General features: G+C 36.1%; 2 protein-coding genes and 1 pseudogene across 6 annotated transcripts; all 3 read left to right on the plus strand.

Moving 5' to 3' along the window:
- Window positions 1–522: 522 nt before the first annotated feature.
- On the plus strand, window positions 523–12401 carry tubgcp2 (tubulin gamma complex component 2). 3 transcript variants are annotated; one of them, XM_059530542.1, is made up of 18 exons: window positions 523–661; window positions 932–1102; window positions 1177–1305; window positions 1436–1612; window positions 1908–2067; window positions 2445–2652; window positions 3657–3856; window positions 4742–4931; window positions 5228–5373; window positions 5627–5807; window positions 7563–7743; window positions 8236–8408; window positions 8668–8796; window positions 8873–8993; window positions 9460–9603; window positions 10848–10976; window positions 11729–11874; window positions 12070–12401. In XM_059530542.1, exons 2-18 carry the CDS (start codon window positions 953–955, stop codon window positions 12143–12145), a joined length of 2640 nt encoding a protein of 879 aa, XP_059386525.1. In that variant the 5' UTR covers window positions 523–661; window positions 932–952; the 3' UTR covers window positions 12146–12401. The 3 variants fall into 3 exon arrangements, with proteins under 3 accessions (XP_059386525.1, XP_059386524.1, XP_059386526.1); XM_059530541.1 differs by having other exon boundaries at window positions 536–661; window positions 912–1102; XM_059530543.1 differs by having other exon boundaries at window positions 536–661; window positions 912–1102; window positions 11732–11874.
- Window positions 12402–14698: 2297 nt separating this feature from the next.
- Window positions 14699–46740, plus strand: LOC132121285 (myoferlin-like; annotated as a pseudogene).
- A 9793-nt stretch (window positions 46741–56533) lies between these two features.
- On the plus strand, window positions 56534–71910 carry LOC132121286 (SUN domain-containing protein 1-like). 3 transcript variants are annotated; one of them, XM_059530547.1, is made up of 20 exons: window positions 56534–56712; window positions 58079–58278; window positions 58409–58435; window positions 58852–59079; window positions 59268–59372; window positions 59817–59948; window positions 61289–61369; window positions 63154–63202; window positions 63357–63412; window positions 63517–63665; window positions 63782–64054; window positions 64411–64503; window positions 64695–64768; window positions 64878–65022; window positions 65947–66210; window positions 66307–66391; window positions 69972–70087; window positions 70205–70372; window positions 71095–71187; window positions 71420–71910. In XM_059530547.1, the coding sequence occupies exons 1-20, from the start codon at window positions 56609–56611 to the stop codon at window positions 71534–71536; spliced, it is 2559 nt and encodes an 852-aa protein (XP_059386530.1). In that variant the 5' UTR covers window positions 56534–56608; the 3' UTR covers window positions 71537–71910. The 3 variants fall into 3 exon arrangements, with proteins under 3 accessions (XP_059386530.1, XP_059386528.1, XP_059386529.1); XM_059530545.1 differs by lacking the exon at window positions 59817–59948 and having other exon boundaries at window positions 56543–56712; XM_059530546.1 differs by lacking the exons at window positions 59268–59372; window positions 59817–59948 and having other exon boundaries at window positions 56543–56712.
- The last annotated feature ends 179 nt before the right edge of the window (window positions 71911–72089 follow it).

Below are 72089 nucleotides of genomic sequence, written 5' to 3' on the forward strand. Positions count from 1 at the left end.
ATATATATATATATATATGTGTGTGTGTGTGTGTGTGTGTGTGTGTATGTGTGTGTGTGTGATACGATGAGAACGTCCAGTGCGGCATATATATATATATATATATATATATATATATATATATATATATATATATATATATATATATATATATATATATATATATATATATATATACACACACATACATACACACATACATACATACATGTATTTTTATTTTTACTTTTGGAATCTGTATCCAAAATCCACTTTGTTTAAAATCCTGAGGGGGGCACGGTTGAAATCGCGTTCCTGGAGGAGCAGTATTTCGGAAGAAACATTTTATATATCGAAATATCTACGTCCCGTGCGTTAATTCGTCCCTGAGTAGTATTATTACTGTTATTAAACAAATATAAATCAAAACATGTTATAAATGTAACAAATAATCACTTGGAAATTGTATAAATAAGAAAGAAAAATGAAAAATAGATTCTCGTTTATTATGACGGTTAAAAGGAAAGGTCTTTTATTTTGAAAAAAAAATGCATTTTGGCGGACATTTACAAATGTACAGTTTCTGACTTCCTATTAGTTTAGTGTTTTTGTCAGATTCCCCAGTGTTTTATTAACAGATGCGGTTCGACTTATTCAGACGGACTAGTTAGACTTCTACTAGGTAAAATAACAAAGTCTATAATTATAGTTAAACAGTAACAGTAATTTTGTCATGCAATATCTATAAATGCAAACGGGGCGATGGCTAGCGTTAGCTATAACTTTACATAAGTAATAACAAATCCGCGGAGTTTTTTTTTTACTGTCACTTGGGCTTACAGAATATTCGTGGTTTTTGTGTTCATCTGATATATCTAGATCTATGGTTGTTATTTATTTATTCATTCATGGAGCTTGCTCTCGTTTCTCAGACGACGCTTTCTGATTTCAGCTTCTGATTTCATCTGAAGACATGAGTGAATTCAGGATCCATCATGATGTTAATGAACTCCTCGGGCTTCTTAATGTCCGAGGAGGAGATGGTGCTGAGGTGTACATTGATTTGCTGCAGAAGAACAGGACTCCTTATGTGACCACGACAGTATCTGCACACAGTGCTAAGGTAAACAGACAGTGTGTTTTATCTCCCATTACATGTGTTCTGAATGCAGGAGACTCATTTACCATGACTTACAGGTCAAGATGGCAGAACACTCCAAAACACCAGAAGACTTCTTAAGGAAATATGACGAACTGAAGTCAAAGAATGTACGCAACCTTGATCCACTGGTGTATTTGCTTTCCAAACTCACTGAGGATAAAGAGGTAGGTTTAATGATACTCATTTCCAAACAAGAAATTCACATCATTTCCCCCTAAATGTGTCAGTGTGTCTACATTATTTATTTTGATATTGGGGATTTATGAGAAACATGAACATGCTTTTGCTCTTCAGACTTTGAAGTTCTTGCAGCAGAACGCAAAAGAGAGATCGGAAATGTCTGCAAACGCAGCATCCAGCACCACCACGTCATACAGCATTCCTGCAACCAGCAGCAAAATGTCCATGCAAGAACTGGAGGAATTGCGGAAGAAGCTGGGAAATGTCACGGCCAGCTCCAATGTTCCTCAGGTAGTATGAGGAAACGGAAAGTGATGATAATCTATTTGATTATTTAATAGGGACAATGCACACTGATGAAATTAAAAATTAAATAAAAATTAAATTCATGCATTTAGCAGACGCTTTTATCCAAAGCGACTTACAGTGCATTCAGGCTATCAATTTTTACCTATCATGTGTTCCCGGGGAATCAAACCCACAACCTTTTGTGTTGCTAACGCAATGCTCTACCACTGAGCCAGAGGAACATTTAGTAAGTCAATCCTGAATTCTGTATGGTGCATCATTTTGTTTTCCCCCACAGTCTTCTGAGGTCATCCGTAAAATGCTGAGAGACCGACATAACAAGAAAAACCCCACTCAGCCGAACCCTGTGTTTCCAAACTGGGTGTATGACCGGCCTGCGCTGATTGGGGATTTCGTCACTAGCCCCACCCCTGTGGGAGATCCCGTAGTGGCTATTGGTATGTATGTAGCAGGGTTTTTCAAAATCAGAGCCTTAGATGAATAGGGAATAGTTACAGAGCTGGAGCAAGTTATTCAATTTGATGCGAGATTATAAAGAAATATGGACACTTTTAATTTCACCTACACTTTAAATGAAGAAGCAGTAGATGCCAAATCTGGTTATACATGTATATGTGATTGAAAGTTATGATGGGTGGTTACTAAGTTGTTGTTTTTTTTAAATTAAAGATTATGAAGATTACAGATGAATAAAAAATAAATAAATAAGATGTGCATGGATAAATCATTCATAATAAACACTTAAATTTACACACACAAAAAAACTGAGCTGTCAGTTTTGATTTAATAGTGCCCTAAACATGCGTAATTACAGGTACAATGCCGCTGGCTGCACAGGAACAAGCTCTGGTTGAGGACCTGCTGTATGTGCTGATTGGTGTGGATGGGAGAGACATCACAGCTCAGCCTGTGCTTGGCAGACAGAGCCGCTCTTTTATAGTAGATCCTTCCCTCGACATGTCCATCAAAGAGCTGGTCAACCGGATATTACCGGTGGCGTCTTGTTACTCCACAATCACACGGTCAGTGAACAGTTTGACCTACAATATTGATATTTGTCACGTGTTTACATTATCAGGGTTGGAAATTAATTTAATTAGTTCCTTGATTTTGGCTTCTAAAATTCTGAAGTTAACAACTATTCAGAATTCCTACAAGACAAAAAAAAAAACCCATCAGAAATAATCCAGATGATCAAAACCACTGCTTAGATTTAAAATGCATTTGTTAATAAATCTGATTCTGAATCATTGAATGGATTTCAGTTTTACAACTTGTCCCACATGAAAAAATATTATTGTAATTTACAGTAACTGCTATAGTGTTTTTGAACCATACTATAATAAAGTGTATTATTCTGTATATATTATAGTATTTACAACATTTCTTTTTAATGAATGCATACTGTAGTATTAACTATAGTGAACTGATAAACTATAATAAATACTGTAGTTTACTTTAGTTTTTACTACATTAATCTGTAGTGTATTGTAGAATAATATACCCTATAGTTGTAGAAATTTTAGTACAGTATTGGGTAAAGTAATTTGTTTATATTACTTTATATGTTATATTACCACAGCAACTATAGATTTACCACAAAAAAATTAATTCAAGTGCTTTACGATAGTATTGTTCAAAAGCACTATAGTAATTACTATAGTATTTTTTTCTTGTAAGTGAACAGCTGTTTTAGCTTGTGTATGTACAATATACATAGAAGAAAATGTGTTTGAACTTTTAAAGACATTTTTTTTGGGTAATGTTGGAGGCTCCTGATTGGAGGATATAATTTATGATTTATAACCTGCCAAATTGGCTAACGTGGTCAGTTTTTCACTTGCATCTGGTGAGTCGGCAGTGTTAATTTCGAACCCTGGTTGCAATATTAATGTCAGAGGGCTTTTATTGCCCCTGTGAAATCATTTTATGAAAAGCATTGATATTTCATTTTGCCTGGTTTGCTCACATGTTATCTGAGACTCTTATATATTTCATGCAAGAAATTTGAATGCTCTATGTCCAGCTTCACAGAGGAGAAAACGTCATTTGAGTACGGTCAAGTGAATCATGCCTTGACTGCAGCCATGAGGACTCTGATGAAGGAATATCTGATCCTGGTGACCCAGCTGGAGCATCTGCACAGACAGGGCATGCTGTCCCTGCAGAAGCTCTGGTTCTACATACAGCCCACCATGCGTACCATGGAAATCCTGGCCTCCATCGGTAAAGCTGTCAAAACATGTGGTTACTCTTATAAGAGCAGCACTTGGCATTTTGGATATGTCAACAGGACTAATGAGTTAATTTTGACAGTGGCTGTAAAAATACACTTTGAGTCAAAGCTGGTTCTTAATTCTTGAACTTTATTAGTTGCAACAGCCTTCTGCTCCACAAGAGAAGTTTGTCAGGACAAATATTAATGTGGGTTTGACAAAGCCTTATCTGAAAGTTTAAATAAGGTCTGATGGTTACATAGATGTAGTATTAAAAGCATTCAGATAGCAAGCTAGGCACTGATGGCATGATTTAGAAATGTGTTTGAATGTTGTTTTTACATTGTTAGCATGCTGCTGCTGTGTCTAGCATGCTTTAACATGATGCTAGCAAATACAATGAGTTATTAATCTGTTTCTGCACAATTGTTAGGGGGCCATTAACCGGTTTCTAAAACTAAAATATTTTTGCATGTTGGTAGCACTTTTTAGCCAATTGCTAACATGTTTCTATCATGTTTTAGCATTGTGGCAGCATGTTTTAGGATGTTGCTATCATGTATCTAACATGTTATACAATTTTTTAATGCTGTTAGCATGCTTTAACACATTGTCAACATATTATCATTGTTGCTAGCTTGTTTCTAATATTTCTGAGAATCTTGCTTGTAGATTCAATATGTTTTTAGCATCATGTAGCATGTTTCTAGGATGTTGTTAAGACAAGCATGTTTTATTGTTCACAGAGAGTCAGCGCCAGAGCAAACATTTGTATTTCTAAAGGGGGCCTTGGTAGTAATGGTGTTTCAGCAGGGTTTCCCTTCACCCGTACACAGCGCTGACATTGTTGACATGCTCATGCTAATGCACTTTCTCCCTGGTCTCTTTCATGTAGCCACTTCTGTTGACAAGGGTGAGTGTATGGGCGGCTCGACCCTCAGCCTGCTTCATGATCGTACCTTCAATTACACCGGAGACAGCCAGGCTCAAGAGCTCTGCCTCTATCTGACCAAAGCAGCCAGCGTCCCCTACTTCGAAATACTTGAAAAGTGGATCTATAGGGGCATCATTAAAGACCCATACAGGTGGAATGTGTTTGGTATCCTATTGTGGATGCTTTTAAATTAATTGTTTTTTTTTTGCTGGTAATAATATTTAGCTTTTCAGCATGAATTTCTCTTAAATGTATTATGCATAACATATTGAGTATTTCCAGACATATTTAAGGACATTAATAAGCTATGTATGAACTGCCACTTTTTGAAATTTGTATTTAATTTATATTATGTTTATATGTCTCTATGGTATATATTCATACATTTATATTTCATATATATAAGGTAATAAAACTACATCAAGTACTGTGTTTTTTTTTTTATAGTGAATTCATGGTTGAGGAGCACGAGCTGCAAAAAGAGAAGATTCAGGAGGATTATAATGACAAATACTGGGATCAGAGATACACTATTGTCCAGCACAGGATCCCATCGTTCCTTCAGAAAATGGCAGATAAGATATTAAACACAGGTGAGGCATTTTCATTTATGAAACTCTGAAAGTTTTTTGTAATTAGGCAGTATTTTAGGCATCAATAGATGTCAGCTGCTTATGTAGAGAGTATATAGCATAGGATACATAAGATGCTACTAGAAAGCAGGAGTTAAATGGTAAACATGTTTAAATTTCTAAACTTTCGAATGATTTTAATGCCCAGCTCGAAAGAACACGGTAGCTAAATGCATTCATTTCATAACCAGTCCTAACTTCTTTTTCATTTCAGGCAAGTATCTGAATGTTGTGCGAGAGTGCGGCCGTGACGTGACCTGTCCAGATGCCAAAGAGGTTCTATACACACTTAAAGAGAGAGCGTATGTGGAGCAGATCGAAAAATCATATTACTACGCCAGTAAGGTTCTACTTGACTTCTTGATGGAGGAAAAGGAGCTTGTTTCACGCCTGAGGTAAAAATTTAATGTTTGAAATTGTTTTATTCTTGCAGTTTTTCTACAGACATCTCAAATCAATTCAAGCACTTTTAACAAAACACATTGTTTCAATGTCATTTCACAGAAAATGTATGTGTCAGTGTTTAAATATATTTAGACCCTAATAAACAAAAAATCAAATGTCAGCTTAAATGTACAAAAATATGTTGTTATTAGGAAGAAAGAAATGCAAAAAATGGACGTAGTAACATGCAATATAATACAATACAATACAATTTTATTTGCTTTCAGTAAGTATACATGATAACATGGTAACCGTTCTTGGCTCACTGAGAGTCTGACATCATTATTAGCTGTCAGATATGTGAGTGAATAATCTGAGCCAATGGTGCCGTTTATGAGCACTCTTCATTTGTAGCACATCTTTAAGCTAACCTTTTGACAGCTCTCAGTGTTCCAGACACCAATATTTTTATGAATCAGAAAAGATGAATCAGTGTCTGGCCAACTGAGATTTCCTCATGGAGATAAAGGTTAGGATCATGATTTCTATGTTAGAACTACAGCAGGCCGTGGGTGTGTAATTTAACTTCTGACATCACTTACTCACCCTCATGTCATTCCAAATCCAAGACTTTCATTTGTTCAAAACATTTCAAGTCCATGTATTCTATCTTTGACTGTTTCAAAGCCTTGTAAAGACATAGTAAACATATGAATTGAATGAGTTTATTCAAATCTTCTGAAGAGACATGATTGTCTTATATGATGAACAGATTTAAAGGTGTAGTTCACCCATGTCATGTGTTCGTAATAAATAAAATCAGCTTTAAGATGTTTGTAACCTGTTTCTAACTTCAAACTTGCTACCGGCTAAATAAAGTTTACTATTCATAATATTGATTTCTCCAATGACGACATCATCTAGTCTGAAACAGGAGAGAAATACGCACAGATCGAGCACTGTTGAAAATGAACCAAAGCAGTTAATACGTCTAAATAAATTAATCTAAACTAAATATCTAAATTAATATGTCACTGGATTTTGTCCAGAAGTGAGTATTTAAAGTTAAAGCACCTTTATGATGGATTTGTTACCTACAAACAAAACATGCAGCTCTTCACTTCACAAGACATTAATGAATTGAGTCGTGTGAATTGCTATGATGTTTTTATCAGCTGTTTGGACTCTTTACAGCATCCATTCACTGCAGAGGATGAAATGCTTCATTTCTCCATATCTGTTCCGATGAAGAAATAAACTCATTTACATCTTGGATGGCTTGAGATTGACTAAATTTTCAGCAAATGTTCATTTCTGGGTGAACTGTTCCTTTAATCTAGGCATTTATTCACATAGACACTGACTAACACGCATAAACCGAGCACATCTAATATGGCAACTTTCAATTCCGGGACACAAACCTCTCAGATGTTATTAAAAATAAATTAGAGGTCTGAGATGGGAACACATGAGGGGGTGAGTAAATGATGACAGAATTTTCATTTTTTTAGTCAGTGCCTTTTTTTTTATTGATTTAATGTTGAAAGATAGTTAAATCTTTTTCTCATCACAAGCTCACAGCCCACAACTGAGCCCAAATTATAATCTAAAACGGGTCCGCAAACTCAGTACTTAGCAAAACTAAACTTAGCAGGACACTGGCCCTCCAGAACCGAGTCTGGAGACCCCTGATCAGAAAGATTAATTGGTTTTATTCAACAACTGTCAACTCAATATCATCTTATTTCTTACATTTTGTGGTACAGGTCAATCAAACATTACTTCTTAATGGATAAAGGAGACTTTTTCGTGCATTTTATGGACCTAACGGAGGAAGAACTGAAGAAGCCGGTTGATGACATCATTCCTCCGCGGCTGGAGGCCCTGCTGGAGCTGGCCTTGAGGATGAGCACAGCCAACACAGACCCCTTCAAAGATGATTTAAAGGTCTTGCTTCTAGACAGTTACTTCATGTACAGTATGTTAGTGCATTCTGCAGAACCGTCTAGATTTCAGGTGTTGCTTTTGCAGTAGAAATCCAAATGAAAACGAATTGTTCAGTTTCATCTTTTGCCTAAAGACAGGTCAAAATAAAGCTGGAATCACGATTATTGCAAATCACAAAGGCTGCTATTTAATTACTGTAAAAAAAAAAATATTAGATTCAGATTTCAGAATGAAGCGCGACATTGTGTTTTTTTATACATGAGCAGCTCATTATCAGCATCTTAATTAGTTGTTTTGTTTTTTACAGTGAAATATTTAAGTTGTAATATTTCTTTATTAAGTTGTTTCTTTATAATAATATTAACACTAATAATAAGATTTTATGTGTGAAAATAGTCACCCATCTAAATGGTTGTATCATTTGGAAGGTGGATGAGAGTCTTAACGAATGGAAAATGATGTGCATTATTTAACATTATTGTTCTCTTCCAGATTGACCTGATGCCCCATGATGTTATCACCCAGCTGTTGCGTGTCCTTGCTATAGACACCAAGCAGGAGAAAGCCATCATTAATGCAGAGCCCACAGAAGTGTCACTTAGCGGCCTGGAGGCTTTCTCTTTTGACTACATTGTCAAGTGGCCACTTTCACTCATAATCAACCGGTACTCAGCTTTTCTGTATGGCTGTATAGCTTTTATTTCAAGCAGCTTGTGATTGTAACTATGGCCCTGTGCTTCTTAGAGAAATAGTTTTGTCATTATTTACCATCAAAATGTTGCATGTTACACACTATTGCTCGCACAATTACATTGCAGCACTATTGAGATATGGACCTTTTTTTTGCTTGTGAGATTTTACTGAAAAGTATTGTGACCATCTTTACAATGAACTTCTCCTTTAATACGATGCTCTGTTGTACAGAAAAGCCCTGACAAGATACCAGATGCTCTTCAGGCACATGTTCTACTGCAAGCACGTGGAGAGGCTGCTCTGTAATGTGTGGATCAGCAATAAAGCATCTAAGCAATATTCACTGCACTCTGCTAAATGGTGAGACCATGTATTTTGACCTTAGACTGTGCATCTTCAGCTGAGCATCTTCTTAAATAGCTCTTGTATATTGTAGGTTTGCTGCTGCCTTTGCATTAAGACAACGGATGCTCAACTTTGTGCAGAACATTCAGTACTACATGATGTTTGAGGTTAATGAGCCCACGTGGCACATCATGGAGAACAACCTGAAATCTGTGAGTCAATGAAATAAATAATAAAAAAAAAAAAAAACTGCTTTATGGTTATTTGTGGCTTATGAGTTCAGAACAAGGAGTTCTTTTTATATAATATTGGATTTAAATCAGATTTATTTTCATTCTTCAGATTTATCAACACTTTCATTCACATATATCCTTTTGCCTAATTAAACTTAATAAGTTGCTTTATTATATTGCTATCATGATTCTGAAATTTGGGTTGCTGATTAATTTATTATATATAATATGTTTGACATGTATTTAGTACATGTATTTATATATAATGCTGGAGTGCTTACATAATTCCATTTAAATTCCTTTTTTGAATCCATCATTGGTTTGAATTGAAGGAAAATGATCATGGTTCTCTCAAATAATTGAAATAATCTATATCTGGTTGAGCACAAAAAGAGTTTAAATGAATTCACAGTGTGTTCCTAATGAGCTTGTTTGTTATTTTTAGGCTTCCAACATTGATGATGTGCTGTGTCATCACACCAGCTTCCTGGATAACTGTCTGAAGGACTGTATGCTCACCAACCCTGAGCTTCTCCGCATCTTCTCCAAGCTCATGTCTGTCTGTGTCATGTTCACTAACTGCATGCAGGTAAAAGTACAAGCATTATTGAGAAAAATGTGGAGTTTTGGATTTTCTTATGATCACTAATGATGCATTTATTTGCTAAAAAACAGTAAAATTGTGAACAGTTTTCTATTTTACTGTATTTTAAAATATATTTTCTTCCTGTGGTGTTAAAGCTAAATTTACTCCAATTTACTCCAATCTTTGTGTCACATGGTCCTTTCAGAAATCATTCTAATATGCTGATTTGCTGCTCAAGCAATAAAAACATTTTTTTATTAATATCAGTGCTGAAAACTGTACTGCTTAATATTTTTGTGACGAACATAATACATGTTTTCCTTGATGAATAAGAAATTCTAAATTTGAAATAGAAATCCTTTATTACATATGAATGTCTTTAGTCACTTGTTTTTACTTCGGTTTAATGCATCCTTGCTATCTATCTATCTATCTATCTATCCATCTATCTATCTATCTATCTATCTATCTATCTATCGAGATCAAAAATACAGAAAAAAAAAACAATCTTGCAAAATGTTATTACAATATAAAATAAAAGTTTCTATTTTAATATCCTTTCAAATATAATTTATTTCTGTGATGCAAAGATTAATTTCCATCAGCCATTATTCCAATGTACAGTGTCACATGATCCTTAAGAAATCATTCTAATATACTGATTTATTATTAGAATTATCAATGTTGGCAACAGCTGTGCTGCAAAATAGTCAGCACAACCGTTTCCAGCGCGGATAATAAATCAGCATATTAGAATGATTTCTGAAAGATCATGTGACACTGAAGTAATGATGCTGAAAATTCAGCTTTGATCATAGGAATAAATTCAATTTTAATGCATATTAAAATAGAATAACAGAAATAGAAATAGAAAAAAAATCATAATATTTTTTTTCCTTTATTTTTTTATCAAATAAATGCAGTCTTAATGAGCATTAGAAACTCCTGTAAAAAACATAAAAAATCTTTCTGATACCAAACTTTTGACCAGTAGTGATGTATATAAATGTCTTTAAAATTTACTGTCCCCAAAACTTTGAACAGTAGAGTACATAATTAAACTGCACAAATTAAATATATTGTGTTTTAATATTTTATATTAAATTATATAGTTTATTGTCCATCTCTGGGGGTCACTATAACGGGGTTGTGCTTGTTGTGAAATGCATAAATTTGCTGTTATTTCATAATGAAGCTTTCCTGTTATGTCATGCTCATACTGCAGTTTATTTTGATTGTTTTGGCAGCGGTTCACTCATAGCATGAGGATAGACAGTGAGATGAAACGGCTGACTTTCGGGAACGCAGCTATGGAGGGCTCTTCAGCCTCGGCTGAGCGGACAGAAGAGGCAGAGAAAAAAAGACTGGCTGCTAAAGTGAGTCATTAGCCCCACATTCACACATACGGACTTTACTGGTAAATTATCGTTAAGAGATCATGTGTGAACAGGACCTTTTCAAACATAATTCATTCCGGCAACTTACCATTATGAGAGATATAAAATTACCAGTAAATTACCGGTAATCTGCTCTGTGTGAATAAAGTTCAGAACACACTGGTGTCAGACGTCTACTCTGGGCCAATCAGTCATTCTGTCATTCTGACACAGATGATGCATTTACTCTGCATTTACCCTGTTTACAAATACAATACGGGACGTGCAGCCATTAAGAGGTCATTTCTGGGTAATGATGTCACAGGTCAGTTCACGGATCAGGTCACATGTTCCTGTGGCTCAGTGGTAGAGCATTGCATTAGCAGTGCAAAAGGTTGTGGGTTTGATTCCCAGGGAACACATACTGGTAAAAAAAAATGTTTGGATAAAAGCGTCTGCTAAATGCATAAAATGTAGGTCACTTTAAACCAATGTGTGAATTGCCTGTGTGAACAGGGCATTTTTGTATTTACCAGTAAAGTCATGCCGGTAATTTTACGGCAATTTACTGGTATTACTGTGTGAAAGAGACTATTGGCATTGAATCAATTATTTTACAATACTGAAACTAAAAAGGCACTTTAAAAACAGGCTATGTAATCACTGACCATAATCTGTCAAAAGATTAAAAAACACAAATAATAATAATATTTTATGACATCTGTTTTTCTCAATCTCTGTTCCTAACTGAGCATGTGGACCAGTCTGACTCTGGGTTCGAGGCCACCATCAGCAAGTTTGACAGTAACTTCAGCACCTTATTGCTGGACCTTTTGGATAAGCTCAGCATTTACAGCACCAATGACTGTGAGCACAGCATGATCAACATCATCTACAGGTGGGCTGTGGAAAGAACTTTTCATTAAAATTTTCCTCGGTGCATATATAAGTGCTTACCGAGTTAACCTTGGCCCGAGCAGTGACAATAGAAATGTGCTTTTGAAATCTTGACTTTTGAAGAGCTTATACAACCCTCATTAAAATTCAGTCTTCTCAACAGAGGTGCTATGAATAATGAGATGTCTTTTTATAGGCTGGACTTCAATGGCTTCTACACGGAGAGACTGGAGAAAATGGCCATTGAGCGGAGCCAGAAAACTGCTGCGTAGCATCATCCATTATAACATTCAATTGTTTTTAAAGTGTTCAGTTGTGCTGATTTGTTGTCTCTTTTCACAAAAAAATGTAGTAATATTACATGGTGCTGTAACATAAAGCACTTAAGAATTTGTCACTAAGTCTTGTTTGATCATTTTCTCCTCCCTGTTGGAAATGTATTTAATGGTCTTTAATGAATTTAACCAATTTAATGAATTGCACCTGACTGAAAACCCAATATAATAAAGGAAAAATGTTGCTTTTTTCTTTCCCTGCCTCTTTTTAGATTGGTTTAATTTGAATCTTCTATAAAGTAAGATTTATTACCCCTTGGCTAACTGCTGGCTAGTCAAACTTAGTTTTAACAAAGTGGCTGTGTTAATGCAACTGGACCCTGAACTCTCATGTTTTGCAATTCAGGATCAAGTGATTTATCGAACTTTTGTCCTTTTTTTTTTTCAAAGCAACATTGGATTAGATCACTCTAATTGAGAATGTTGTATTGGCTCACCCCTTCATTTATGTGTATGTACGATCTGCAATGTACTGGATTTATTGATTTTTATCGGACAAAAAAAAAATACTATCCCTTTAATGCTTTCAATGACAACACCAGCATCCTCTGGTTCATCAGAAGCATGGTGTTGTTGTAAACTCCAGCAGAGGTGTCTTCAGTGTCCTCATTGATGCAGACTTCATTCATGCCCCGCACAAAACAAACAAATGTAGGTTAATGTATGGAAGTAAGTCCTATTAACAAACGCCTATTGAGAAAAATCTAGAACACTAAAAAAAACTGTTTTTAATTATTTCTGATTTATTTGGAATGACTTTTTTCACAAAAATAAAGATTTAAGTCAATTAAAATACCCATATAAAGCTTGTGTGTACGCAAAGATGGACCTATAAAATACATATATTTTTTTATAATCAGTTAATTTAAAAACAACACACAAATTCAGAAAGTAAAGATGAAGAGACTTTTTTTTGTTTTGTCAAAGGGAAAAGAAAAACGTAAAACATTGAGAAAACAGACAACATCTAATGTTCAGAACCCTTCTTTATTATTATTATTATTGTGAGCCAGCTGACATAACAGGGCTTTTCCGCTGGATGCATCCAAAAAGGTCCTGTTGTCTATCGGGATTTAGTTGGGGAGTTACCATAGAGTGTGTAGTATATTTATTTTCAATATATTATAAATATTTCATCCGTGAAGAGATTTTGAAAGCTGGGCGCAGAAGCACCTTTCACCTTCTCTACAGCGCCTGCAGCGAAACCGCAGTCGTGCGGTGTAGACACGAAAGGGTTAAAGTAGACCATTTTGGCTTGGCAACACTGATTGAGGTAAAAGAGGAAAGCAGGCTTTTGGGCCAAAGCCCTTTGAGGCAAGAGAGTGGGAGACTCAAAATGTTTCTAAACTTAAAATTCATTTTTGCCCGGTTTGTGTTTTACTACTTACAAAGTTATTTAAAGTATAAAACGGTATTTACAATACACTTAGGCCTTAAATTCTAAACAGCAATTTCAACTGAAAGATGAAGATATCTTAATACTGTCCATTAGAGGGAGCCAGAATCATACTAGAGAGGCACAGGATAAGAAACCTTTTAATCCCAGTCTTTTTCCATTCGTTGATATCTCTTTGAATGCAAATAAATGCATAGTTTTATTGGATTTGTATGAGTATGGTGTACTGACAGTATGTTTTTATATAATTAGTGTACAGTGAAATGAAGATCATTAAATATTTTTAGTAGTTATTAAATATTTTCAAGTTGCCAATGATTAAATAAATTGCTATCCATTTAAAAATGAAAAGGCAGTTTTATTTGTCTTTTTAAAGATAATATAAATGATTAAAAAACACATTTGGGTGAAATAATAAAACAAACCATTAAACTGCAAACATTAGCCTATACATCATTATAAATTATAAAAATGAAAGAACCTTTAGCCTTGAGATAAATGATTCAAATACATGCTACAAGTGATATCTTCACGTTCATTTGAATTTGACATCCAGTTTGTCATGCAATTTGTATAAATACATATTTTTTATTATTATTATTTTTTAAATAAAAGTCCAATCATGCACATTGGCCATTGGTGTTTGGACCTTCTTGACTTCTGCTTGTGGCTATATTTTGTTTTTAATTGTAGAATAGATGTTGTATATAGATGGTATACTATAGATTAAGTATAGATGATTGAATGCTTGTTTGCTTTGGTGTTGCCTCCCTAAAAATAATTTTCTAGATCCACACCTGTAATATGCCAATTATATTTGTTTGGACATCACAGCACGCTATTTGTGAGTCTATGTGATTCTTGCGATGCACCGCTAGGTGGCGCTGTCCCTCATCCCTTAAACTTTCAAATGAAATCAGTAACTCTGTTGTATTTGGCTCAGCATGTAATAAATAATCTCAAATAAAATATTAAATGAATCAAAAGTATTTCCTAATTTAAAGTATTTGCTGTGAGAAAATACAAGTGATCTGAACAGGTAAGTAAGGCAGCCTGGCACTTTGTGTCACTGAAGTAAGTCCACACCCTTCACAAACTCCCAAATGGATGAGGAGGGCACTGCAACGAGAACACGGTCTCACATACACAGAGACATCACCATGAAAGTGCACTAAATGAAGAAGCTGATTTTTCTGTCATGTTGCGAGTGACAGTCGAGTCTGCGGTGGGTCTGCCCAAAAAGAAACTGGGCAGTCCAGACCCCGTCACATCTGTGGTGTTTAAAGGTAAGAACTCCTCATGTGCTTCCTATTTAGCCATTAGACATCAGAATACCCGACTATTTCATTTGTTAATCTGATGGATTTCTTATCATTTTAGATGAAAAGAAGAAAACCAAACCCGTTAACAGTGAATTGAACCCAGTGTGGAATGAGGTCTGTAGAGTTATTATTATTATTATTATTTTTAAATAGCCTACATGTTTAACCGTTTTAACGCTATTTCCAAATGAATGGAGTTCAAGTGTGTGTATATAACGTGTAATTATAACATATAACATATTAATAGTCTGCATAGAACCGTTTTAAACATTTCTACAGTAGCTTTTAAAGTTTGTAAATTTTGAATACTCTTTTCCCCCCCCTTTAGACACTTGAGTTTGATTTAAAAGGTGTTCCTCTTGATTCTTCCTCCTACATTAATGTGATTGTGAAAGACTACGAAACTCTTGGCAAGGACAAGTGAGTGTTTTTCAGTTGTTAATTCGAGTCATATACTCAATATTATCCAGTGTAAGAAGACAAACAGTTTGATGTTGAACTTTTGGTTCCACCCTAATCAAATAAAAGTTGTGTGAGCTGTTCAAAGCATATATGATTTAAGAGTTTTGACCTCCTGTAATTAAGAATTGCATTCTTACAAAAAGTGATTTGCAATTAATTAAAATACAGACAGGATTGAAAACACAGGTTTGCATCATTTCATTCACTTTGATTGATTCATTGATTCTTTGATACACATCTGTATTGTGAAATTTGAAGGGTAATAGTAAACCTTGTTAATCTTGGTGCGACATTGTAATACCTTGCAGCTCACACACCTTCAAGGCTGTGTTCAGACCTGCTCCACAATGTCATGAGGGGAGGAACGGAGGCATTTGGGTGAATAAATGATTGTTAGTTACTGGTCTGAAATGCAGTTGTTGCATAAAGTCCTGAATTGAAATAAACAGAAGGGTCTGTATCACTATGTTGGGCTATAAATTTCATGCATTTCCAGTTATTCCAGATTTGTCTGTGAGAACCGCATTGGAACAAATCCAGTGGCACACACAAAGAGGCACATAACTCCTGCTGATATTTACGTTTATGCAATTACATGCAAATTGTTTTGTTGATGTCATGTGGCTGTTTTTAGGGTCTGTCAGAAATGAACTTTTATGAAGGCTTTTTTTCGAAGCATAAACCACTCCTTCATACTTGTTTTAAATGCTTTAATCAATCAATCATCATGTGGTCATTCCTGATTTGAATAGCTACATTATGTGCAATAACATGCCCAAACCAGAATATTGTCATATGTTACACTTAAGGAGACTGTTTACACAAAAATCCAAATTCTGTCATCTTTTACTCACCCTCAAGTTGTTCCAATCCAAACCTGTATGTGTTCCATTCTTCTGCTGAACACAATAGAAACCTTTTTTTTTAATGTTTCAACCACAGTTGCTGGGAGCCATTGACTTCCATAGTATTTCCCCCCATAATTTGAAAATCAGCAACTGTGTTGCAAATGTGTTGTTATATGCTGCCAGTTATTTATCATCATCAGTAGTTTGATGTGATGTTTTGATAGACTAAGAAATTACACTAGAGCAATCCTGAAATGCTTTCAAACCAAGAAAAAGGAACTGAGTTGTATTGTAAGACTTTTGCTACCATTTTATTATGCTGGCTACTATAGCTTGGTTAAAATAAGCATTGTGTTAAATATATAGGGGGAAAAAGCTAATTTGTTGGGTTATGACAGTTCCTTATCTCTTAAAAACACTAAAGAGCACTAGTTATGTTGTTGCACAACAGCATCCAAGTAGTTACAATGGGGTAATTAGAGCAAGAAAACACAGGTATTGCTCAGTTTTCCTCTATGTGATTGGGTTTTAAAGTACCTCCCTCGGTCAATGTATTGTTTGTTTACTGGCTCTGAAAGGGCTGAACTAGCAATATTCTTTCCTGATGAAATCACTATGTTTCAAGCATTACTATGTTTCAAGCATTAGTTCTAATAATCTTTAACCTACGTTACAAACCTGATAGACAGCATTGGTTTGGTATTATTTATATACTATCATCTTTTATATAAAAATTTTAGTTTTTAGACATTTCATTTTAACTTGTTTTATGTGTGTTTGTGAATTTTTATTTGATATTTCTGTCTAGGCTTAATGTATTTTTATTTCAGTGTTAGTTCAAGTTTTATTTTTGATTTATTTCCAAATTCCAATTCGCAATTCTTGTAAATTGCCAAGGTTTTTATTTGTATTTTGTTTAATTATGGCTTAATTTAACAAAAATAGTTTTAGTTAATGATAATCACCCTAGATAGAAATGAACAAAAGCCTTAAATTTCATGGGATCTTTAACAGATTTTGGGCATTTTCCTGTTGGATCAACATCTTTAGGAATAGGGCAGGATTATTAAATGATAGACAAAGACTTTCTGAGAATGTAGTCCCTGGATGTTGAGATGATGTTGTTCCAGCAACATACTTGGCAAAATCTTGTGGGACACATTTATTTTGCTCTTTGGAACAAAAATAGCATTGTTGCATTTCAGATCAGGTCTGTCTGAGAGTCTGGCAAATGAAGAGCATCACGACACTGATCTAGTCCAACGACTGCTTCTTGCAAGGGCAGAATTGTAGTGAACAGCACATTTAGAGTTATAGATTTCCATTGAAATACTGTAGTGTGTATGCTAAAGTACAGGGAGGCTAAGATGTTTAAAGAATATGTGTTTAAACAATGCTACTGAGAGGTTAGTAAATATTAATCATACTTGGAATCACCCCAGGCATAGGATCTCAGAAATAACATTCCATAAAGGAAAAAGAATGAGGCGAAATGTTGGAGGGTGTGGTTACCTTTGCTTTATATGTTTGCTTTGGCATGTTTGTTTGAAACTTGGATCATATGGTTTTGAATATTTGGTTGGAGACTATGTAGGGAATTTTGTGCAATGCAACTGTCATTTTTATTGTCATAGGATGTTGTAATAATCAAGGTTTTTGGGAAGAATTTTTTAACAGATTTTTCATTCATTCTAATTTGGCTTCATTGTAATTTGATCTAGGGCTGTCAAATCCATTAATCACGATGAATCGCATCCACAGCGTAGAGCTTTAACAGGCAGACACATTTCACAGTGTACTGAATGGAAAGATGTTACCCCAGCTGACGATTATTCATTTTCACCAGTACAAGTGAACACTTAGCATTGGCAGCCAATGAGGCACTTTGGAGTGATGTCGACGCCCCTCTTTAGCTGATTGTCTAGAGGAGGAGCAGTCAATCTAGAACTTGTGGACCAATTGTAATGCTTAAGCCCGCCATGATTTACATGACACTATAACCGCAACATTTGGAATTTGAAAGCAATTGCAGAACATGGAAACAAGAGTGAAGGGAAAAACAGCATAAACATACAAAAATATAAATATGAGCAGAAGCTGTCTGCGCACAAAAAAACTAGAAAAAGTTTTCCACAATATGATTAAAAATGTTTAAAGTTTTGATTCATGCTTCTTATCAATCCGTGACCATTTTTTGAAAGCTTTGCTTTAATTTTGACATATTGTGCAATATATTTTTACTTGCGTTTTTACATTTTGGTTTCACACTTATTTTTTTTATCCATGACTGCAAAACTTTAGACAGAAGATTGACCCCATATTTAATGGTTTTGTGAATCCTAAATGCAGATATTTGTGCTGTTTGTGTCAATGTTTGTGGACACACCCTTGTCATTATTGTGAAATGATATCTCAACAGCATGCCAATCAAATGTGTAGAGCTAACAGGGCAGTGTTTTCAGAAGGTAAATGCAGAATGTCTCATCGTTTGTGACTTTAGAATTTGAATTTAGAATCGGCAAACATTTCACTTAGCTAAGGCAATTCTCCAATGGAAAATTGACTTTGAGGGTTTTCCTAGTTGCTGACCTATAAGTGTCCCGATCACAGTATTAATCTGCATGGCATTATTTACTTTTGCAGGATATCTTACATGTGACCTTACAGAGAGCATACAAAGATCTTTTCTCCCATGAAAACATTCACGCATTGTGTTTTTTGACATCTGTTTCTTAGCATTTGATAATATTTTTTTTTGCATTTCATATACATGTGTGTATATATATATATATATATATATATATATATATATATATATATATATATTTAAATTTTTTTATGCATTCCGCAGACGCTTTTATCCAAAGCGTCTTACATACCATTCAGGCTAACAATTTTCTACTATCATGTGTTCCCCGGGATTCGAACCCCCAACCTCTACCAGTTGAGCTACAGGAACACTAATACAAGATTCCTGATGGAAAGTTGGTTATGAAGTGGATCAAGTTTTGACATCTTGATAAATTATTTTGAATAATCATAGCTGGGTTATTTACAGTAAGATTTGTAATGTTAGTACTTGTTAATAATTGACAGTAGGACCAGGAACATGAATTAAGAAAATAAATAGGATCAGACATGGTGCATTTAAAACATTATACATTACTGATATTATGTTTTACAGAAACATGGAATGGTTAACCTGCTTTATTTTCCACAGGCCTTTGTTTTAATTATATGTGTGTGTATTTTTTGTTTTAGGTTAATTGGTTCTGCAAATGTCTCTTTAAAAGACCTTGCCAGTAGCCAGGTTAAGTCTCTCCCAGTGAAAAACTTGGCTCTAGTGGATGAAAATGGCAAGACCATAGGAGTGAGTGTTTTTATCTCCTAAACCAAATTACATGTTAAAGAAAATATATTCTTTTATATTTGTATACAATTTTAATATAATCAGGTACACACATAAGCTGCACTCGCAGAACTCATCTACACAAGATTCAAATCTTTTCTGTTTTCTTTTATTAAATACCTTATCCAATTTGTTAATACTTACTGCTACCAAGAAGTAATATTGTCAGTTTTATTTTAAATGAATGCTACCATTAACTGTACAGCAGACCGGCTTAGTTGACTGGTTTATTTTAATTTGGTCATCACATAAACCTGAAAGGCATGTTTACATAATAATCAAAAATAAATATCTAATGTAATTTGGTGATGAGCCTTGCATTGATAGCATCTCTTCAAGACACTTTCAGTATTTATGTAGTCTATTTGACATAATTATGAGATAATTAGCTGCATCCTTTTGTAGGCAATGATCAGCATGACGATTGGCTACGAGCCACCTGCTGGTGCTGTGACAAACACGCAGGATCAACAAGATGGCAGCATGGGCGGAAACACAGGTTAGCTCCGAGTGTGGCTTAATGTTTTTGTATTTGACCTAGCAATGTACAGGTGCATCTCAATAAATTAGAACATCATGGAAAAGTTCATTTATTTCAGTAATTACGGTTCTCTCGGTTGGTTGTGCATCTTTTTCTTCCACACTTTTTCCTTCCACTCAACTTTCTGTTAACATGCTTGGATACAGCACTCTGTGAACAGCCAGCTTCTTTGGCAATGAATGTTTGTGGCTTACCCTCCTTGTGAAGTGTGTCAGTGATTGTCTTCTGGACAACTGTCAGATCAACAGATTGTGTAGCCTAGTGAACCAAACTGAGAGATCATTTTGAAGGCTCAGGAAACCTTTGCAGGTGTTTTGAGTTGATTAGCTGAGTGCCATGTCACCGTATTTTTATTTGTTGAGAAGGTGAATTGGTGGGTTTTTGTTGAATATGAGCCAAAATCATTACAATTAAAAGAACCAAAGACATAAACTACTTCATGTCGGTGTGCATTGAATTGATTTAATACCCGAGATTCACAATTTAAGTTGAATTACATGTACCTGTAGTCTTATACAGATGACATGCTTGATGGTGTGTTAAAGTTAAGTCTGAAATGAAGTGTAAAGAAATAAATCTTTCAGATGCTTTATGGTTAGAGGTTGAGTACAAGAATATGTGAAGCTTAATTTGTCAAAAGGTTTAATCTTTGATTGCATGTTTGCCTTATTGGTTATGTCTGACTAACCAGGGTTCCCACCCTTCTTGAAAGTACTTGAATTTCAGACATATGGATTCAAGGCCTGGAAAGTACTTGAAAACTAACATAGGTCCTTGAAAGTGCTTGAATTAAATTTGAAATCAGTTTTGTTTGTGCTGCTATTTTTTAAACTGTCCAATATGTGCTTCTGTCAAAAACAGAACTAAACACGGGAGGTTATCTGTTTGATCTATGACGCGATCGCGCGCAGCACCGCAAAGTTGATTCTGTGCTTGCTTGATCTAATATTTTGTTTTGATTTTTTAAATGTTGTCAATTTAAGTAGCAAATGAGAATAGCTAAAAAAACCAATGCATATATTTTGAGACAAAGGTCTTCTTTATGATTTTCAGTTTTGTTTATGATAATTAAAGAAACAATTTTTAATTTTTTTTATTTGGGGTAAAAAGCGCCCCCGCTGTAGCGACTAAAGGCGCCGTGATTAACATGATAATTAATAGACTGCTAACTTTTCCATTTGTTGACATGATATGGTTAGATTCAGTTGCTAAATACCATATTATGTTGGGTGTCCTTGGAGATAATCACCATGTTTAGAATGAAACCATCATATTTAAAAACATGACATTAATACTTTTTACACGCCGCGCGCCTCACATGGATGATTATATATCTATAGCATGTGGGTGTGGTCGCGTAAGAGTTAGTGAAGGGAGACATAAAAGCCTGGACATCGCGTTGGTTTCATATGGATTACTTTATTACTTAATATTTGTTGTCGATAAGACTTGCTTAGTTTAAAAGTAGACATGTCAAGATTTCTATAGAAATATCTCTCATATCTCTTTGTGGAGTATTTGTTGAGTTTCGGTTCATTTTAATGACGCATTTCTAAATGATGATCACGCAGACCAAGGCTGCAGACAGCGCACTCTGTTTGTTTTCTTTATTTTATAAATGCACAAAGTTTTCTTATTATGTGTGTATACAAATAAAAGTAGACCCTTTACAGATTCGATTGATGTATTACTCTTACCTGTACGATCTGAAGGTGCAATTTAAGTTCTTTTCGGCGATATGCCACAAAACGCCTATATGCATAGACTGAACAAAAAATTATTTAGATTTTTCAAAATGTGCAGAAAATAGCACAAACTCTGCTAAAGTGATTGTTTTGAACAAGTATTAACTTAAACATTATTTTAAAAAAAAACTTATTTTAGCTTAAAGGGTTAGTCCAGTCACACAATCCTTCAGAAATAATTCTGATATTCTGATTTGCTGCTAAAAAACACTTATTATGATAATGTTGAAAACAGAGGAGTAGAATTTTTTTCAGGTTTCTTTGATGAATAGAAAACTCAGAACAGCATTTATCTGAAATAGAAATCTTTTGTAAAATGATGTCTTTATCATCACTTTTGTTCAATTTAAAGAATCCTTTCTAAATAAAAGTATTCATTTCTATAATTATTTTCCAAAAAACACAAAACAGAAAAGACAAAAAATAGACTCTAAGCTTTTGAATGGTATAGGGTATAATGTTGCGAAAGCTTTTTGTTTCACATAAATACTGAATTTTGGATCCTTCTATTCATCAAAGAATACTGAAAAATGTACTCCTCTGTTTTAAATATTGATCATTAGCAAATCATCATATTAGAATGATTTCTGAAGGATGTGACACTGAAGACTGGAGGAATGATGCGTGTGTGTATGTATATATATGTGTGTGTGTGTGTGTGTGTGTGTGTGTGTGTAATTTCTGTCCCCCTCACTTCTGAAAAGATGGCTATGCCCCCGCACGTCTCTAGTGAGTGAATGTGCAAATGTTTAATGTTAACAGGTTTTACTATGTTATTAAAACATTTAACAGCTTTTTATTTAAAAAAAAAAGCTGAGACAAATTCATTCTTAATTTAAAAACTCTTTAAAAACTAGTGTAATGCATTTTTTATCAATATTTCAGAAACTGCATTTGAATATTACCAGTATTGAATTTAATGGATTTCAAGTCCTTTAAACACGACTGCCTAATACGGTTTAATTTTATAAAACCTACACATTCAAAACATCATTATTACTCTGACATTTATTTATGTAAATATTAAGTGTAAATGAAATGGTGAGTACAGTAAGGACTTTCATGAGGTTATGTGCTGGGGGTGTGAATTTCAAAGTTGCTTGATTTAATAAAATGGTGCTTTAAAAAGTCCTTGAAAGTCCTTGAATCTGGTGTTCATGAAAGAGTGGGAACCCTGGACTAACCCATGATGGTCTGCTTTATGCATTCATTTTTCTTTGTGTGTGTGCACTGATCAGCTGGGGGGGGGGAGGGGGACGTCACTGATGGTGGTGGGCAGGGCGCTGTCACATCTCCTGGTGAGCCTGGCCAGAAGCTTCAGCTTAGGACCAGAAAACGTCATAATTTGGCTAACAAACCTCAGGACTTTCAGGTACAGGATCGTCCTGTAGTCATTAAATACAGTATAGTTTCCATTTTAAATGCCGACTGCATATGCTTTATTAGTCTTTTTAAAATGCCATTTCTGTCATAGATCCGCGTGCGGGTGATTGAGGGACGTCAGTTGCCTGGAAATAACATCAAACCTGTGGTCAAAGTGCATGTGTGTGGAGAGACACACAGGACAAGGATCAGGAAAGGAAATAACCCATACTTTGATGAGGTATATTTTTTTGTGTAGTATTTGTACAACTCTTTATTTTTTTATTAATTAGATATTTACTACTGAAAGGAATAGTTCATCATAGTTCAGTAAATCAAATGATTCTATTATCAATCATGCATTCATCCTCACAGTTTATGAGCACAGTGAGCCTGTAAAAACATTTAAAAAAAAAAAACTTGCAAAGGTGGTTCATGAATTTCATTCTTATGCTGAATACAGAAGAAGATATTTTGAAATATTTGGGTACCCAAAAAAAGTGACATTTCAATATTGAACTATCCCTTTAAGAAATGTTATTCTCTGTTCCTGATTATTTGAAAATTCTTTATTTCCTAAAATCGATGTCACTGAATAATATATATATATATATATATATATATATATATTACATATTACATATTACTCTTTACAGATTTTCTTTTTTAACATCAACATGTTGCCCTCTGAACTGTTTGATGAGGTCATAAGCTTCCGGGTAAGAAAAAAGCCAATGCTATTCACCACTTTTTTCATATTTAATTGATCATATATTCATTGAAAATGAGAAATCAAATTTTATGGAAGAGTTACTGATGATGATGATGATGATTTTTCCCTTTTCTGCAGGTGTATAACTCCAATTCTTTCAGAGCAGACTGTCTCATGGGTGAATTTAAGGTAATTCAGTAAAATCCAAAATGTAGATTTTGTATTAGACCCACAGTGTAATTCAAAATGAACTTTTTAAAAATAACGTGTTTTTTTGTTGTAGCTTGATATTGGTTACATCTATGATGAAGCAGGTAGTTTTCTGATACTCAGAAAATATTCCTCACGTTTTACCTGTAGTTGAACTGACTGCTCAAAAAAGTGGTTTTCTCACCATAGCTCACTGTATCATGAAGAAATGGATTCTCCTGAATGACCCAGATGACTCGAGCTCAGGAGCAAAAGGTTATCTCAAAGTCAGCATGTTTGTGCTTGGAACGGGCGATGAACCGCCGGTACGTCCCCTGAACATAATTTATGTTAACATCTTTACAATATATAGATTGACAAATACAGGTCTCATCTATAAATTAGTTTTTGTTTTGTTTTTTCATTAAAAGGTCCACCTTATAGTCTTTTATTTTGAATATGCAATAGCACACACTTAAAAAAAAATCTTGTATTACACAAATTGTATTACCTGATCCCATTGGTTAATCTCTATTTGGCAGGTGGAAAAGAAGGAGCAGGACAGTGATAAAGATGATGTGGAGAGTAACCTGCTGCTGCCCACTGGCGTAGCTCTCCGATGGGTTACTCTTAAACTCAAAGTGTTTCGGGCTGAGGACATCCCCCAGAGTATTACAGTTATTCCTTACACATTTGTTTTCTAAAGCAGCACAGGAGACAATCTTTTTGGAGTGATATGATGTGGTTTCTATTGTAAGTCCAGGGAATGGCAACATTTGGGATGCTGAGCTGGTACATTGGGTCACCTTCTGACCCTTTAAGGTGGCATTGCACCAGCTGACACGAAACCATTCCCTGCCATTAGCTGTTGAGTCACCATTGGCTGTTAACGCTCCCCTGCTGAGAGACACGAATCATTTCCCCGATTCTCCAATGTCTATGTAAATTAAGCTAATGTCTGAAAAATCAGAAGGCAGCCACTATTTCATGTTTATGACCATTTTGATCATACTATATGTTTTCGTGTATAAAAATAAGTCAAGAAGCTTTTTAGTATAACTTAACTAGTGAATGTAGTTGAAGATATTTAAATATGTTAAAGGAATAGTTCTTCCAAAAATGAAAATTTGTTCAAAGGTAAACATCCTCAGGCAATCCAAGATGTATATGAGTTTTAAAGAGATGTAAATGTAGCATTACATCGTTTGCTCACTAATGGATCGTCTGCAGTCAATGGGTGCCGTCAGAATGAGCGTTCAGAGAGTTGATAAAAACATCTAATCATCTAAACATCACTAATCCACAAGCTTCACAGGATGTTAACTGATAGACCGGAGTGGTGTGGATTATTGTTATATTTTTACCAACTGTTTGGACTCTCATTCTGACGGCACCCATTCACTGCAGAGGATCCATTTGTGAGCAAATTATGTAATGCTACAGTACATATATCAAATTTTGTTCTAAAGAAGAAAGTCATCTACATCTTGGATGGATCAGTAAATGTTCATCATTGGGTAAACTGTTTCTTTAAGTAAATTAGTGTGAGAAAGAATGACCTTCACTTTAAAGTGACAGAAGTTGTAACATTGAAATGCTTGTTTTCAGTGGATGATTCCATCACCCAGACTTTAAAAGCAGCATTTGGGGGTCAAGAAAACAAGAAAAATCTAGTGGATCCATTTGTTGAGGCCTGGTTTGCTGGCAAAAAGGTACAGCCCACCCAAATATACACACTCTTATTCCTTCTGCTTTCTGTCTTAACCACAATAACATGTCTTTCAGCTCTGTACACAAATAATTGAGAAAAACGCAAACCCAGAGTGGAACCAACAGCTCAACCTACAGGTTAAGGTAGTTGGCTGCATAGGGAAAGATTTCTTTCTGCACTTTGTAAATGAGTTAGTCCTTTTGAGTTTCCCATTGGTGCTATTTGTTTTACAGTTCCCGTCCATGTGTGAAAGAATCAGGCTGACTGTATTTGACTGGTGAGTATCTAAGCGTGGCGGTAAGGTTGCATGGCCACAGCGGATATGAACTTTTGAAATTCGTGTTGAAAGAATTCCCAATGTTATTAGTCTTGGAATGTGAGCTGGGAGTTAAAGTTTGGTCAGTGTTTTGAGCTGGGAGGACACAGGCAGGCAGTGTGAGTCATAGCAGTGCTGTCCCACCCTTTCCCACAATGCATTCCTGCCCTTAAACCAGACTACAGCTGCTCAGGGAACAGTGGAAAAACTGAGATAACCACTAGCTGGACTGATTCTGTGACACACTGGAACATTTAAGCTGACTCCCCCTCTTTCTCAGGGATCGCCTCAGTGGGAATGATGCCATAGGCACCACGTATCTGGATCTGACCAAAGTAGCATCCTCTGGTGGTGAAATTGAAGGTATAAATGACAGCATACACAAATAATCTTCAGGTCAAACTTTTTGTTTTTTAAACGCAGAGGTCATGTCCGGATCTTTTGAAAATATACTATGAAACTGAAAACCTTTTATTGATTGTTTTCTTTGTGATAGGGGATCATGCAGGAGATGAGTTTTCAGCAGATGAAGGTTGAATATATACGCTGATTCCAGATCTGCAATCCCTTGTGTCCAAACACGCAATATAGACATTAAAAAACCCTAGTTACCATGCAGTTCTTTTAAGTTGTATTAAATACGTTGTTCTCTCAAACTGACCATTATTCATATTGGTCTGAAAGGATTTGGTACCCAAGGGTTTGCAGTTACTTTGCGCTTACTATGAATGTCTGTGCATGCAGAGCACTTATGCTGTTTTTGGCATTTTATGCATCATGTTGCACACCAAGAAATGAAATTATGCAATTCATGATAACCTTTATCAGCTAAATAAAATGGCTTTGGCTTTATTAAGCATCTCAATTACATTACCAAAAGTTTGGAATAATCCAGATTTTTAAAATGTTTTTGAAAAAGGTATCTTATGCTTTTTTTTTCAATATTGATAATATTATTATTATAATATTGGAATAATGTTAATATTATATAATATTATATATTGTTCCTTTTTGAGTACCAAATCAGCATAACAGAATAATTTCTGACACTGAAGACTGGAGGAATGGTTGCTGAAGTTAATAATATTTCACTATAGTACTGTTTTTATTTTGATGAAACAAATCCAGTCTTGGTGAGCACAAGAAAACTATTTAAAAATAGTTTTTGATATTTTTTATTGGGCTAGTAGTATATACGTTTTGTTATTGTTCATTGGTGTAGAATCATATTATGCCAACATTCATCAATAACATTGATGAACATCCATATAATTAAAATCACAGCATGAATGAATGTATGAAATTTCTTCACTTTTAAAATGCACTTCAAATAATTTATAACACTAATCAAAAGGATTTTTTACTAATTATACTAATTAAAGGAGCTCTGCATTTGGAATGCTTTAACAAACCTCACTCTAACACCCAACTGTTATCATGTCACTGGAAAAGATTTTTATTGATAGTGTTTTTTCACAGGAGAGACTGAGAATTCTGAGATGGGCTTCCTGCCTGCTTTTGGGCCTTGCTATATAAATCTGTATGGCAGCACGAGAGAGTTCTCAGGCTTATCTGACCCATATGAAGACCTTAATTTTGGCAAGGCAAGTGCCAGTGATGAATTTGTTTCCATTCCCAAATATTGAGGATTTATTTGCAGCAAAAATGCATTTCTTGTAGGCTGAAAGATTTGTATATATTTGCAGGATGAAGGGGTGGCTTACCGAGGCAGAATTCTTGTTGAACTCTCTACAAAACTTGATGGAAAGGCTGACAAGTCTGTGGAAGAAATACCAAGCGACGATATCTTGGTAGTTCAGGTAAAGCTCTTTGTTGAGTTTTTCATGCAAAGCAGTTTTTCCACTTGAAACCCTTATTTAGGGTTTGTGTTCCTTTTCTTTTGAATAGAAATACCAGCGCAGAAGGAAGTATTGTCTGTGTGCAGTGTTTCATAGTGCAACTATGATCCAAGAACCAGGGGAGCCTATTCAGTTTGAAGTTAGCATTGGCAACTATGGCAACAAGAATGACCTAACATGCAAACCTCTGGCGTCGACCACACAATACAGCTGTGCTGTTTTTGATGGTGATGCACATTTTGAAGGATTTGGTGTGTAATAAAGTAATTCAGATTAGGATCTGTGGTGTTAAGTTTTTTGTTTGGTCCTTCCAGGTAATAATTACTACTACCTGCCCTGGGCTGACACTAAGCCTGTGATTGCTCTCACGTCCTTTTGGGAGGATATCAGTCACCGGTTAGACTCAGTAAACATCATTCTGTATATATCTAACCGTTTGGTAAGTGAATGTTTTGACAGTTTCTAGTGGTACACATCTGCATACTCGTATACTGCTGTTCAAAAGTTTGAGATGTAAAAAATTATATTTTAAAGGATATTAAAATAGAAAATCAAAATTTTTTCTGTGTTTTTGATCAAATAAATGCAGCCTTGATGAGCAGAAGCACATTACAAATCTTAACAATCCCAAACTTTTGAATGGCAATGTAACAGTGGTTCTTAACTTGTTTTGCTTAAAGTGCCCCTATTATGCCATTTCGAATTGCTTTTCATGCATTGTGTAATATAGCTGTATGTTAATGTAAACAATCTGCCTGCAGAGTTGTAAAGCCAAAAGTGCAGAATAAATAAAGCTATTGTCTCCCAAAAGAAAAAATGAATCTGAACAGCCTAAACGAGTCGTCAGTATTGGAATCCCACTTCCTCGATGGATACACGTCACAGGGAAACACATGTTGGAATGCATGCTTATGTTTTCACTTCCGAGAGATAAGGCTGCAAAGAATCAGCAGTTCAAATTCATTCTTTCCACTGTAGCACAGCAGTACAACCCCAATCTTTTTTTGTGTGTGTGTTTCCGTCATTTTACTGATAACTGCTTCTCTAATCTCGGGGAGTTCACAAAACGCATGCTCTTGAAAAATGGCTCAGTACCCAGTTTATTTGGACCAGCTGGATTCCACTGAATCGCAACCTCTAAGTATAATAAATAATAGATAAAATATAAAATATGGAACTTTGGCAATGGGTTTATCATCTGCAACCCGCCAATCACAACAGACTGGGCTATTTGACCAATCAGAGCAGAGTAGGCTCACAGAAAGGAGGGGTTTAGAGAGATTGAATCTTAGAAATGCTTTGAATGAATCGTTTGAGAATCATTGGAAAATGAGATGATTTTGAATTCATATTTTGAGAAAATTAAAGCATTCAAAAAATGCCTTAAATGGCATGATAGGGGCACTGTAAACCAAATTTTATATTAGTAATCAAGTGTCGATTTTAGTGGACTTATAAGAATATAATTAATTATTTTGTGCATCAAATCTTTCAATGCAATTTCTTTTGCAGCAAACAAACCTCAATGTGTTAAAGTCTGCAGTACAGTCCAAAGCTACAGATGAAAGACTATTAGAAATCTGGTTAAAGCTTATGAATCAGTTAATGGAAGATATCAGCAGGTAATATCCACTTTACATCCTTTTAGATCAGCAATCATCAAGATTTCACTACATGCATTGTTATTGGCAGAGAGGTGTTTATTTTTGTCATACATGTTTAAACTAATACAAACTTCTGTGTCCTCAGTGTCAAAATCCCTGACCTGGAGGGGAAGCCCAATCTCACAGCCCTGGATATTCAGATGAAGTTGTTGCGGGACAGTGCTCTGAAGAGCATCATGAAGGGAGCAAAACACTTGTTTGAGGAAGCCACAGATGTCAATAAGTGCTTGAGCATCATTGAAGGCTGGTTGGACAAGCTCAAGCAACTCGCTGAGGAGGTATTTTTTTTATCCAGTGTAGGAATGGAGCTACAAGTAGGGATACACAAAGATTTCTTTTTCTTTTTAATTTTTTTGACTAATAATTACTACAAAGGTTACGAATATATATATACATTAGTGCTGTCAAACGATTAATCCCATCCAAAATAAAAGTTTTTGTTTACATAATAATATGTGTGTATACTGTGTATATTTATTATGTAAATACAAACACATGAGTTTATATATTATATGTGTGTATACTGTGTATATTTATTATGTAAATACAAACACATGAGTTTATATATTTATGAACAAAATGTGTTTATATATAAAATATTTTTATATAAAATATAAGAATATAAATATATAAATGTGCAAACGTACATTTTTTAAATATATAGTGTATGTGTGTGTATTTCTATATACATAATAAATATACACAGTGCACATACATGTACCTGTATTATGTAAACAAAACCTTTTATTTTGGATGCGATTAATCATTTGACAGCACTAAATATATATATGTATATATATATATATATATATATATATATATATATATATATATATGTGTATATATATATATATATATGTATATATATATATATATATATATATATATGTATATATATATATATGTATATATATATATATATATATATATATATATATATATATATATATTCAATTTTTCATACTGTACATTATAATGTTGTGACTAAATTTAATTTAAGATTACTATTTTAGTTTTTATCAGTTATCCATGAAAATAATAAGCTGTTTATTGGTTATAAAACCAATTTTTTATATTGATGCACTTCCAATCAATACACATTCACATACGTTTACCACTGCTGTCCCAGACTTTTCACTTTTGACAAAGTCCAGTCCACATTGCTACTTAGTCTAACCAAGAACTGCCCGCTTAGACATGTCTGTTTTTACATGTGGTTTTATGAGTGGCATTGTTATTATGACTATGACGATATTAGACCAGCTAAAAGATGCATGCTCCCTTACATGGAATATAAGGTTCTGTTTGTGAATATTTAGCTGCTACTATGAACCTCAAACAAAGTCTCTCTTAAAGGCAGGGTAGGTAATACATGTATAAACAACTTTCTTCCAAATTTGTTTAAACTTTCTATATATATCAATGCATAATTAAAATGTAAGTACTCTGATAAAAAGAGTATAAAAATCGAGTGACTCTAGACCGTTTAATCTGTATTAAACACAGCTCATTATTTCCATTTCGGGACGAAACATAGGATTGGCTTAGGCGACTGTCACTCTCTCGCAACCATGCACGTTTGCACGTTGCGCGTGCACGTTTGATTTGAGGAATTCAACAGGCACGGATCCTAGGAATACCAAAACAATGGCAGAGAAACAGCAAGCAAAATTCACAGTACCAGCCTATGCAGTTAGTGAAGGCAAACCAGGCAAAAAAAGGAAGACAGTAACAGTACAAGAAAAGGCAATGAACAAAAAGTCTTTGGATAAACAAAGAAATAAAATGCGAGTTTATATCGGCGTGGCTTTCCAGCGATGGCGAAAACTGAGGGAACTCAAGGGGCTGAAAAGTGACTCCTTGATGGCTTTATTTCTGCTGGACAGATAAATCTTTCTTTTTGTATTTTGATCATACATATTTTTTTCATGAAGCATGTGTCATTAGCACACGTAGCTGCGTAATATAGCTAACATAACATTACTTAGCGAGCCGTAGTAGAGACGATAAATAATCTATAGGAGCCCAGAAGGGAGGGGGTGGAGTGAATGGAAATAATGAGCTGTCTTTAAAACAGTCGTGAGAGGTCTACAGTCACTTGATTTTTATACTTTCTTTTTCAGAGTACTTACATTTTAATTATGTATTGATATATAAATAAAGTTTAAACAAATTTGGAAAAAAAGTTTTTTATACATTTTTTTACCTACCCTGCCTTTAAAGGTTTTATGCCATAAACGTGAAAAACTGTGGCAATTCAGTTATTAGTTCTTCCTGTAAAACACTCATTTTGTCATCATAGAATATAATCCGACTATTTATTTAAACATAATTTGTATTATCATTAATTGTGGAACATCTTTTTTCAAAGTCTCAGATCAGCATGCCTGATGTAATTATCTGGATGTTGAGAGGAGAGAAGAGGGTAGCTTACGCACGCATCCCAGCCCATCAAGTGCTCTATTCATCCTACAGTGAGCAGGCATGTGGTCAGTTCTGCGGAAAGACCCAGACTGTCTTTATGAAGGTATTGAGAGTTTGTTTCATGCTGCTTTTTAAACATGTGACATAAAACATGTTTACATTTTGCTCTGTGAAAACTATCCCATAATGACCATTTCCCAACAGTATCCCATGGACAAGAAAAAAGGTTTGAAAATTCCCATCCAGTTACGTGTGAACATGTGGCTTGGGCTGGCAACAGAAGAAAAGAAGTTCAATCAGTATGCAGAGGGAATGTTCAAAGTATTTGCAGAATTGGTAAATATAGTTTTTAATGATTTTAGGTCTGGAGAGATGAAGTCTTGAGTAAGGAGCTAATGTTTATCCATTGTCTCTGCTGCAGTATGAAAACCAGGCTCATGTTCTGGGAAAATGGGGCACCACTGGTCTGCTGAGCCGTAGCAAGTTTTCTGATGTCACAGGCAAAGTGAAGCTGAAGCAGGAGTATTTTTTGCCCCCTGTTGGCTGGGAGTGGGATGGTGACTGGTGTGTTGATCCAGAGAAAACGTGAGTTGTTCCCCACCCTTGAAACAACATTTAGAAATAGCTGGTAAATTATTAATGAAGTTTCCAAGTATCATTATTGCTACTTCTCCCAATTAGGCGTAAACATCTGAACAAACTAGCAACACTAATGCTGTGTCCAAAACCGCTCCCTATCCACTATATAGTGCACTATATGGGGTGTCAGCCATTTTGTAGTGCTGTCCGAATTCTGAGTGGACTACTTCATTCCCTACATTTGTCCACTACTTTTTACCCACAATTCATTCTGATTTTGAGTGTACAACCGATGTACGCTCGCTGAAGCACTATTTCCCACAATCCAATGCGGAGTAGCGTCGAGCTGGAAGCAAGAGCGGGAGCGAGCGAGTTTGAATGAGAGATGACGTTTACATCTTTATTATTTCTGTTTTAACGTTTTTCCTACATTATTTATATTAAAATATGTTATGTAGGCAATAACTCAGTTTAATATTTGACTAATTTACTGAGTTGGCATCGTTGTTAACTTACAAAAATGATGATAATTTTGTGGATAATTTACATTTTTTCGTTAATAACAGGTAGTGTATTATAATGTAAAATTAACGGTCGCCTGAGGACGCTCTCCAACCATCTTATCTGAGCTCAAAACGCTGCTTGAGCGAGTGTCAAGATACTTAAAAAAAAAAAACATAATTATGAACGTGTTTATGTGTGTTTATTTTTGTTCTCAGTACATTATTTTAATAGCATTTAATGATTATGAACATAAAAGCATAACAAAAACATAATAATAATTATATACCATCGATGAAACCACAAAGCTGACGCGGAGGTATGTATAACTGCAATATAAAGTAATTTTGAGTATTATTGCTATTAGTATTATTTTCTAAAATTAGGTAGCTGTAATATAAAAGTACATATGGCAATGTTTTTGCAACAGCTCCAAGTCTCACGCGCAGTGTAGGCTATACGTCACTGTCCGAATCCGTTCACTTATTTATTTGTTCACTCCTTCCTGATATAGTGAACTCAACTGCCATACACTATATAGGGATTAGTGAATGAGTGAGCAATTTCAGACACAGCATAAATGTTAAAAGGGTCATATGATATAGCTAAAAAGAACATTATTTTGTGTATTTGGTGTAATGAAATTTATGCGGTTTAAGGTTCAACAAAAACATTATTTTCCACATACTGTACATTATTGTTTTTCCTCTATGTCCTGCCTTTCTGAAACACGTTGTTTTTTACAAAGCTCGTCGGTAAACATAAAACCATGTCTGCATTTGTGATCGGAGAAATGACAAACAACAAGCCCTACTCTAAACTGCTCAAATCTCTCGTTTGAATTTTCAGTGGCAAATCTTTTAAATACGTAAACGTACTTACAGACTGTGAGTCAGAACAGCCAGCATTGTAGTCTAGTCTCCCAAGATCAGGAAACAGTCCTCGCACACATCTGAATACACATCTGAATATTTGGTTGGAACAACACAGCATCTCCACGACATGACGCCGGCAGCAACCGCGAGAATCAAAGTTACGCTGCCTATTTGTGTGAACATTTGGGCGGGTTATGCAAATCTTCCCACACAGTGGCGTAGACATGTGGGGCCTGTTTAATAGAGTCGTTTTAACAAAACAACATAAGTATAACTGTAATGTTTCAAACTAAATATAATAATTTTACTGGCATAAACTTTCACTTTTCGGATCAGCAGCCTGAATGTGCAATACTTCATCAGTTGGTGGCAACAGAGTGAAATGTGGACTTCACCTATTTCTTAATTCAAAAACTATTTGGTCTTTGAAATTTTGCTCTACACCCTTTTGGGTTGTAGTTCAATAGATATAGTTAATTTATGTCGCTTACATGTTTTGTTTGTTTATATTATTTTTGTATGTGCATATTCAAATTTACCAACAAAATTTAGTCTTGGAATTGTGTGTGAGATAATGGAAGTTTAAAAAAAAGAAGAAAAAAGAAATTTGATACAAATGTAAATAATAAATGTAATAATAATTATAATAATAATAATTCATGGGTAAAACCACAGTTCACAGTCAAAACTGACCTGAATGTGAATGTGTGAAGGTGTGACAGTTTTATTTCAACGGTTATATCTCTTAAATTATTTTAAAAAAAACGGAAAAAACTAAATCACATGTATTTTAATGGCCTTGATCCAAATGCAACGTTTTTTACAATTTGTATATACCACTTCCAGGTCAAAACTGACTCAAATGTGATAGGAGGGTTAATTTATTTAAACAGCTTTTAATGTGTCTGTTCAGCCCGACAAATCATTTGCATTTTATGGAAAATGTTCTAATTTCTTTAAAACTGGCCAACCAGTAAGATTTCTGCTTTTGGTCACATGCCCAGAGCTGCTGCTGTTACGTAAAACTACACTTTGATGATGCTCAAGGACAGACTAATATGCCAAGTGACAGTCAATAGCAGAGGAAGAATACAGATCCGTCTCTCTTGTCTCTGAATGCTTGTATCTGGTGTTTTTTTATAAACATTGCCAATATAACAATCAGCGAATACACCACCCCCCACCACAATACCTAGTATAATGGTAGGAAGTTCTGCATTGACAACCACCATTCATATTTCTTCAGAAACAGTTACAGTCTATTCAAAAGTTATGTTTTTCTTGGGTGGATGGGTAGTCTGCTGACTGAGGCTGATGCAGGACACACAGAGTTCGTGGATGAGGTCTATGAGAACGAGACTCGATTACCAGGAGGAGAATGGAAGCTTGCAGCAGAGCCTTACACTGATGTGGTAAAAGCACCTCCTAATCCTTGGCTTCGTATTAGATGTCTAATCAAGCCATTCGTTCATTCAATTATTCTATTTAAACAGCCTCTATGGCACTAATACTCCTACATGTGAAACAAAGAAAGAAAGGTTTATAGTGTCTCTTAAAAATCCTGTTATTCCTCACTATTATACTTTATTTACAGAATGGAGAAAAGGTTCGGGGCCCTACAGAGATTGAATGTCCTCCTGGCTGGAAGTGGGAGGATAACTGGACTTTTGATGGCAACCGTGCTGTCGATGAAAAAGGTGAGAGTTTACAGTTCACCCAACTGCATGTAATTCCAAACATGTATGACTGAATTTCTTCTGTGGAAGAGAATTTTTTTTGTTTAGCTGAATATTTACTGCTTTTTTTGATGAAAGGAAAATAAACAGTGACCAGAGGCAGCCTTTAAAATGAAGGGAAAAAACACTATAAAGGCACCAAGGAGACTATTTGACGTGTGCAATTTTTCAGGTCTTCTGAAGTCATGCATTAGCTTTATTTAAGAAACAGACTGGCACTTAATTTTCTAGAATTTATCTATGATAAAATTTACATATTCACACTAGAGCACATTACAATTTAACACGTCATGGAAGTTTGGTTTGAAACTCTAGATGGCACCAAATGTTAAGTCCTTTACATGCAATCTGCTAACAATCATATGATTTAATAAATGTCACAGATTGATTGGATTCTGTTTGATTCCATGGCCAATAAGCTTGCTTGCTCAACATTTAAATCTGAATTTAAAATTTAAAACATTTAAAAAATTGTAAGTCTGGTCCAAGTGTTAGCTGAAAGCATATCCTGAACATGTTATCAGAGATCCTCTGAAACCTTCCACCTCCTCCAGCTCCACATGTCTAGATTTGCTTTTGGATTAATGCATGTCTGTTCATGCAGCATCACCATATCTTAAATGCTCACGTCAGCGTGTCTGCATATCTATTGGCAATAGCAAGTCCATACTGTAATGATTAAAACTCGTTTAGTTCATCTAAATCAAATCTTTGGGCTGTGCAGTTATATGATTTGTATTTGTAAGTTTAGGTTGGGAATATGGTGTCACTATTCCACCTGATGATAAGCCCAAATCCTGGGTGGCAACTGAGAAGATGTACCACATTCATCGTCGCAGAAGAATGATCCGACCTCGCAAAAGGATTCCTGGTGCCAAGACAGCTGCTGATGCAAGTACATTTTTAAAGACTTTTCAAAGTAAATTAGGATCATATGTTATAATGTGTATTTCCTAATTGTTTGACATGCAGTCAAAGGATAAAGGAGATGCAGAGGGATGGGAATACTCCTCACTGATTGGCTGGAAGTTCCATAGGCAGCAGCGATCATCTGACACGTTCCGTCGGCGGCGTTGGAGAAGGAAGATGACACCTGCTGATCGGGTTGGAGCCTCGGCCATTTTCAAACTAGAGGGATCTCTGGTTAGCGTCAAAGCTGCATAATTTTTATATAAATTTATATACTTTATCCTGTTTTTTGTTAGCCATATAATGACCTCTTCACTGCTGGTTTGCAGGGACAGGGAGTCGACACAGAATCTAAAGGTGATGAAAAAGGCAATAAAGCAGAAGCTTCAGTTAAGCAGTTTGGAGCCAACACACCGACTGTATCGTGCATATTTGACCGTGAGTTCATTAAAGACATATTTCTTTGTTACCAGAATATCCATTTTATTAAAGCTGAACTTGATTTTTCTTGCAGAATCCTATGCATACCACTTGAGAGTCTATGTTTACCAGGCTAGAAACCTTACTTCTCTGGACAAAGACAGCTTCTCAGGTATTATAGCAGTTGCGATATTGCTGATATGTCTCTTAATTATCTGTAAAAGTGCCCAGGCTTTTTTTATAACTAAAATCATATTGGTTTAAATTGCAGATCCATACGTCCATGTGTCATTTTTGCATCTCAGCCAAACGACAGAGACAATCCGAAGTACCTTGAACCCGACATGGGATCAGACTCTTATTTTCAAAAATGTGGAAATCTATGGTGATCCCCAGTCTCTTGCTCAAAATCCACCTGTTGTGGTTATGGAAATTTATGACAGCGATCAAGTGGTTAGTCTAATTTCTTTATGCCGCCACTATCAGCTTCTCAGGTTAGGGTAGAAGCCAATTAAAACTAATTAAAAGTTAATAGAAAACATATAGCATATGAACATGTTTCTTAGTTTACTGGTATACCTGTCAAATACTAGCTGGGTCATGCCTGTTATACAGTGACTTTTGTGTCCCAATGATTTATTTAATCATATTTTCTCTAAAATGAGTCACATATTTATAAGATATGGCTTAAATTGTATATTTAGGTCTTCTTTATCACTTAAAAAGGGATAATATAAATTTTAAATACTATTTTATATTTTACACACCTTTTCAATGATATATGCATGAAATTTGATTATGTCCTCAGTGCAATGTAATCAATTTCCACAAGAAATATAAACCATAAAATGATTAAAAAACTCAAAATTTGTTTTAATTATGTTATAGACTAGGCTAAACTGCCTCTAATCATACATATAAATCATGTGAAAATATATATATATATATATATTTTTTACAAGTTTCTTCAATTACCATGTCCCTGAAGTCATTTTCCACCCTGTTAGTACATACTTTCTCGCCTTCCAAAACCAAATGCAATTTCATTGAGACCATTTTATAGAAGTGACATACTTTATTTTTCCCACTGGAATTTAACTGTACTAACTGAGGTAAGCTTCAACTCTCACTCCTAACTATTTATCCTGCATGTCCCACCCTTAAAGTTCCACCCTGTTAGGCTATATTATGGAGAATGTTTGTCCTATCAAAAAAATGTAAAAACAAATCTGACATAGTTATAAAAGTAATGTTAATCTGTAGAAGGTTAGCTAGCTAAATGTTGATCAATCAATGAGTTATGGCTAACTAAGCTAAAAACTTTCCACCCTGTTAGATTCCCCCTGTTAGGTCTATAAACCTAACAGGGTGGGATGTGCAACTAACAGGGTGGAAATTCTGATAGAATAAATAGTATTTAGTGTATATAGCAAATACATTTCTATATACGTGTGTGTATATATATATATATATATATATATATATATATATAGTTATCTGAACAGATAATCGTTTTGCCACCATGATTGATTGTGATAAAGAACCACATAGCTTTTTTTTGTGTCCCTCTCCCAAAGGAAATCTGGATTATTATTTATTCATTTATTTATTTATTTATTTTTGGTATCACTTTGAAACAATATTATATAGGTGCAGTTCCACACATTACAGATGGGAAACCATGCAGGACAATGACGGAAAGCTTGTCCACCACCGAACAAACCTGTTAACACTGGTGTTCTACCCTGTTATGCTCCTTTCCGTATTATTAGATAAGTCTTTTTAAATTATAATTTCATAGCAACGTTAAATGTTTGGCATACTTTTGTGTTATTTTGTGAGGTGAGGAGCACTAACAGCATATATATGTTTTTGAGCAATTTTTTTTTATTATTTACAACCCTATTGGCCAAAATTGGCACAAAAAGTACCTGTTCTTAATAATTAAGACATATTCTATTCTTCAAAAAAAAAATAATAAGATGACATAATGGACATATACTATCCAAGAAAAGCTTATTATTGTTTAACATTTACATTATTAACATGTTGTGATAACTATCTATATGTCCCTAACAGGGTGGAATATTTTCATGGCTAGTGTCTGAACTATCTACCCATAATAATTCTTTTTTGAGTCCTTGAGCTTGACCAATATCCATTCCTAATAGTTAAACATGTCACCATTTTGGTAGAATGCAAAAAACATAAAAATCGTGTAACTATTTTTTTCCAACACTTATGAAGCCAAAATGTTACCGCATACCAGGAATGACCCAGCTAATGTGTGGGTGAATGATTTACATTTTGTCCATCCTGTTAGGGTAAGGATGAAATGCTTGGCAGAAGTACATGCATACCATTGGTGAAGTTGACTTCAGGTATGGATGGATCCCCTAAACTCCTCTGGGAGCCTGTAATGCACAAAAATGCTCCTGCTGGGGAGGTTCTGGTGGCTGCAGAGCTCTTTCTGAAGACCAAGGTGTGGTTCTTAATGAAATTTAAGCCTATTTAACCACATCAGTGGCTGCTTTGTGATTCAATTCTTCTTATTCTTGATAATTCTTATGTTACCTACTCTAGGGAAATGACACTGAACTTCCTCTTGTTCCCCCCAAACGAGGAGAGAAACTCTATATGGTTCCTCAAGGGGTGCGACCTGTGGTGCAGCTAACTGCCATAGAGGTCAGTTTTAGCTTTTTGTTTTTTCTCATTGTTTGGACTTGTTAAGGTCAAATCATTCAGAATCAAAATTCCCTTTAATCAGTTAATTAATATGTTGAGACGGCATACTATTAAAACTTCATCTCTAGTCAAAAAAGACAGTTTATGGAAGTGAAAGACTCAACCAACCATATTTACACTAGATAGTCATTTTCGTCCTAACCCGACAGTTAACTTGTGCAGAAAAGCACTATATTGAAGTATTCAGGTGTTTTTGAAATGTGTTGTTTTGCTGGATGCAGGTTCTAGCTTGGGGATTGCGTAACATGAAGACGTATCAGCTGGCTCCAGTGACATCACCCATTCTGGTGGTGGAGTGCGGAGAAGAGAGAGTTCAGACAGCTGTCATCAAAAACATGAAGAAGTGCCCTAATTTTCCAGGAAATGTCCTCTTATTAAAAGTGGTGAGCATGCATATCTACTTATATATTTAGATATGGTTTAAGTGTCCTGAGGCCATAGATAATATGTCTTTATTATCTTATTGTGTCTTTAGCTTCTACCCAAAGAAGAGATGTATACTCCCCCTATAGTGCTGAAAGTCATCGACCACAGACCCTTTGGACGGAAACCTGTGGTGGGTCAATGCACCATCAGTTCCCTGGAAGAGTTTCGATGTGATCCTTATGCCACAATCGCAGAAGTGGCCATGTCTTCAAAAGGTACATTACTTATTACACATTTATGTTGACTGATTTTTTTTTCCTCTTCTTTTGTTGAAGGAGAGTTATTAAACAAATATTAAAAGCCAGTATCACAAACCAATGCTTGCGTGTGTAAGGTAACATTGTATTGGTATTCCTTAAATTCTGGTTTTAATCAAATCCTTGTAGTGCATGCTAAACTGTAGTTGGTCATTTATTTATTTATTCTATTTGCGTAGTTGGGTCTAACTGATTTTGACAAATATTTAACCATGTATAGTGGCTTTAACCCTCATGTACAGCAAATTTAGGAAATGCAAATTTTAAAAAATATATATTAAATAAGCATCCTTACAAAATTCTCTTGTCCTGCAGTGGCTTTGATGGCAGCTTCTCCTCGAGACCTCCATGTAAACATAGATGACGGCACACAACATCTTCTAGAAGCTCAGGTACTGGTACCAAGTCACTTCATTTGGTAGGTTTAGGAATTTAAGTCTCACCTTGTTAGAGAACTCTGTTATAGATACTGGTACACACATAAAAGTAAAATAAATGTGCTCCTATTTTCAACTTTGTGAATTTCAGTATTTTTATGGCATCTCAGCTGCTGTTGACAAAATGGCCACTGCTAGTCACATTCAAGTATGTATAGAAATAAGGCACTTTAATCAAAATGCCAGAATTTGACGTTTTCTCCATTGCTCACTTTGAGGCTGATTAAATGAATCTTTACCTTCTGTAGTTACAAATGGGTTAAATTGGGGGAATATCAAATAAATCAGTTGTTCTCAAAATGATTAATCTCATTTCCCATTCTGGTGATTTGCAGCTGACTTGCTCTATAAGGAATCAAACCAACTGACATTGAATGAATGAATTAAAGCTCACTCCCTTGTGTGTACTACAATAGGCATTTAATCATGGAGAAAAGTATGAAGTTAAATCGTATACATTTTTGTCAGTTTTAAGTCTTTTTAAAATGTGCATTAAATTTACATTTTACATTAATTTTAGATAACTCTTTTAATGTGACTTAGTCTTTTAATTGTGATTGGGGTCATGCTATACTGATTAAGTTGAAAAATTACAGAAATGGGATGTAAGAGCTTTTACAAGCCTAATAATATTTCTTCTTACAAAATCTTAATGAATAATGTTTTTGTGTGTGTGTGTGTGTGTGTGTGTGTTTAATGTATCCACTTCTTGGTTTCATCAGCGCGAGAAGGTGAGTTCTGTGAAAGCAGGTGACACACTTTACACTTAAAGCATTTAAATTTAAAAATTAAAATGTATGCATTTAGCAGACGCTTTTATCCAAAACGACTTACAGTGCATTCAGGCTAACAATTTTTTACTTATCATGTGTTCCCGGGGAATCGAACCCCCAACCTTGCGCTGGATAGCGCAATTCTCTACCAATTGAACTACAGGAACAAAAAATCATTTATCATCATATCTGTATTTTAGCTCTATCATGAGGATGAAACTATACACTTTGTCATTACATTACAGGAGAAAGAGACTGTTGATTGGTGGAGTAAGTTTTATGCTTCTGTTGGAGAGAGTGAGAAATGCCGCCCATACCTTGACAAAGGTTATGACACATTGGAGGTGTGAATTCTGTCTAAGCTATATGATACATTATAGATATAATGAACATTGTAGATATACATATTTATTTAATATTAAATTCATAAATACCTAAAATCTAGAAATATTTATTTAGTAATGTTACTACAATGTTAGAGGAAAAGTTCATCCAGAAAGTAAAATTTGTTCCAAACACATGTAACTTTATATGTGCTGGTTACTCTTTTCCGTGCAGTTACAATGGTTCTCTTCTGTTGGTTTTCATAGGTATATGACCATGAGCTTGAAAGTGTAAAACAATTCATGGGTCTCACTGATTTCTGCAACACCTTCAAACTGCATCGTGGTAAAAATGAAAGTGACGATGATGACCCCGCTGTAGTTGGAGAATTCAAGGCGAGATGCTTTAAGAATACATTTAATGCTGTTTAAGTCACACCTTATGTTTTTTGTCTGTTCTTGGTTGTGTAAAATAAACGATTTAGTTTGACTGATTGTTTTCAGGGCTCCTTTAAGATGTACCCATTGTCAGATGACCCAGGGGTGCCCCCTCCACCACGTCAGTTCATAGAGCTGCCCGACAGCATCTCACAGGAGTGTGTGGTCAGAATCTATGTGGTTCAAGCCATCGACCTGCAACCCAAAGACAACAATGGCAAAGTACTTGATTTCATTCAGCATTTTAAGGAGCATCAGAACTAATTCTGAGTTGTAGCTGCACAATTTGAAGAATTCATTGTTTTTAAAAGGTCCTTTTCATTTCAGTGTGACCCATACATTAAAATCTCGTTGGGGAAAAAGTCTATTGATGACAGAGACAACTATATACCATACTCTATTAACCCAGTGTTTGGAAGGTAATGCCATAGATTTACTGAGAGATTCTCATGTATCATATTGTCAAAGTAGACTAAGTTTTCTGTTTCTCAACAGAATGTTTGAAATGACATGCTTCCTCCCACAAGACAAAGACCTGAAAATTGCCGTCTATGACTTTGATTTGCTCAGCCGTGATGAGAAAGTTGGGGAGACGGTGATTGACTTGGAGAACCGCCTTCTTTCTCGCTTTGGTTCTTACTGTGGTTTAGCCCAGACATACTGCATGTGAGACCCATACAGTTTAATGTACACTTAGTATTTTCTTTGAGGACAACAGTAGAGGCATTAGTTGATTAATGGTTTTATTCATTAAATAGTTCTGGACCAAACCAGTGGCGCGATCAACTCAAACCATCTCAGATTCTTGAACAACTGGCCCGTTGGAAAGGCTTTAGTCCACCCAGGAGTGAAGACAACGGAAACACGTTATCTTTTGGTGGCCGATTATACTGCCTCTCTGACTTTGGTAATTTTCAGAGCTTTTTGTTCTTTTGAACATCATTATGGTGGCTTGACAAACTGTTATTGTTTTATATCCACCAAACTGAAAATCATTTTGCTATATCTTTTTGAATTGATTGGATGTATAGCTGTCCTATAGTGGACAACAAAAAGACAAATAAAAAAACACGCCCCAGGGACCCTTAAATATAATGTCCTTACTTTATTAGAGTAATATGAGACATGAAATGTTACCTAAATAATTAGCTTTTATATTTCTATTTTACTAAAGCCAAAGTTAATTATTAAATTATTAGGTGGATATATTCACTATTAAACTTAAAAATCTGATTTCTTGGTTTCCCCTTTTAAATTTTCTACAAAGCATTGCATTCTGTTGCTGCCCTAGTATTGCCAAGTCCATGGTTTTACCATTGAATTGAGCTACTTTTATACCATTTCCGTTGGTTGTTTTTTAGTCTGCTCCCACAGAATGTGATTTTGATGAAGGGGAAAACCATGTGAAAAAAAGGCTTGATGGGGTTAGTTTTAAAGCTATTGTGCTGGCTTTGTTTTTGCTAAAAACCCCTGTCCTGAAGCACCAGAACAACCACCTAGCAGCCCCTTCACAGCCACCCAAATCACACACTACCAAATTAGCGTTGAAATGTAATGTTAGAAACTTTTAATATATGCTTTGTCAAGCCAACATTCAAACTTGTCTAGTTATTCCCTGGTGCTGTAGTTTGTATGTTTATATGTGTGCATTTTAGAAGCAAACAAGGAATTTCACCAACATCTGGGTCCTCCAAGTGAACGGATCGCTGTGCACGTCCTCAGAACTCAAGGCCTGGTTCCGGAACATGTTGAAACCAGAACTCTTTACAGTAGCTTCCAGCCCACTCTCCCACAGGTGTGATTCTACTCACCGGCCAGTTCTTTCTGTTAAATACTAAAAAGAACTCTATTTTGTTTGAAAGCAAGCTCAAAATACTGCTTTATTATGTTACTGAGTTGTCTGTGTTTTATAGGGAAAACTCCAGATGTGGGTTGACATTTTCCCAAAAAGGCTTGGGCCTCCTGGACCTCCTTTTGACATCTCTCCACGTAAAGCAAAAAAGTGAGAAGAAATTTGTAACTTTTTGGTTGTTTTCTTGTTGAATGGTGATAAACTCACGTCCACTCTTTCTATCAGGTATTTCCTGCGCGTCATTGTTTGGAACACATATGACGTCGTTTTGGATGAAACCAGCATTACTAGTGAAAAAATGAGTGACATCTATGTAAAGGGGTATGTAAAAGGTTGAAGTGTCTTTAGGCAAAACCATTGGTTAATTTGAGATTGAGATTTTGTTGTTTTGCTTCCATAGCATGTCTGTTTTCAGACTTGTGCAAAGAAAACAACAAAAAATGTACATTTAAAGTAATTTTTTATCTATTTGCATCTGTAGACTTTAATAACAGCACATATATTTTAAAGGCCTTTTTTTTTTTTTACATTTTTACATCTCAGGCACTGAGCTATAAATCTCCACTTCAGAAGCTCTTACATACAAAAAACTTCACACTTTTATTTCTATCTGTATTTGTCGTAATTTGTGCAATTATACCTTTGATTAGTTGGATGCCAGGTATGGAAGAAGATAAGCAAAAAACAGATGTCCATTACCGATCTTTGGATGGCGAAGGCAATTTCAACTGGAGATTTGTCTTTGGATTTGAATACTTGCCTGCGGAGCAGCTGTGTCTTGTATCTAAAAAAGTAATGTGGTTTGGCTGTGTTTAACGTATTATGAAGAGCACTTGATTGGAAGTATTAAAATATTCTTTCCTTTCTGTTAAAAAGGAACATTTCTGGAGCCTCGACAAATCTGAGTTTAGAATCCCACCCAAGCTGATTGTTCAAATATGGGATAATGACAAATTCTCTCTGGATGATTATCTAGGTAAGACGTGTGTATGCAGATCTTGGAAGTTTTGTTGTCATCATATTTTTGGGTCTGTCTATTAATCTCACTTATGTTCCAGGTGCTATTGAACTGGATCTGCAGCACCTAATCAACCCCTCTAAAATGCCGGAGAAATGTAGCCTTAGCATGGTGCCGGATGGAAACACACCTCCAAAATCAGACCAATTTAAGTCTCTTTTTGATCAGAAGTCAGTTAGAGGATGGTGGCCATGCTACATGGATAAAGATGGGAAGAGGGAACTCGGTGTAAGTACAGCTAATGCATAGTCTCCCCCCCAGTTTTGATATATTTCTGTATAGTGCGGTATGACATTTGATTTTCATGATACAAACAGATAGATACAGTCAAACCTCTACATCAAATATGTTTCACTTGCAAATGCATGAAATTTGGTAAAATGTGTTATGAATATTAGTTCATCTTGGCATTTTTTTTTCTATGAGTTTGATTAATGAGGGCTTGTTTATGTGTTGGTTGCAGGGAAAGGTTGAGCTGACTTTGGAGATTGTGAATGAGAAGGAAGCGGATGAGAGACCTGCCGGAAAAGGCAGAGATGAACCCAATATGAATCCGAAACTGGATCCTCCCAAGTAATTGTGTTCTCACGTTTATAGTTTTACAGTATTATGTGTTAACAGAAGATCATCATAAGATTTGTTTTTTCTTTTCAACTTCTCAGGAGACCTGAAACCTCGTTTTTTTGGTTTTCAAATCCATGCAAGACGTGCAAGTTCATAGTGTGGCGAAGATTTAAGTGGCTCTTCATCGGATTGGTTGTTCTTATCTTAGTGTTATTATTCATTGGGATCTTGTTGTATTCATTACCTGTAAGGACACACTTCATCAATCCTGTTGAGACTTTACACTTGAGATTTAAGGAGTACAATGCTAATCAGTTTTGTTTGTTTGTTTGTTATTTTTCAGAACTACATCTCCATGAAAATCGTCAAGCCCTTCAATTAATTTCAGAAGGAGTTCAACTTTGTCAATTTATCCATGTAGTTGGCATGACCCTTCACGTACACATCATCAATACAGTGTTCATGTTGTTGTTGTTTTTCATTTTTCATTTGGTTGTTTTGGTATTTACCTTTAACGACTCTTTGCACCAATATTACATTTAATTATTAATTTTCGCTTTTTGGTTCAGGTTTCCCTAATATTTAGAAACATTTGTACACAAATCAAAGTGTTTTCTATTATTAAAAAAATATATGTTTAATTGCATTATAACCTCAGATCATTTTAAAGATGAGAATAAAGATAAAGATATACTGTTAAATAAAGATGTTGATATGTCTGTATAGATTGTGTCCATTTGTTGAACACCAGGTAGAGTTTTTGTTATTTTTAACATCTGAAAATGTTCAGTCATGTTCAGTTTACATTTATCCATGACACATTGGCCACAAACATTGTTTATAAAAAGTTAATTTTAGCAGTGAAAAAAGTCAAACTCCTAAATATAAAAAAAGGTATACATTTTATTATCTTTTTTTAAAAATGGTATTTTGTATAAAGCATAAAGTGCACTTATATCACTATCAAAGTCAGAAATTAACCCCTTGAGGGGTTTTTAATTGTCTGTTTATATATATATATATATATATATATATATATATATATATATATATTAATAACATATGATATATAGTTAAGCAATATCACACAAGCAAGAGTGCCGTTTTCCCAAACATCACCGTGATTGAAAATGTAATATTAATTATATCGAAAAGTAAAATAATCAAGAAGTTAATATTGTAATGAAACTATACTCTTGATCTCATAGATGATATTTTTGCGACCTTTAATTGCTAATAAATGCAATAAAAATAACAACGGAGTCAGTATGTTGTCATTTACTCAGAAGCACAAAACATTTTGCAATCCTAAAGTACATATCTATGTTTAAAATGAACTATTTTCATACACACAATAAAAATGTATCTCCCTTTGTCAATATTTTTTTGTTTTATAACCATTAGGTGTCACTATGTACATTTAGTCATATCAGGAATGATTATCAATAACAGTTTAATTTGTCATACAAAAATCACATAATTAGAATATACATTGTAGAAACACCATATGGCCTATTAGTTTATTAGGTTTATTGCATTAATAAGTGTGATTTAATATAAGTGAATATAAATATATATATATATATATACATATTTAAAACTGTATAACACTAAAAATCGGGACCATGCTCGTCGTCGTGCAGTCATTATTATAACATTTAGATAAAATAAGGTCATTTTTTTAACGCACTGTAAAATAGATTTTAAAGTTTGTTTTTAATGTTCATTTTGATAATCTATTTTTTGTAAATAAAGCTAATTATGTAACAGAATATCAAATCAAAAACCTATCAAAGGGCGTTGTTTATATCGCAATAAACGAATTATTATGAACAAATAAGTAAATAACAGTGGCGCGCTATTAAAAAGCAAAACAAGGCAGTAATGCATGTTTATTATTATTATTATTATTTTAATAAAAGTATTTCAACTTCATTTGTAATGTGGTATAACTTGGCGGATATGACGTCGTTTCTCAAGCTTAAGCGCGTGACGTGATATTTAAATAGCCACCTGAGACGTGATTAGAGAAACGGGTCAACACCGTTAGCGCTGCTGAATCTCACTGTAGTGTGAATCAAACGTATGTTGTTTTTGATCAGAGAGTAAAATAAACACGTTTAAGCTCGGGTAAGTACTTTAAGTTGTTTGTGCTGCTAACTTGCTTGTCAGCTGCGAAAGGTGCTGTTGAGTCAATATTTACCTGAAAGTTAACGTTACATGAAAGTAACGTATATCTTTTCTTCTCGTTGTTTGGTTTGTTTATTGTGGGATTTAATTGTCATGCATTATTTTCAGTTTTTATTGTACGTTAGTTCTGTTTGTGAAATGCAATTTCTAAGTGCTTGGTGTTTAATGCTGGATGATATATTGTCCGTCAGATGTAGATATGAAATGTTTGTATTTGGCGGGGGTAAGCCGACGCTCTTCTCATTGGTTTTCTCTTGATGATGCGGTACTTGAGGTAATGGAGGCGAACACATATGGATTATAATGGTTTAACTGTGATACTGCTGCTGTTTCTTGTGTTCAATCTTGAGATTCTGAGGTTGGAGAGAGCAGAACCCCGTTTGAGTGAGTCTCGCGTTTCTCCATAAAGCGAAGTCACTGCATTCGTACATTATCATGAAACCTGCTAAGACGATAATACAACACACTGATGGTCGATTGATTGCACCGTTGCTTCAAGTGTACATGGCTTATCATGACTGTAGATCACATCTCTTAATGATGTATCTGAAATGTATCCACACTGCATTATGCGAAAACACGTAAGCTTGTTGCAATTTCACAGCTATGGTTAGTGTATGAGAGTTTGTGTGTGTGGTACACAGACCCTCCTCTCCACACAGAAGCTAGCCATGCAGTCTGACTGCTGTTTGTGTGTTCATGCTAACAACACGGGGGACATGAGTAATTAATTGAGCATATTTTTCATGATGTTTGCAGGTAATGTGTTGTATATGTGCTTTAGTCAATTTGTCTAAGTAGGCATGTGTGAATATTTTGCTGTCTTGATACTTTAGTTCCATCCCTATATTTCAATGTGTTTTTATTCAGTATTATGGTTCAGAAAGAGGTTTTATCCAACACCGATAAAATTGTTTAAGGTCCTACTTAGTTCTGAACTGCTAATATGAGTTTTATGACCTGTTAGACTCATCAAATGAAGTCATTTTCTTCCCCCAGATTGCTTATTTTAAAAAAGTGTATTTAATTGTATTTATTTTCTCTCAAGAGAAAATGGCTGAATGAACCAGTGAGAAGGTGCACCAGCAGGACTGAATGATCAGTACTTGTGGACTGACCCATATAATCCTGACTCAAATTGAAATGAGAAATCAAAGGCAGAGATGGTGCATAAGAGAAAGTGGCATTAGTCTGCTTGATTCTAGCTAGTGGTCATGTGTCACCACAGATGATTTAGGTTTTTTTATTTATTTATTTGAATTGTTGCTAAATGAGGTCCAAAGAATTGTATACATGAAACATATGGAGCATATCTGAAAATATTAATATCTGTCCTTCACTAAAATTCTGCTTATGTATGTATGTATGTATGTGTATTTTCACAAATTAAAACCTTTTTTTTTTTTTTAAGAAATGTCTAGAAATTGTAATTATAATTTAAATCTGACTATGTCGGATTATCAATTAAAACCTACTTGCAATATTTTAAATTCAGATTTTCACTAATTGAAAACAATTTAAGTAAATTAAGTCTATGATTATATGGGATTAAAACTGCTTCCACTTTTACTTGTTTAAAAAAAACTTCTTTATTGCAAACTGGTGTTTATTTTATTAATTTAGTGCAAATATATGGAAGCATATGGGTAGCAATATTCAATTTGGAATGCAATATGCAAAATGACAATGCATTTCTGTATTTACATTTTACATTTTCCAATACATTTGTGCAACGTCAGTGTTTCCCACAGAATTAGATTCTATTTACGGTGGTGTGGTGTTTGGGGACCGGGTGGGGGTGGGATTGTTAAGTTAAATATATCATATATATATATCATATATTTTTAGTGGCATGTACACATTTACATTGCCAACACTTAGTGTCAGATACCTTAAAGGGATAATTTGGAGATATTTGGAAGATTGACAGAATCAAACAGATCTCTGTCCCCATTGACTTCCATAGTAGGAAAAAATATATACTATGGTAGTCAATGGGGACCGAGATCTGTTTGGTTACAAACATTCTTCCAAATATCTTCCTTTGTGTTCAGCAGAACTAAGAAACTCATACAGGTTTGGAACAACTTGAGGGTGAGTAAACGATTATAGAATTTTTATTTTTTGGGTGAACTATCCCTTTAAAGACATTGCTATTGCTACATTGCTATATCATTGATACAATTTCTATGCTATGACTGCTCCACAGACTTTTTGTTGCAAATTTTGCTCACACACACACCCACACAGACCTGGAGATGGACACACACACACACACACAAACTCACAAACTTACTGACACACTCAAACACAGGCTCACACACTCAAACATTCAAAAAGACTCACTCACACACAGACTCAGACACACACAGGCTCACACACACACCGAACTGGACCTGGAGGTGGACACACACAGACTCTGACACACACACACTCACGCGCGCACACACACACACACACACACACAGACCTGGAGATTGAGGTGGACAAAAACCAACACACACCAACCTGAACCTGGAGATAATAACAATATAATGTCTAGCCTGGTGGCTGTGATAATATATAAACCTACCAACATCTGTTGCCATTATTTTTGGAATCCCTGATCGCGAGAGAAAAAAATGACATTTTAGTCGCATAACATCGGTTAATGGAAACGCCGTCATTGCGCAATAGTTGTTTATCGATATTTAGAAAAAAAAAACAAGTTTTGTGTGAATCTGTAATGGAAACGCGACAGCACTTAACATAGACTAACTTCTCAGAGTTATGTTGAGCAACAGTGTTAATTACTAACCATTCAACTCCGGATTGAATAAGCATTAAGCACCGGTGATCCGTCCTCTAACTAACGCATGCTCATGTTTTGATTTAGATCGTGTTCGAAGAGGAGGGGCTAGTCGTGCGTGCCTCCGTTGTCAGTTTTGAGAGGGAGGAAGCAAGCAGCGCGCAGCTCTACAATAAAATACAATTGTACCCATATTAAATAGTTAAACAATCTGAATCAATCCGTGGCGGTCAGCGTTGATATTGTGGCGGGCCGCCACAAATTAATGAATGTATGGGAAACCCTGAACGTTGAAAATGTTGATGTTCAAAATGAAAATGAAATTACATAATTTTCATTTGCCATTTCACACACTAGTTTTAATATGTAAAATGAATACAAATTTTAACGCTTTATAAGTTGCAAAATTAAAATGAAAATGTATTACAGAAATGATTAGATATGTCTAACATATTCAAGCAAAAACTGTGGCAAAATTATTATTCAAATGCAATTTTTCTTAATTGCATTGACACTCACAGTCAAGACACTTCCGATTGCATTTTCATTCAATGTCCCGCAATGAATGTAGCAAAATTCAATGTGCACATTGAAAATGCATTCCGAGCCGATCACGTGTCCGCCCCCTCCCGGCATGTCAATCACTGTGTGAACAAGGCAGGGCTCGCAGAAAGTCAAGAGATTCAATACTCAAGAAGAGGATTCAAGTGAGAGAACATGGACAAGACAGTTGGTCCGTGTACGGTTTGATCATTTCGGTTTATGGCTTCAATATTTCATTCGCACTTGTGAATGAAACGCTGCTTTCATCTGATTGGTCGAATCGCTCCACCTTCAGCTCGGTCTTTTCATACTTTCAGACAGAATAAGAGTCTGTGCGAGTGAAGCACTGTAATGTCTGAAACCACCACCCACTGTTAATTAGCATAATATTTGAATCAGATGTAGCTGGGCACATAATTCGTGCTGCTGCGACTTGCAAGAGACCACGTTAAATTATTTCTAGGTTGTAGTATTGTATGAATATTGTCCCACTGATAAATACAGTGCAAATAGTTTGCTTGAATCCTCTTCTTGAGATTTGAGTCTCTTGACCTTCTGCAAGCCCCGCCTTGTTCACGCAGTGATTGACATGGCGGGAGGGGGCGGACACGTGATCACAAATGTATTGGAAAATGTAAATACAGAAATGCATTGCCATTTTACATATTGCGTTGTCATTTTGCATATTACATTCCAAATTGAATATTGCTACCCATATGCTTCCATACAAATAGGTTTACTGCTACTGCACTTTATTCTTGTAGATGCGTATATAGGCTAAAGAATTGTAAGTCTTGCACATTCAAATATAATTTTAAAGAAAATTGGATAAGCGTTCCTGTTAACTAATGAAGATGATCACAGTCATTCTTAAAACAAAAAACAAAAAACGATCCATTAACTGACCCCGTGAGCTCTCACACTGACCCTCAATCAACAGAACATTCTTTCACTCCTGCATGTGACTGCAAAGTGTAAACCATGATGTGTCCCATGTGATCACGTAATAAGATCATCAGAGATTAATACAAGGTGTAAACTGGGTATCATGCTGAATTTCCGCTCTACTTTTTTGAGAACTTTTACAGATGCAGTTCATCCCATGTTCAAAGTACAGTGAAGCACTTTTAAAATGAATAGATAGTGACAGATCATGAGGATAACGAGGGAGGGACAGGGAACGTTTAGTGGCTCACATGTCACATGTACAGGAGCTGAACACAGGAAGTAGAGCAAGCAAGCCTTAATTCACTTGATCCATCCAGAGCTCTTGTGCCTGTAGGAGCACAAGTGTGCAGTAATTTTTTTTTTCCATGGGATGACCAGTGACTACTCATGGGATCTGGAGAGCTGGGGCTGGACAGTGCTGTGTGTATTACACCATTCCTCCTTTATTTTAGCTGTATTTGTAATGTATTTCTATAAAGCGTTAGCTTAAATGCTAGTGCTGTTTTTGGTATCGATTTTAAGACTGGAACTTTTACAGCGTTAAGCTGCTGTTAATTATACATAGTCAGGTTACTGTTTAGTATGTGTCCTGTTCAGCAGCTGCTGTCTGAATGTCCTTTGTCACACTGTCAGACCTCAAGCAAGCAGAACGCCTCCAAAGTTCACAGACATGAATGCTGGGATTGTTACTAGAGAGATGGCAGTTGGTGCTGTCTTTGAATCATTGGCTTGAGTTTAGAAATGGTGACTGGGCACAGCTAGTGGAAAATGACCAAACCCATGGTTTCATTTTTACTGGGTGGGTTTGATATCATTTTTGTGGGTTAAGTGTTTGTAGGTTTTCTCTGGAGTGTTAATGTGTACCAAACTCTCCACTTTGTCTTTGCTTGGTGAGGTATTTTTTTTGTCGTTTTTTTACTAGGCTATTACTAATATTTGTGGTTCTATGATCCCCTGATTAGTGATCTAACGGGGCATTTTAAATTATTTATTTTCTTTGGCCATTTAAAGATTAAAAAAGTGTTGGCTGTTGAAGTGGTTAACAAAAGGGCTTTCCCTTGTCGATTATAAAATCTACACAAACCCTTATGCAAGGGTTTTTAAACCGTAGTCTGACTTTAAACATTTATTCAGTTTGTTTAATGCAGCATTATTTAGTATTTTAGCTGAAGTTTGAGAAGTTTAAATTATATCACGTTTATGGTTCTTAGTTAGTTTATGGTTATGACGTGCACTTTTTTTTTTTTTTTTTTTGGATTTATGATTTTATTGGTTTTTCAACTCAGACCCATGATCAAACTCGATATTGTAAAACCAAAGTATGATCCAGTTATTAAACAAATTTACAGAATTTGATATTTCTGTCATGATTATTTTATTGTATTCGCAACCCCTATTTAAGGGTGTTAGTTTTTGTTTAGGCATAAATACTGAGGTCACACTTTGATCCATGCCAAAACAATTACAGTTTGATTATGTGAAGAATAATGGACTGTTTAATTTTTTCGTAAAATAATGCATATCAAGTTGGTAATGCAGCCACAACAAAAACACAAAACAGATAATGATGGATGGTAATATGGATAATAATGGATAATAATTTGGTCCGTTTTTCTGCTTAAGCCTCATTCACTACACAACTTTTAAAATCTGTACAAGTTTTTAAAACTATAGGCATCATACACTTAACGACTTTGTAAATAGTGACAAAGGAAAAATGGCCATCTTACACTAAACGATCACACACTACTAGACTTTTAAGTTGTTCCAATCACAACAAACTAGAAGATATAGGAGTTATTAGTAGGGCTGCACGATGTGTCGTTTAAGCATCGATATCGCGATGTACGAATCCACGATAGTCACATCGCAGGATGTGCGATGTAGGCTGTCGTAGTTGATCCGTTATTCATTAACTGTACGGGCCAGCTGCTCCCCTGCCCTTGACGATTTGCGGATTAATTGCACAGCTTAACCATCATAGAGTGAAAGTTTATAATTGACAGGACTGAAAACCACATGCAAGTTTAACAGGGCAGAGAGAGAGGGAGCGCGAGAGAGACAGAGAGAGAGAGAGAGCGCGCGCGAGAGAGACATAGAGGGCAGAGAGAGAGCGAGAGAGACAGCGAGAGCGAGAGCGAGAGAGACAGCGAGAGCGAGAGCGAGAGAGACAGCGAGAGCGAGAGCGAGAGAGACAGCGAGAGCGAGAGCGAGAGAGACAGCGAGAGCGAGAGCGAGAGAGACAGCGAGAGCGAGAGCGAGAGAGACAGCGAGAGCGAGAGCGAGAGAGACAGCGAGAGCGAGAGCGAGAGAGACAGCGAGAGCGAGAGCGAGAGAGACAGCGAGAGCGAGAGCGAGAGAGACAGCGAGAGCGAGAGAGAGAGAGCGAGAGCGAGAGAGACAGCGAGAGCGAGAGACAGCGAGAGCGAGAGAGCGAGACAGCGAGAGCGAGAGAGCGAGAGAGCGAGAGCGAGAGCGAGAGAGACAGCGAGAGCGAGAGCGAGAGAGACAGCGAGAGCGAGAGAGACAGCGAGAGCGAGAGAGACAGCGAGAGCGAGAGAGACAGCGAGAGCGAGAGAGACAGCGAGAGCGAGAGAGACAGCGAGAGCGAGAGAGACAGCGAGAGCGAGAGAGACAGCGAGAGCGAGAGAGACAGCGAGAGCGAGAGAGACAGCGAGAGCGAGAGAGACAGCGAGAGCGAGAGAGACAGCGAGAGCGAGAGAGACAGCGAGAGCGAGAGAGACAGCGAGAGCGAGAGAGACAGCGAGAGCGAGAGAGACAGCGAGAGCGAGAGAGACAGCGAGAGCGAGAGAGACAGCGAGAGCGAGAGAGACAGCGAGAGCGAGAGAGAGAGCGAGAGAGCGAGAGAGCGAGAGAGCGAGAGAGCGAGAGAGCGAGAGAGCGAGAGAGCGAGAGAGCGAGAGAGCGAGCGAGAGAGCGAGCGAGAGAGCGAGAGAGCGAGCGAGCGAGAGAGCGAGCGAGCGAGAGAGCGAGAGAGCGAGAGAGCGAGAGAGCGAGCGAGAGAGCGAGAGAGCGAGCGAGCGAGAGAGCGAGCGAGAGCGAGTACATTAGAAGTACCATCAATGTTTATAGAAATGTATATGGATTTATTTTGCATGTAACTTTTTTTTCTTATGAATATATATGTATGTTTGTTTCTATTCTGCTATGTACAATGCTTTGGCAGTATGTACCTTTGTATGTCATGCCAATAAAGCAATATGAATTGAATTGAGAGAGAGAGAGATCGAGAGAGAGCGAGCCGTTTTCAAACAACACGAGCGCTGTCTTGCTCTCTCTCCCTCGCGCATATTAATCAATTGACACGATGGTGTCGATGTTTAAATCATTTAAAATGAGAATGTAAGTGTGCTCACCCCATTTTTGTTTGTAAGAAAAAATATCGCAATATATATCGCAGAAAAATAAAATATCGCAATGTCATTTTTTCCCAATATCGTGCAGCCCTAGTTGTTAGGAGACGTGTGACCAAAGAAAACGTTCTAAAATCAGCTCAAAATATCCAACATGATTTTTTTTTTTTATGTTTGGTATTTTCTGTCTAGATGGAATCAAAGTCTGAAGCTAAAAAAAAATTGGAGTATGTGACCATCATACACTTTTTCTGTGGAATCTGTCCACTCAAATCTGCGGACTGCCTCTGACTTTTGGCAACTAGTGTTAGTTTCTACAGACTGTAAATCAGATGAAAATTGTGTAGTGTATTCCAGGCTTTAGACTACGGTTACCACACCTTCAGACATAGTTCAGATATTTTATTTCTTTGTCAGGTTTGTCAGAGAGAACGCAAGTGTGAAATCTCTCAGCAATGTCTGTCGGCAACAACGACTCTAACAAAGCTGTATGTTTACTGCTCCAAAACAGTAATGTTGCTACTTTACTAAGAAGTGTTGTTGAAGTGATATGTAATTGTAACTAAGTCAACAGACCTGCAACTACATAGCTGTGTGTTTACTGAATAATAATAATGGTAGCCCAATGATGGTCTCAATTACTGGAATTTTTTTTTTTTTTTTTACTCTGTTAGTTCCAGCTACTCTTCAGCACAAGACTTTGAGAGGGAGCTCAAGATTGGGCCCATCTACGAGTCGCCCAGGATGTCCAGGCGTAGTCTCCGTCTGCACACCAGCGTGAGTCACTATGGAGACGACAGTCTGCTTGACCCATCTCTTCAGCACAGCGCCTCCTTCAGCTGTGACAAGTAAGTGCAGTATGTCCATAAATATCAGCAGGGAGTTCTTTAGCAAGAATTAGGCCATTAGTTCCATAATACATTTAAATTAAAAAAAAAAAATGTATGCATGAGTGTATGAATGAATAAGGGGTGTTACACTATAATGTATAGTGTACAGTTACACCCCTAATATATAGATGCAGCTACTTATAATTCCACTAGTGGTCCTCTTGCTTGGATCATGAAAAGGGGGTCCTGTTTACAAAGTTTTAATTTGGTTTTTGGGTGTGCTAGAATAGGTTTTCTTCCCAGTCTGTTTCAAACACCCTGTTGGCTAACTTTGGTCATTTTGTTTGACTGTATTGGTAATGACGGAATTGTGACCATAGTTGCTTTTGGGAAACCCCCCCCATGTAGTTCCTTGTTTCAATGAAGTCTCTCCTTCCAAAATTTGAAATCTGCTCTGATTCGTTAGCTTGCCCAGTGTGTTGTGATTGGCGAACTGTTTAGTGCGTGTTCTGGAAATGTCACACCCCTTACCATATCCTCAAGTTTAATCTAGTTGGCTGTTAATATTAATAATGGCGTAAATTTTGCCATACCAGTTTAAGCCCAATTCAGAAAATTCGAATGTTTACGAATGAGGAGCATGCAGAACCTTTGCAAGCATGGATTTTAGGGGACATTTCGGAGTGTTATGGTTTTTATTTTTGTTTTTACAGCCTGTGGTCTCTGGTGCAGCTCAACCATACCTTGTCCCTCTTTTTTGCATATTCCGTGGGCAGGAATTAATTAAATGAGTGACATTGTGACTTCACAGTATCTGGGGCAAGCTTGTAGTAGTCCTTCTGAACCATTTGTTGTAGTTCTTAGTTTTCTGTTAAAGAAAATATCTCCCTTTGGAGTGGAGCTTTGTAACTTTGCAGATCTTTTATTTTCAAGCATGACACTAACTAAAGTTGTAAAAGTGAAAAAGAATCATAGGACCACTTTAAATTGATAGTTCATTTGAAAATTAATATTATCATTTGCTTACCCTCAAGGTTTTTTTTTTTTAATTTTCAGTTTCTTTTCACATAAAATAATAGATTTTGAAGAATGTGGGTAACTAGTTTCTGGTTCCCATTGACTTCCATAATATTGGTTTCCATGCTATGGAAATCAGTGGGGACCAACAGCTGTTTGGTTACCAACATTCTTTAAAATATCCTCATTTTTGCCACACAAGTTGTGTAGTGTATTCCAGCATTGTCACTTGTCCTAAAAAATAATAATACAGCTTTAATGTATCAACAGTATTAGCTAAATAAAAAGAGGCATCAGGAATATGAATCAGTTATATTTTGCTTCTGTTTTCCATCCCCTCTTCTCTTATTTTGTCTTTGTCTGATAGGACACTGAAGAGCAGAAGAGCTCATCACTCTTTTTCAGGGACAATACCGATTATTCAAACTCCGAGGTCTGCTTCCACGTCAATCGTACAGGCCCATAACAGCACCCTGAACAGCTGTGCGCCCAGCGATGCCTCTCTGCTGTCCTCTCTTCTAGAGGAGTCCTCCATACAGGAAAGCACCCTAGTCGACAGCTTTTGGGGTCAGTACCAGCACACTTTCATGATCGCCACGATATGATACTCTTGAGTTGCAATGAACTGAGAATGATAGACAGCTGAAGCATTGATTTGTAATTTTAATTTAAACTTTTTTTTGTTTGTTTGTTTAAGGTTTGGATGAAGACTGTGACATTAAGGGTAAGTGTTCACTCTAGTTTTTTTTTTTTTTAAATATATATATATATATATATATATACACACACACACACAGGTGCTGGTCGTATAATTAGAATATCATCAAAGAGTTTTATTTCACTAATTCCATTCAAAAAGTGAAACTTGTAGATTTCTAAAAACCCTTTCTTTGTATTGGTCTTAAGTAATATTCACATTTTCTGAGATACTGAATTTGGGATTTTCCTTAGTTGTCAGTTATAATCATCAAAATTAAAAGAAATAAACATTTGAAATATATCAGTCTGTGTGTCAGGAATGAATGTAATATAAAATTTTCACTTTTTGAATGGAATTAGTGAAATCAACTTTGATATTCTAATTATATGACCAGCACCTGTATATTTATTTATTATACTTTTATTGGATTTTTATTTTAGAACAGACTATAATTGCACACCACAGCACAGTGGAGGCCAGAACACAGAACTCTACAGCACAGAAAGGCTACATCTGCAAAGACTGCTCCATCACCTCTCCCTCCAAGAACAGCAGTTCCCTTCATAATGCTACTGGGCATCAGGTGTCTTCTACGGAGACACCCAGATCAAACTCCTTTCCAAACACTGCATTATACTGCAGGGACAAGAATCGCAGATATAAGCCAGGTGAGACAGTTTGATAATGCACTATAAAGTGGTGTGTTGCCTAGCTGCAGTTTCCCTCTTTTCCTGCCATTTCAGACACCTTAGATGATGTGGTCACGTTTCTCTTGGTCTCCAGAAAGGGCCTCTCAAAGTGCTTCCGTTCTTTGGATGCTGAGTATTATTGTGCAGGCTTGACTTTGTTTCTGTAGGTGCGATGGGGATGTTGTCTGAGGCGTGCCTTCATAGCAGAAGGAGAATTGCTGCATTTGTATTGTACATATGGACCCTACTGATGCATGTGGCTCTGCTCAAAGGTATCAGCCTTGTTTAGTCTGTAGTTCACCTCTCCAGGCTGTGGATGGTTTTTGGCTGTTTGGGAGTCTGTCTTTTCAGCATGTTTTCACCACCAGAGCCTGAAACTAGCCAATGTTCAGATTAGGTTCTCAATTACAGTGTAAATATTGGAAACATTTTCCATAGTTTCTTTTTACACATCAGATGTCGTCAAGGTTGGGAAACTCTTCTTTAGCCTCTGGAGTATATCTACAGCTGGGATGGTTTAGATGGATTTGGATTTTAGGACTTTGCATGCATGCAGTGTAGCTCTGTACATGTCAAAGCAGCCAATTGGGTTTAGAGGTTCTCCAGAATATCCGTCTCTCTCTGTTCACAGTCTGTCCTGACCACTCCATCACTTTCAGATGTCTTTGATTGTCCGACCTTATCTGTTGATTTAATATCAGTCCATGTTTCTCTAGGCCTGCTGTTATCAGTGTTGCACTGGTGTGTGCGAGTGTGTAAGGGAATCGCTCGCTTCACAATCACTGTGCTGAGGAAGACATTGCGGTCTGTGCAGAAGAAGAGAGCCACCAATGGCTGTGCTAACGGAGGTATTGGTTTTTCTCAGACCCTCTGGTGCCTGGATATCATTTCCACTTATTAACCAAACTATTGTGCACACTGTACAAACAGACAATAGCTTCATCTTAAAGCATTGGAACTCATTTCTGCTCATGATGTCACACTTTAGTGTTTTGATCTTGAAATAACTTGATTTAGGGAATTCTGGAGCCATTTTGTACTAGGTTTTTATAGAAATGTTAGTTCCTAACTTGGCTATTTATTGGTGACGGACACATTTGTTTGCAGCAAACAGTTATGTAAAATGCTGGACCGCGGCTCATTTGTGGCTAGAAAACTCTGAAAAATATTTGGCCACCAATAATCTGGCCCTCAAAACATATGTAGTTAAGGAGCCCTGATGTAAACGGCCCCTTTCTGGTATCCTTGCAGGCATCATACAAAAGATACCTGATTTACCAGCATTTCGTCGTCTTGAAATTGAAGTTGCAATAACGGATATAACTGTCCGTAAACCAGGTTAGTAAGCGGTTTTTATCACAGTGGTCTTATATTAAGAATTATAATATTAAAGTCACCCTAAAGGTGAAATGCATCTTCTATACCACTGAGCCCATTTTATTATTATTTTATGGCACCATATGAACACCAGTGTTCACTCTGGTAGCCTTGGTTAAAATGGCCATCACTTTTCCAAAATATGTGAACTATGTGCATAAATCAAGTACTTTTCACCAAAATAAATGTAAAACTACTTGATCTCCATGGCATGTCGAATTTTATGGTAAATAGTTTCTGGTTGAGGACCCCGTGTGACAATCATTAGGGTTTTTTTTATTATTATATTTTCTCTCTCTCTCTCTCTCTCTCTCTCTCTCTCTCTCTCTCTCTCTCTCTCTCTCTCTCTCTCTCTCGGAGCATCTCTATTTGCATTTGAGCACCTGCCTGTACCTTTGTCTTTTGTAAATTCAGTCCCTTAGTGAAAGTTTGTGTCCGGAGTGCCAAATGTAAATCATCTTCTGCTATCCTATTACACGTGAACAATCATTTCTGATAAGCCCTTCTCACCCTCTATCACTAACCAGCTGTTTTAGTCTCTTCCTTGTTGTTTGTCCTCCTTTCTTTCCTACAGCCACCATAACTTCAAACTTTTTTTCCCCTTCCAGATGTTTCTTCGAAGCATGATTACACTGTGCATAAACAAATGCCCCTGTCCACCATGAGCACTGCCTTGGTTACATGCAAATCTCTTTTGTTGGAGTCTGTCTGTGCAGAGCTGGGATTGGAGCAATGTACCAGCCTTCTCCTGTATTGTGAAGGACTCTTGGTTTTATCTGATGTTTGTTTGTTTTTCTGTTTTTCATCATAGGCAATGAGAAATACTACAACAGTATGAGTGTTAAAGAGGTAGTGCTGCAAAAGGAACGACCGAAGATTAGTGGCATACTATGTAAGTACACATTTGACTTTAAGATATTTTCCTACTTCAAATCATTAGGTCTTCATGTTTAAAGTTATGTACTCTTAAGGTTATGTAAGTGATTACATTTTTTAATGTTTTGTCTGTTATCCTTTTAGTTTTGCCAATTAATCATGCTGACTTAAGTACCTTTCATTTGGTCAATCACTACAGCAGTATTCCTTATTTCCATTGAGAATGCAATCATATGCATTCTGAGGTGATTTTAAAATTCTAAATTACATAAATCATAATTGTAATCACTACATCAAATCGCTTGTGCATTTCTCACAATCAGTGCTTTTTTCATGTCACTGTAAGCTGCCACTTATGTGGTTCCAATTAACTAGGATTGATTGATTGATTAATTGGCCAAATGTAAGGGATCTTAGATTTATATATCAGTGTAGATTTAAATACAAATTAAATGGCTATCTGCCATCCCCATTGTGTGCTCCTCTGTGGTTTAAAACTGTTTTTCAACAGCCTAGTTCAAATTCTATCTTGGAATGAAGCTTCCTTGGTAGAGTCACTACCTCATAAATACTTGTTCTAGTACCGGGGTGTCCTGGACGGTTGGGACCCTGCAGAACTTTTTCAAACTTGCTCCAACATTCCATGCAGTTTTCAAATAAGCCTTAAGGATCTTATTAGTTTGTTTAATTATGGTTGAATCTAAACTTTGCACTGCTCTGGTTCTCCAGGAATTGAGTTTGACACCCCAGCTCTAGTAGATGTACAGTACAGGCTCAACGTGTGCAAGCTTCTGCATATAGCATCTGTTTAAAGATGTCTACATTGGTGGCTGTCATGGTGAACTTAAGAACACAACAAATGCTGTAGGAGTCGAACTTTAACACACCAGTTAATTCTTTTCATCCATACACTGGTTTTAACAGGTGATGACTGCAAAAAGAAGGATAATTTTTCAACAGACACTCCGTCCTCCCAGGAAGAGAGGCCTGTAGGGTCCTTATGGTGGTACAAAGTTTCTACAGGTTATATACTCATCACTTACCCTCAATCCTGGTCATTCTAAGAGCTTCTGGTTTGGAAATAGTTTGCAAGCCAGTTAATGCTGCTGTAAGCTCCTTCCCTGCATTGATGCTTTTCAGGTTGTGGTCAAGTGTATTTTGTTCCCAGGCAGGTGTGGGCTTCAGTGAAGAGCTTTCAGATGACCTGGCATGGCCTGCATTTGCTTCCTTTTCTTTTCCTTAAACTTTCTGTGGCTCTGAATCCATGTAGGAATCTTTCCTCCTCACTTGTAGTTATAGTAGCTCTTTTTATGTACGTGTGTGTATTTTTTTTCCTCCAGTTTTCCTCCCAGGAACTTTTTTATTTTTTTACATGCATCTCCTTTTGTTCAGTAGTCCTGATATAGCTCTTGTTAACATATACAGTGGGATCCAAAATCGTAGATAGCAAAATATTGAAAATTGAAGTTATGAGATTCAGTATGCTGCACTATTGAAGTCAGTAATCAAATGTAACCAAATTAGTGACCTAGGTTTTTTTTTTTTTTTTTTTTTGTCCAAATTTGTCAGATTTTCTCTAGTGGTATCAATTTCTGGACCCTACTGTATGTGTCATCTACTCTAATTTAGGAGGTTTTTTTTTTTTTTTTTTACACTGAATGAATACTACACTATGAAAAATGCAGTTTCTCAGCTTTTAGAAAATCTCTTTTGTGTTTGTGACCTCTTGCTGTGCACCCTAACCCTGCTATGTGCAAATCCACAGTCTCTACTCACACTTTACTCTGTGTTTGTTTTCAGGGAGGACTACCTCAGGAAGCTTCTTATGGCTTGTCGATTTCTTTTCAAAGTGAGTTTGCACTCTTTTCCAACTGATTCATTCTGCTTGTCCAGTGTGGTTTACATAAAGCTTAATTTGGTTAATTTCATAATTTGAGCATTGCTAGAGTGTTAAAGTATGATGTGACAAACAATATTTAACCTGTCCTTGTTCTCTCTTCCAGGTGTCTACCTATGCTTTCGAAAGTCCTATTTCTAGCAACTTTCCTTCTGTTTCTTGGTGAGCTAGCTGTTCATGACTGACTATAGGTCTAAAAGGAAATAAGATTCAGCATCGTCACACTTATTTTTTTTCACCTGTTTCTTCTGTGCCGTTTCTAATAGCTCTGTGCTACTGGGGGCCATCCGGACTGTTAGCCATGCTGCCTTCTGCTAATGTGATGGTGTGGAAGGACGCCTCCTATGTCACCCCTTCAACCACCTCCATGCGTGACTCAGAGGAGGGACAGACACCCCCTGACACAAACACTCAGGTAGTATTTACCTTTCAGCATATTACTACTTTATTGTAGCCTGCTATATTAACTAACTTTCTATCAATGCAAAAATGTGAAGGTGATTGTCTGTTACTGTGTCTCTCTCCACCCAGAGGCCCTCAGTTCTGTTGTCTTCATCAGTAGAGGCAGAGAGGTTGATGCGTTTAGAAGACAACTTGTCTCAGCTGTGGGATCGAGTAACGGGGGGTTTGCTCAGGCAGGAGGAGCAGCACACTGAAGTGCTCAGTCTCTATAACACCCTGCGCTCAGAGCTTCACAGTCACACAGACCGAGAGAGTCTGGGCCAGTGGATTGGAGATCTGCTGGAGGAGAGATTCAGCCTCCTGATAGGCGACGTGCAGAAAGAGGACAAGGACACACAACAGGTGATGACCTCACATTATCTGTGATTAAAAAAAAAAAAATACTACAGAGTTTTAATAACCACCCTTTTAAATGCAATGCTTTTTAGACTCGGTAGCAGTCGTTTATCAGTAAATGCTCATCACAGACGTGGACGACTTAACATATTTGAAAAACTAAGGCAGATATGCTGTATGAATTGAAATTAACATGCAAACATGAGTCACTGAGAGAAATTGTTTAACATTTTAAAATACAGATTCATGAATATTGGGGGCTCGGGTTTTTATATGGTTACCAGTTTAACTGCATCTGTTGTCATGTTTAATATCAGTAGCATTTTGTAATATCTTTAATCTTCAATTCTCTGTCTCTGTAGCATCAGGAAAAGCATGCAGAAGCACGTCAGTCAGAGAATACTCGGCTCGCTGAAGCTGAGGCTCTGCTTCAGACATTAGCACGCAAAACTGAGGTGCGAAACTCAGATTATACAATGAACACAAGATGCTTTATTATTAGCATGCAGGGTTTTGTTTTTGTCAGTGGAAACCAGTAAAGTTAACTTTGGGCCGAAGTTTACATGCCTTTTGAATGACATAACTTCAATGATAAAATAAGTCATTTGAGCTAATTCAGCCTGTCTGTCTGACTCGTTTAATTTAGGAGTTGCAAAGAAAACAAGAACCTGGTTTTAGAAAAATTCCTGAGGCTGAGGCGCCTGCCCCTGATCCACACAGGTCATTGTTTAATCTGGTTTAAAGGGTCAACTGTGAATGTCTCTCAATCATTAAAGTAATATTCTTATACTTCATGTAAACTGTTGTAATTTGTGTCTGATCTCTTCAGTGAGGACGCTGAGAGTAGCTCCAGTGAGGTTTTGCTGGCAGAGGTGAGGCGGCTAGAGGAGGCTTTGCAGCGCATCAGAGATGATGTGCAGGGACTGATGGGATGCAGAGACAAGTGTGAGCAGCTGGATTCCCTTTCAATCTCAGTACGTGCTCTCTTCATCATCTGTAGTGGTTGCAGGGTCTGGTTTTCATTCCTGACATTTTAACAACCTTATTTAGCCCTTATAAAGCATTTACCTGGAGGAAATCAATTTAAAAAAAAAGCATAATTTTTAGTATGGGGGGGGGGGGCTTTGAAAAAGTGGCAGGCTTATTAGAATGCTTAATTTAATGTGTATTTTTTATGTTAAGCGAGAACCATATAAACAACTATTTTGGCATTGTTACATTTTTTTAATCTATTAATTGTGACTTAACAAATAATTAAGGTAAGCGAGACAAACTGAACTTTTACTTTACCCCTCTTTGGCCTGTAGTTCACATGGTAATAAGACTAAATAGTCAAAAGTTGTTAAGGAGGAGAAATCCACATTTCATTCTGCTTCCACTTTTTGATGAACCATTGCAGCTCCAACAGAGTTTATTCAAGTAAATGTAAAAGTAAAAGAGTAAAACTTTTGTTAGGAAAAGAATATGTAGGTTTCATAAATTTGGACCGCTTTTAAAAAGTTTCTTTTAATTAGTATTGATACTTGTAAATTTCATATGCTCTTAATTTCTTATACAGATATAGGCATAGAAGCTCAAGTATCATTTGACATTTTTAAAGAATATACCACTATTTTTAAATGAGAAGTGTGGTAGTAATATGGTTAAAAAAAAAATCAGACGTCCTCAGGTAATCTCAGGCCCAACTGTGTAACTCATGGCACATTATTTCTCAAGAGCTCAATTCCTTTTTTTCTCTCCATGCATGAGTGACTGACTGTCAGGAAGTTACTTGGCCGGAATTTCTAAATCCTCTGCTTTTGAAGAACAGTCCTGATGTTTGCAGTCACATATTAAAGTGGATAAAATGAGATTACAAATAAACAAGTTCTCATAACTGCTGGATCTGCTCTTCACAGGTATCCGAACAGGTGGAGAGGGAAATCAGGTCTCTGTTTTATGGCAGTGACCGAGAGGAAGAGTTGGAGTTTCCTAAATCTCTCCTGCAGTGGTTCTCTGATCACTTTGTGAGCACCACTGAAATGCAGGCTTCGCTCGGCACTCTGGAGAACAGCATTCTGGGTAACCTGTCCCTTCAGGTAGAGGAGGGCCAGTCACCTTCTAAAGAGACGATCACCCAAACTGTACGACAAGCCACAGGGGAGGCAGGCCTCTCGGAGGAAGTAAGCTTTTAAGAACTTGAGTATTTTAATAAATTAATAACTCTGTATAGTCAGATATATGTAATGCTACTTTTGTGTGGTTTTGATTTTCCACAGCATGTACAGTTGATTGTCAACAATGCAATGAAGCTTTATTCTGAAGACCGCACTGGTCTGGTGGACTATGCATTGGAATCTGGAGGTATAGTAATGGTCTTATCTGTGTCTGCATTTTAAATAATTTTTAAAGTTGTTTGTTTAGCTGTAGGAACGTAAAACAATTAAGATTTTTTTCTGCATGTCGTGACTATTAGCCAATGTCAGAGAACTGTTAATTACTAACTTGTTGGCTTAAAATCTCAGGGTGGAGTTCAAATTAGTATAGTAAATAGAACCTTGTAGGGATGGGACGGTATGAAAATTTAATATCACGATTATAGTGACTAAAATTATCACGATTATCAATATTATCACGGTTTTGTTGAAACGAGATGAAAGTGTTCACAAATAGTTGATGCTCACACTGAAAACATTTCAGCAAGTTTTATATTTAATAATCAACAAACAACTAATAAAACAAGCAACTCTATGCACTTAATTTAAAGAAAGATTAAATTCTGTGGCATTTCCTTCCTTACAATGAAAAGTGTAGAAGCATAGAAAAGCATAGAAAAGTCACTGACTTTCGCCATTCCTTCTCGGAAAAAAAAACAAAAACATTGTGCGCTGCGCTTGCGTCAGACTGTTGCTGGCTGGACATGATTTAATAGTGAGTTATTAAAACCGCGATAATCAAACACGGTTTTAATGATAATTCATTTTTAAACGATATTACTAACCTTCAGCACATTTTATCACGGTTATCAATAAAACCGGTTATCGTCCCATCCCTAGAACCTTGTCATAAGAAATAACATGAATTTGCACATTTTAATGTGTTTGAAAGATAAAAGCCTTCCAAAAACAGTAATGCATGGTTAAATAACCCACTGAGTGATTATTATGAATGTTAGTTTACTAGCAATAGATGCAGTGTTGAAATGCTGAGAAAATACTTTGAATTGAAATTATTTTTGTAAAGCAAGTGGTAAAATGCAACCCTCTATGGACACCTTGGCAGTAGTGGTGGGCATAGATTAATTTTTTTAATCTCCCTGTAATCTTGGAATTAATCTAGATTAAAATGGCTCATTTGAATTCTGCCGAAGGCATTCAGAATATGTGTGCTACCCAAATAAAATAATGACTAAAAGCAACTAAGCCTTTGAGAACGGTTTTCAAGACAGGTGGTGCATTAGACCAGGGGCTCATCTCCTGTTTCCAAAATGCGTCACAAACTGCTTTAAAGCTGTAAACGAATTCCACATTGCACAAGGTGCAAACAACTTTATGCCTGTTTCACACATAATCCGTCTGCAGTGCGTCAATCATTTTTTTATATTTTTTTTTTTTTTTTTATCGCCCGATAAGAGTCTCCCGTTAACACAGCTAGTGTTGTCACGATACCAAAATTGTTTTGATACCAATACCTAGTCAAGAATTGCGATTTCGATACTTTTCCTGAAAAGGGAAAATACACTCATAAAATCACAGATGTGCTTTATTTTAAAACCGGGACAACATTCTAATCATATAACACACTAAAAAAATGAACATATGAACAGCAGATAAATTAAACATTTGAACAAAATATGAAATATCAAAATATAAAAAATAAAATAGAGCAATGACATTCAAGGTAAAGCGAGAATAAATTTAGCAGCATTATCTCAGTTATCATAAGAAACATAAGAGTAATGTATCTTGATTCTGAACTTTGAATAAGAATATGAACAGTGATTATATTAAACAATGTTTCTGAACTCAGAAGATTAAATGTCAAAAGAATCAATTTAAGCAATGGCATTCAAGTAAAAAAAAAAGAAAATGTGCAATTAGCATCAATATCTCAGATATTGTAACTTATTCTGTCAGTTATTCTGTAACTCAGCCAGTGAGCTTTATTTAGCGTCATCTTTTTCTACCAGTTGTGGACCGGCGGCCACAGTATCACTTGTGCTCGTACATGCAACCTAGTGATGCGCGGGTCCGGTTTTTTTCCAACCCACGGGTCCCACTTTTATGAAATTATTTGGCCCGACGCAGCCCGCAAATAAAGTACAATTTCTTTACCCACCCCAACCCACGCATCGGGGACATCACGGAAGATACGTTGCTACTAGACTCATATTTCTCGTTCACTGAAGTTCCTCCCTCCACAGCAGCGCGCGAGCACGGCGCTATTAGCAGCGCATGCGCAGCTCGTGAACAGATCTGTGAACTGTTTCATCCTGTCAAAGAGTTACTCAAGATGTGACGGAGCATGTGATTTGTTGAATGTAGTGAACGAATCCACCCTTCACTGAACGAGATCGAGTGATCTTCTCGTTCGTGATTGAAATGAGTGAGTATACAGGGTCAGTGAGCCAAGCATGTAAATCTCGATCAGCAATCAGCAGATACAAAGCGCAGTTATAGGAGCTGTGCAGATACGCTCGTTTTCATATTTAGCATACAGAACATAACTCCACGTTTAATCCCAGATTAATGTGAATATTATATATGATGACCAAACAATTAAAATGTTAATTATGCAAGAAAACCTTGTGCTTTGTTCATCTGAACAACCTATTTAAACTATTTAATGCGATTATGCACACATTTTAGTAAAGCCAAATCAGTTTAGTAAAGCCACTAATGCAGCCATCTCGCTGTAGTGCTTTTTTGCTGCTAGTGTGAGGAGAAAAAACACAGACATCCATAGGGAGGCACTGGAAGCATGTGTTGCACACACCAACATGAAATGCGTCTCTTACAAATCTGGAACGCAGTCATTCTTTGAAGTATCGATACTAATAAATTTAGGAATCGTGACGTTTTTAATTTCCGAGAATCGCGATACTTTTGAAGTATAGGTGCACCGTGCAACAATAAACGCAGCACGTAAACGGTAATGCTTTCTCTTGGTTCTTGGTTCTAAATAAATGCGACTTATAGTCCAGTGCGACTTGTTTTTGTTTTTTTTTCTCGTCATGACGTATTTTTGGACTGATGCAACTTATACTCAGGTGCGACTTGTAGTCCGAAAAAAAAGTACTTAATTTTTGGAATCTGATTATGTAATCAGTTACTACCATCACAGTGTGCAGATATTAGATGAGTCCCAAAAACACCTACCGTGTACTTACACTACTGAGTATTGTCATCAAGTGGACACTTTTTTTTATTTTTTTTATTTCCTCTCTCTCTCTCTTTCTTTCTCACTCCCGACTGTGCATTTTTCACCCCTGTGCAACTTTTTGGAAACTACAGTGGTCAAATTAAAAACAAACTATTATGATCTATGTACTTGTTTAGCTATGCTTGTGAGGGCAAAATGTCCTCACTTATGTATCATGACAACTGACAAGTGAGGGCATTTTTCTTGTCATCTCGAGTTTAAAAGGCTCATAAATCAACAGTTTTTATTTAAATCCAGTGTTTTGCAGCGTTTTAGGTTTTTTTTTTTTTTTTTTTTTTTTTTTTTTTTTTTGTCTGAATGTTGTCTGCTTTGCCACAATAGCTGTTTTATTGAAATGGTTTTTCATCTTGGGAGGATAGCACATGTCTGAAAAATCAAGATGGTAGTACAGAATCACCCAATTCTTTATAATTATGAGTAGCAGTCTTGCAGATATTTCTGCAGCTTGATATGTGGGTGCCTGGATGGTGTAGTGAATTTGAATGTTTCTTTGTGTCCGTAGGAGGCAGCATCATAAGCACACGCTGTTCAGAGTCCTTTGACACCAAAACAGCACTGCTGAGTTTGTTTGGCTTCCCGCTGTGGTACTTCTCACAGTCAGCACGGGTTGTCATACAGGTTTGATAGATTTCAGAATTCTGATTTATATTCATCTGCATTTATTTGTAAAGTTAAGCATGACTTTAATAGTAATTTCTCTCCTTTCTTAATCTCGTCATTCTTTTGTCCCTGCAGCCAGATGTGCATCCTGGGAACTGCTGGGCGTTTAAAGGATCACAAGGTTATCTGGTGATTGGGTTATCCATGAAGATTTTGCCTACAGCCTTTTCTCTGGATCATGTGCCCAAATCCCTGTCGCCCACTGGCAGCATCAGCAGTGCCCCACGAGAGTTCAGTGTATATGTGAGTGCACATGAAATCTCGACTAATGAATATAATATTTTAAAAATTATTTGATAAATATTGCAGAGCAGAGTTTTCAGCAACAGTTTACTCCTGGTTTTGGTCTCATGATCCTTGAAGTCATCCTAATATGCTAATATGGTGCTCAGTTACAATAATGTTATTGTTGAAAACTGTTATACATCCCATTCAATGCATCTTTTCTGAATAAAAGTAGTTTTTTTTTTTTTTTTTTGGTGCAAAATAATAACTGTTCTCAACATTGATAATCAGTGTTTCTTGAGCTCCAAATTGAAATATGACAATGATTACTGAAGGATCATGTGACGCATGATGCTGAAAATTCAGATTTATCAAAATAAATTTGGTTTTAAAATTAACATAGAAAACAATTCTGTTAAATTTGATTATTTAACAATACTACTCTATTTGTTTTTCTGTATTTTTGATAAAATATAGCTTTTGTGAGCGTAAGAGACTTACTTTGTCTTTTTGGATGGTGCTTTATATACACAAAATTTTCCCATCAGTTTTAAGCTATTCTTTCCTTTTCATATTCAAAACCAGAATGTTCAGATCACATTCAGTATTTTATTTAATATCCATCATTTTCCAAACCTAGATTCCACAATTTGAAATGTCTTGATATTTCCAGGCATGTTGAAAGTTAAATGTTGACTTCTTCTCTTAACTTCCTATCCCTCTCTTCTGTTTTATTAAAGGGTCTTGATGAGGAGCAGCAGGAAGAGGGGCAGTTACTCGGACAGTTTGTTTATAATGAAGATGGAGATGCTCTTCAGACCTTCTTAGTGTCTGTAAGTATCAACCAAACACGTTTTTCAGTAACTGATTGACTGATGGCTTCTTGTAACATTATGCTGCTAAACAAATTCATAAATGACAAAAATAGCCAATACAGTGGAATATTTGAAAAAGAAAAGGACGTTTGTTAATGTGGAAGGTGGTGTTGCATCATCTACCAGCAAAGTTTTATTTATTTGTAAACTTTAATGGATTGCCTAATTCTGTGTGTCTGTCTGCCCCAAGGAGGAGGTCTCGAGAGGTTTTCAGATCATTGAGATGAGAGTGCTGTCTAACTGGGGTCATCCTGAATACACCTGTTTGTACCGTTTCCGGGTTCATGGGAAGCTTGTTGATGAATGATTTGCAAGCGCTTAAGATATTGTCTGTCACTCATGCACAGAGGGAAAAAAAAGGAATTGAGCTCTTGAGAAATAATGTGCCATGAGTTACACACTTGGCCCTGAGATGACCTGAGAACGTCTGATAAAGGATTGCATGCTGGTACATGTACTGTAAGGCCTCAGGGCCAGATTCAGCACTTGCACTCATCTGAAACATCACACTGTTTCCGCTATTGTTAGTCATCAGGGTAATGCTTATTTTTTTTTCTTGATATTTATTATTATAATAATACGACCCTATCTGTCAGAATTGTCACCAGCAAAAAATGCATTGACTAGCTGTGCTACAAACAAACCTGTAAAGAAATGTATTTTAGACTAAATGTAAATGTTTATAAAGTTATTTTTTTTTTTTTTCATTATTTGTTTTTCTTTTTTTTGCTAGCTGATAGCAAATGGCTGGAGAAAAATCGCAATTTGTGTATGTTGATATAAGTGAGATTGGATTGTGTGTTTTTGTAAATGCTTTTCATGATCTTTATCCAGAGTATTTTGCAATTGCCATGTGAACT

This window comes from Carassius carassius, chromosome 39, assembly GCF_963082965.1.
Source record: "Carassius carassius chromosome 39, fCarCar2.1, whole genome shotgun sequence".
Taxonomy (NCBI): Eukaryota; Metazoa; Chordata; class Actinopteri; order Cypriniformes; family Cyprinidae; genus Carassius; species Carassius carassius.

Bases quoted from the DNA above. Each gene is read 5' to 3' on its own strand.
- tubgcp2 (XM_059530542.1), top strand. From the start codon at position 953: ATGAGTGAATTCAGGATCCATCATGATGTTAATGAACTCCTCGGGCTT. The intron at 5,808-7,562 runs GTAAAAATTTAA...TTTGTGGTACAG, and splicing joins GAGCTTGTTTCACGCCTGAG to GTCAATCAAACATTACTTCT. The intron at 8,994-9,459 runs GTGAGTCAATGA...TGTTATTTTTAG, and splicing joins TGGAGAACAACCTGAAATCT to GCTTCCAACATTGATGATGT.
- LOC132121286 (XM_059530547.1), top strand. From the start codon at position 56,609: ATGTCCAGGCGTAGTCTCCGTCTGCACACCAGCGTGAGTCACTATGGA. The intron at 58,279-58,408 runs GTCAGTACCAGC...TGTTTGTTTAAG, and splicing joins CCTAGTCGACAGCTTTTGGG to GTTTGGATGAAGACTGTGAC. The intron at 66,392-69,971 runs GTATAGTAATGG...TTGTGTCCGTAG, and splicing joins CTATGCATTGGAATCTGGAG to GAGGCAGCATCATAAGCACA.